Below are 72,089 nucleotides of genomic sequence, written 5' to 3'. Positions count from 1 at the left end.
CCTCTGGTGCAGCATGCACACTTGGCTTTTTTGATAGCTCAGACTTGTGTGCTGTTCTGGATGTTTCATGGCCTTGGGATGATCCTGTCACTACAGTCTAAGGGGTTGATGGCTTCTGTTCCAAAATAACAAATATGACCAAGAGAGTTTCTTTCTGAATGCCAGAAATATGAGTTGCTCCTATCATCCTTGTCACACACACCTGGAGATATTGTCATTTTGTGCGATGGGGCAGTGAAAACCTTCCTTGTTTCTCCTTTTAAATGTCACAGGGTTGGGTTCAGTGCAGACAGCCATAGGTTCACTTGGCTCAAATGTGAAGTGTTGATCGGAAGCAGCTCCTGCAAGCTTTACAGTGCTTTTGATGCATTGATATTCAGTGACATTTGAATTCCACAACTTTCTCTCTTCCTCTCTTATACGGAAATTCATTGGGACTGATGGCCTTTATTCCCATGGCTCTGCAACATAATGCTGCTACATTTCTTGATTTGCATGGCTGCACACATTAAGAGACTAATTTGCTTTATTGACATGGCCGTGTTTCCAGTGGAAACTGGGAAGACCTATTAATGCATGCCATAAGAAAATAATTCAGTTATTCATCAGGGCTGCTAAAGACAGAGCTACACCAGAATTCATGATGATTTTTTTTTTTCATTTTTCATCTGACTGACAGGTATAATGAAAAACAGGAACTTGCCCCTGTGACAAATTGGTTATACCGTATGATTCATATCTTTTCTGGTATTGATCATAGCAGTGATATCCAGATGGAAGTGTCCATCATATTATAGATTCAAGTCAGACGCCGAAGAAGAAAGCATGTTTTTTTATTTATTTATTTATTTTTTTTACATTACTGTAAGTAAATACCACATCCTTTGAAATCTCGGATCTTTACGATATTTCTGTGTCAGGAAATGCTGCCCCATGGCTGAATGAACAAAATGTCAAGGGGGCTTAGCTGTAAGCCAACAACACAGCTCTTTAGATGATTCTGTGAACCAAGTTATATCTTCACCACAAGCATGTCAATAGATCATAGAGGCTGTCAGCTGCAGCTATGATCTACTGACTGTTACTGCTTATATTGACACCACTATCAACTATTCCACTACACGTATTTCTGTAGCTGTATAGAAACGCTAAAAAGATAATTCAGAACATATGGGGACAAAATATTTAGCAATCAAGCCCACATTCCACACGGAGCTCTCATCATCAAATTAGACAGCATGCGGCAGATGGCCACATGGCAAGGACAGCTGGTTTTGAGCTTTTCACTGTTTGTCTGTCCATCAGCGTGTCAATCATGAGCTGCTCTTCTCGGCTTCACAACTATGTGGCTGAGACTGTCAAAATTGTCAGGAACGTGTCACGAGCACCCTGCATCACTGAGATGAGGAGTGATGCTGCAGGTGTATGGTGAAGCAGGAGCTCCATCTAGTGTTGTGCTCATTACGACCATAATTTAGTGCCTCTGGAACTGAGATGTGCTTAAAAACTTCAGCTGGATGATTACAGGATGTTTTAACACTCATCCCAATAGGATGCACTTAGGGATTCCTGTTGGGGCAGTAAATATTTGAACATTTGCCAGTTCAATCCAGTAATTAGAATGGAATGCAGTCTTAAATAAGGGCTCACTTTCTTATAACAGCCCAGTCCTGGTACTAAACGTACTCTATCAGGGTTATGATTTATTCGGTGGGACATATGTTGGTGTTTTTATGTTCTCTCAAAAGTTAGACATATGGTGAAGTTATGCTTAGCTTGGGAATAATAATTAGCTCAGTTTATCACACAAGAAACAAGCAGATGATTTTTTTTGTTACATTTGTATTTATTTAATCATTATTATATACATATTTTATTGTTGTTGTTATTAACACAGCAACAACATTAGATGTCAATCATAAACACAACTACATGCAAATATCAATATAGAAGCCTGTAAGCGGATTTTGATTACATTTTTTGCTTTCATTGTCTATAGCAGAAATTTGCCAGAGCCACCTCATAATAAGTTCAGCTCGTTGTCCAATGAAATCAACGACAGCCATTATGGATGGTTAAAAAAAAATAGATCAACGGACTTCCATGTCTTATCAACTCGACACAGTGGGAGTTTTGTTTTGCAAGCGAACTGCTGCACACATATGCTTATCTGAGCCTCACAACCACCTCAATATAACCCCCCCCTTCCCCAAACACACACACACACACACACACACACACACACACACACACACACACACACACACACACACACACACACACACACACACACACACACACACACACACACACACACACACACTGTTTCAAAGTCAAGCTCCTCACTGCAGCAGCCTCACATGATTTGCCAGCAAAGAAAAAAAAAGGAGATTGTGGGAAGACGGGTTTGGTCTGTGAAGCGTTAGGAATCAATGCATCTGGGTTGCCTTTGAACATTCGCTTTTTCAGATGCTGCAATTCAGAAGCGATGAGGAAGAAAGGATAAATAGGTTAATTGAAATATTAAGCGAGGGCATAGACGGTAAATTGAATAACCCGAGTGAAATGTTGTTGAGAACAAAATAAGTCGTGAAAGATTTCCCTTTGACGAAAGACGAGATTTTAAAAAGTAATTCTTGTAGGGAGGACACGTGTTCTTTCTCTGCTTTGTGCTCTTACATGGAGGGTTTTTTTTTTTTTGGAAAGGGCTGCTAAACTCAACGGGGTCAGCGAGGGCATTTCAGAGCCTATTCAAAGAAAGTGTTCACCCTGTACCCCAAAATCAAATTCCACAGGGTCTGTTCTAAAAGTTTTTCTCAGAGCAGGGGCAAGTGACACACAGGAATATGGCGCCATTAGCCTTTAGATGTCCTTCACCATGCTGTGCTCCATTTGGCCCTACTGTGCACAACAGGCAATTTCAGACATTTACCTGCCTTTGCCTCCCACAGTTTTCACTCTGTTCAAGCTATCATAAGACTGTCTAAGTCCATCTTTAAACATGAAGTTACAGACGGAGAGGAAGGGGATATGGTAGACAGATACCTTTGATCATCCCCTCAGTCCCAACACAGATTGGAGAATATTACAGAGAAGAAAGAAGAGCTGGCTTCTCAAAATGGGAATGAGTTCTGTCTCTGTCTGCTGAAAGTCAATGGGACTAAGGCTGCAGGTCAGAGATAATCAGTGACATAATGAGTTCAGAGAGGAGGATGATGGGTTAAGAATCGGTGATTTCTACTCTGCGTTTTGCTGCCCTGTTGTGTTAATGTCATTTTTCATAATAATTTGGCCAAACTGTACTGCATTAGTGTCAGTATTATTATAACATCACAAAAATACAGTATCGCTGTCTTTAAACACAAACACATGCTGAACATATGGTAAGTGATGCTGACCACAGGCAGAACTCATAAACCAAAAAAGACTCTAACATTAAATGCAACAATGCCTCAGACAAGATTTAAGGTTTGGGTCTTTATTTACTCTCGAATATAAATTATGAACTCATACATCCACTGAATCTATTGTGCGAAAATGCAATTCGAACCCTAAGTGATATTTTGAATTGTCACTTGATACTGACTTTTCTGTTTTCTTTTGCATAAATAAAGTTCCTTCACAAAGCAATTCAAAGATTCATCAAAATAACACAGTGAAATGAAACCTGCACGAATTTATTTGACCATCCATCCCGACCATGCTCCTATGACTTCTATTTCTGTCCCTGAACGCCTCACAAATAAGTCCACTGTTGTTCATATAAATTATGTTAATTGATTTCAGATGTTTCAGCAACATAGATAAAGCAGCACAATAATGAAAAGTGATGACCGTCTGACCTTATTATTGGTTCTACAACATGTGCTGATAACAACAGCCCTAAAGAGAGCATCACTGTCAAGAACAGCACAAAAAATACCTTTATAATTTTACTCTGACAGTCTAGAGGTCAAATTTTTTCTGATGCTTCCCTCCAGCAGTAGTCAGTGAACAGCATATTCTGTAAATGTGATAACATTAAACTGGAAATATATGAATATGAATAATATTTTCTCTGCTGTGACCTTGATGTTGAGAATTAAGTCATGGAGGCAATCTGACAGTTTGAGCTGAGGCAGAGCTTTCTGTTGACACCCCACTGGTGAGTCATAATTCGCTGCTGGATATTTTAAATTACAGACTACAGTAATTCTCATCTCGGGAATGATTGCCTTGCTTATTTCTTTCCCTAAGTGTTAAGTATTCACAGCCAAGCTGCCTAGTAGAATCCAAAACTGACTTTAAAGTTCGAGGAGAAACACAAAATGCTGAATGTTAAGATTCTCAGGTCAGATCTGGAAAACAGAAATTTGGATAAGTTGAATTTTGGGTGATATTTGCAGATGTGTTGACGCAGTTATTTGTTAATATATATTTAATGTAAATGACGGAAGAATTATAGTTGGACAGCAAAGAAATAATGCTTTACATTGATCAATGCTTTGATGTTGAAGCAATGCATCATCAAACACCTGGTTTTGGGCTCCACTGGGTAACGGTGACAGAAGTTAAACAGGTGCACAGTATGTACAGATTCAGTAATCTTGCGCACACACACACGCACACACGCACACGCACACACACACACACACACACACACACACACACACACACACACACACACACACACACACACACACACACACACACACACTCATACATATTCCTCTGCTTGACTTCCACCCCTTTCACAATATCTGCAGGAATGAGGGTGTTTTTGTATAAAGACAGAATAGGAGACAGTATTTATTATAACCTGCAGGAGCCCCAGGGGCTCACCACCTCGTATTTCATCTTAATGTATCTTCACTCACAGCCTCACATTTTTTCCTGTCTTGCTGTAGCCAGGGAAACTTCAGAGGAGAGCAACAACAATGGCAAAGCAGGTGACTTGGTGTTCACAGTCAGCCTCACCTTGGCCTTATCTGGGGCTTCTATATCTCAACAGATTAAACTGCCTAAATTAGACTGTGCTCTCTCTGGATGCAGACAGACGTCCCTGGGGAGCAGGAGAGGAACGATGGGCTTTTGCTGGAGCAGGGAGTGTGGCAACAGGCCTTGCTGGGCAGGCCATTATGTGCCCTGCCATGCTGGATGGGTGGGCCCCACTGTGCTGCTCTGCATCTATGGTTTCTGCTCCATGATGAGGCCCATAGAGCCCTTTGTGGCAGTGTTTCTCACGGGGACTTATAAGAATCTCACCACTGAGCAGGTGAGGTACTGAACTATGAAATTAAATATGCTACTGCTGTACAGTGATGGAGGACCTAGATTTTTAAGATTTTCTGTGCTTTTTTTAGATATATAATGTATAGGTACTACATGAATCATGTATATTATTGAAAATAGAGTTATGCAAATATAATTATATTGGGTGTTCAGTTTTAATGGACATTTAAAACAACAAAAGTTATTTAAATATGATATGTTTGAAATTACAGGATGTAGATTTAAAATCTAAAAAATATTCACAATATACGCTACTGTTCAAAAATTTGGAGTCACTTAGAAATGTCCTTATTTTTGAAAGAAAAGCTATTTTTTTCTATGAAGATAGCATTACATGAATCAGAAATACAGTCTAGACATTGTTAATGTGGTAAAGGATTATTCTAGATGGAAAAGACAGATTTTTAATGGAATATCTACATAGGGGTACAGAGGAACATTTCCAGCAACCATCACTCCTGTCTGCGCCTTTGTCTCACCCCTTCTTTCCGCTCACTAAACATCGAGCTGCTCGTCTGTGTAGACCTGAAAAAAGGAAATTTAAAAAATTGTGGCGTTGAAAGGCTAACTGATGATTAGAAAACCCTTGTGTAATTCTGTTAGCACTTGAATAAAAATGTGAATTTTCATGGAAAACATAACATTTTCTGGGTGACTCCAACCTTTTGAACTGTATTGTATGTAAGTGGCAGTATGATCATAAACCATGATCTATAATTAGAAATTAAATAATTTTCACATGCAGTGGCTAAGCATCCAGTTTAATGCAGGAAGCTATCAGTTTAAATCACACATTTTGAATATAAATACTCAATGACTGTGTAAAAGATTTTAAAACTAGCCCCCACTGTCATGACTAATGGGTCTTCTGCATTTCATCTTGTTCTTCTTTTGAGCTGTGCAGGAATAAAATCTAAAGTTAAAGCATTAAAACAAGTGCTGGAAGTTAGAATAGCAGACGATAGTGGCAGAAATGACAATACCAACAAAAGTAAAATACACTAAATACGGATGATTTTTCTACTGTTGGATTTGAGCAAACATGGCAACTGTGTTCTGATGACAGCTCTAGAGAAGGTCAGTGCTAAAAGCCTTGATTATACTCCCTTGTCGACAGGAACTGCTGAAAATTACAGATGTGTTGTTGTTAATATGTCACTTTTCTGGTTCAGTGAAATGCTGCTGAAGGACTCTAATAATGCAAAGTAGATATTTCACACATGCATTATGGCAAACACACTATCTCTGAGCATGTCCACTATTGCCCTCACAGCATAGTCACCATTTGGACACAAATTTGGGTTCAACATAGACATCTGCATATATCTCAGACTCTCCCGGCCTGGAATGATGACAAAATTTACCGAACTGCGTGGACCCTCGTAAACTCGACCACAACTGTCTGCATTCACAAGTACGGCATGGGCAATCATGCACATGCTCAGCAGCACAGTGTACAGCATGGAGACACAACCTACCAAATATGTATGGAATGGTGTCTTCCAAGCAGATTACAACAATGTCCACATCTGTCTGTGTGTGCATCAATAAGGGACTAAAATCAATCCTTAAAGATCCAAGATCAAAACTATTAAGATTTATTCACTGGAGACTTTAAATATCACAATAAAATGTATTATAACTCATTTTTGTGATACCATTGTTGTCTCCCCATTTCATACTGCATTTTCTTTCTAATGTATTTTTTTTCATGTGTCAAAGGACGAAGAAACAAAATGAAAAATTCTCTATCTATGTAGTTTGCCTTTGAGGGTGCTGCTGATAGATATCTTTCATTTAAAAAACAATGTGCAATGAGAATAGAGGCACTGGTAACAGAAGAAGATCTCAGAAGAATGTTAAAGAGTATTACCTCTTTATCTTTGAGCCCTTTTATTTTTACAACGTTAGAAGGAGCATTATCATTTCAAAGTCACTTCTTGAATCATTGATGCATGTATTGCATCACTGCAAGTCCAACATGGCAAAGAATGTTCGTTTCTTGTTTACTAGCTGCCAACACAATGTATACTGTTTTGCATGGTATATTGTTGCAGATGAAGTGGAATTAGAATACCGCTCCTATCTTGGGCCAAGATGACCGAATGGTTATACCAAAGGCAATAATTCAAATCCTTCCTCAGGCAACCAAGAATATAGAAGTCAGATTTCATAGTAGTTTTGAATGTTGTTAAGATGTAGCATCTTGCTGAACTTAAGTGTTGCCTTACTTACTGCCAAAGGGCAAATGCGTCAAATACATCCAGCTATTAGATAACCAGTTTATCGGTCCCATGATGTATTAATCATTTATTTTAGAGGAAGGATCCACATTGTAATATTAATTGCTCTCTTTCATTATTAACCAACGCGTTATTGTCTCTTGATACATGAAAGATTCATGTGCAACTGCAGTAAAGTGATGTAAGCATGAATTAGACATCAGCAGACCTGTCATGTTTGGCCTACATGGCAAAGTTTGGTGCAGACTGAGGAGAACAGCAGAGCCTTTTCAGTATCATGCCTCACTGGTGACATTAAGAAGAAAATGGGGTCCTTCACACCTCCTCAATGACAATCACTTTGTGATGCACAAGGCACAGTGAGATATGCATTGTTCACACAAATTATAGCAGTCACACTCAAGGTGCACTCGTTTGGTGCTCACCCATGTGTGATGCAAATTACCTTAAAAACTTATGGTCCCGAGTGGCTTTTGAGATAAGTTAGATAAATACAGATTGTAAAGAAAATTTAACCGGAACTAATTAAATTTCTTGTTCAAAACATACACTAACAAAATCCTTTTATTACTAGGGTGAGGTTTAGACTTATGTAGTTCACGGTGGAGTACTGCCCTGCTTTTCTTGTTAGGTGCATTTAGACAGAACGCAATAAGATTTTTGTGTTGCTTTTTACAACAAATCACTGCTGGGGTGTTTTTGAAGTTCAGGTTTATTCCTAACAAATGCAATATCTCAACTGTACAGAGTTTAGCTGTAGGCGGCTCCTTGACGCACAGAGCTCTAAAGCTACCTTGAAATGGAGCTCTTTTTTTGCCTTTTTTCTCCTATTTCTGTCATAGTTTTACATTTTTAATACACATAAATGTCCTCAGCTTCTACAGATACATCTCAGTTTCAGTGCACTATGCCATGCCTGTAGCGTTGATTTTGTCAACAAAGACTATGACAAAAAGAATTTATTGATTATCTATTTTTAAAGACAAAAACAAACCCATAACTAAACAAGAAAAGCACTCAGAGAGTGTAGTATTCTGCCAAGGCTGCCAAGTCATTATATTCTTTCCGATGTATCAGAAATCACAGCACTATAGAATGCGGCCATTTTATTTAGTTGTACCCACAAACAAAATGACCTTGTGCTGATCACAGATGTGTATTATGCATGTACACGTTATGTACAGATACCGTATCACGTGATCTAAATATGTAGCGGACGGAGGGAATTGATGAAACTTGGAAACACCAACACAATTTAATCAATTGTTCCTTGTATCATTTTCGACAGATTAGTCCCAATAAGTCCACAGCGGTGGATTAGTAATAGGATTGCAATCATGTGGTTGTCAGCAGGCAGCTGATGTAGTGCTCACTTGTTGTCACAGTTACAGTGATGCTGTGCCGCTATCTCACAATGACAAAGAAATCTTTAACAAATCCGTAGATCCAGGCTATAAGCTGCATCACTGCCAAAATCTCATCAGTTGGTTCTTGTGCCATTTCTGACCTTCCCTGAAAATTTCATCCAAATCCGTTAGTCCATTTTTGAATTTTGAGTTGCAAACAGACAGACGGACGGACGGACGGACGGACGGACGGACGGACGGACGGACAGACAGACAGACAGACAGACACCGTCTGTCACATGACTCTGCCGTTACTTGGTGGAGTAATAAAAAGTAATATTTCAAGAACTATGATGAAATGTTTTGCCATCTTCATCAACAAAGAAAAACTAAACAATAATGTTCAAGACGGAAAAATGAACTGATCACTGATCAAATCACTGCAGGATCGGTGGAATCACAGATCGCAGCTCCTAATTCACCTCCACCACCCAAAATGTGTCCTGTTCGGTAGATGGATCAGTTTGACTGCTGCTGAGTCAGTGATAAAGCACATCAGGCAGTAATGCTGTCTGGTAGTTCTTCAAAGAAACAAATTTACAAACAAACTCATCTACAAACCATCAATAAGCACCTGAGATTAATTTTGAACATAAAAAGGCATTTTAAAAAGCCAAGCTAACATTAATCTACAACTACTAATGTACCACAGGTCTTGTGGATGTACCTTTGACATTACCAACGAAAATACTGGCAGCTGTTAAGTATCACTCAAGTTAAACCGAGACAGTAAAGAGAACTTTGGCGAACAAGTGAGCGAATCATCTGCTGAATGAGCTGCTGTTCTTCACTAGAGAGAACATGGAGATAGGTGAACACAGAGAGTGGTTCAGAGTTCGACATAATAACTTGATTTGCTGAGGAGAGACCATCTATTGTATCAGTGCAGAGCAGAGTGACACTGACACTGAGCCTTTTCCATTAAACCTACCATAGACCATAATAAAACCTGTAACCATGGTAACCCTTCATAAAGTTGGCAACAACTGTGGCCTCAAAGTGCTTTACTAGTGTTCTACTACTACTTGAAGCAGCCTCTGTGTTAACTGAAAATGAAGTTATCAATTGATAGCACAACACAGATGGTGTTTTCCTTCTGGAAGCAGTAGTTGTTCAGTTTAATAGCATTAAATGCATACAAAAATCGCTTGGGATCACATGCGTGTGCTGTTTTCTGTAATTCTACTGTGCTGTAGCAGTAGTGGTGAATCCAGAGCAGGAATAGCTCCATCAGTACCAATAAAAATTACTTTATAGAAGCCATTAATGAATGCATGTACAGTGTTTGCACCAACAATAAAAGGCCATTTGAATCTTAAGTAATACCACTTGAAGCAGAAGCCAAGAGATCAAATATTTTAGAGTTCTGCCAATAATGGTACATATCTGGAACGTTGACAACTTCGAGCTGCCGTCCACATGCAGGTGCAGGTTGTAGGCCAAAGTAGACAACAAAAGAGAAGTTAACGGCAACAACTCAAGAACCATATTTAGCATAAATGGATCTGGCTTTCGAAATGAAGCCAGTCTGTTGATTTGCACAATATTCAAATTTATCAAGTTGTGCTTCTTATTCATGCTGCTTCCTTTTCCGTCATGTACATGCAGAAGTAATTTTTCTTTGACAGTGAATAAAAATGAGACAGGATCTGGTGTGTGACTGTCATCATGTCTCACAGATACACTCAGCGGGTCAGTTTCTAAAAATAATGACATCTCCATGTCATCCTTATCCACCTACAGGTGACTAGTCAAGTGATTCCTGTGTGGACTTACTCCAGTGCGGTCCTCCTGGTCCCAGTCCTCCTGGTCACAGACTTCCTCAGATACAAGCCTGTTATCGTCTTGCAGGGCCTCACCTATGTCACGGCGTTTCTGCTGATTCTAGTTGGCTCAGGGGTCCACTGGGCTCAGTTGGCCTTTTTCATCTACAGCATTGCCATGGCAGCAGATGTGGCCTACTTCTCCTACATTTACAGTGTGGTGCCGCCCAGCTACTATCAGAGAGTGACTGGTTATGTCAGAGCAGCCATATTACTGGGCTATGCAGCAGGTGCTCTGCTAGCTCAACTGTTAGTGTCTTTTGGTGTTCCCTTGTATTACTTAGCTATCGTGACTCTCATCTCTGTCTCCATAGCACTGATAACTTCCTGTTTTCTGCCCATGCCGAAGACTAGTTTATTTTTTAATGAAGCATATTCTGCAGACCAGACAAAGTCAAGTGTGGATGTTAACAACTCAGAGAGCTGGAACTTTTGGGGCAAGAGTGAGACGGCTGCCAAGTACGTTGGAAGGATGTTCAGAACACTCATACTGGACTGTAAGAAATGTTATTCTTCTACGATGATGCTCTTTTTCTGCATATGGGCAGCTACAGGGAGGTGTGGCTTCTACCAGGTGTCAAGCTACATCCAGGTCCTCTGGGTACATATACAGCCCAACAACTTCACAGCCTACAATGGAGGAGTGGATGCCATCAGCACATTGTCAGGTAAACTAGGGTACAAAAGATTTGTTTTGCATTCACAATTTCATTGCAATTGCATCTCCTTTCTCCCCTCACCCTGTCTTTATTCCTGCACTTGCACAAAAAGGTTCACAACAAGCTTTTACGTTTTTGTGTGTGGATCGGTCTGAGCCACTTTGTTTCCCATTTACAGAGTAAATGGCTGTGTATGAACACAAACACAGAACAGACAGCCTCCAGGCCATGAGGAGATATTCACTGCATTTGAAAACAAGTGTTGTAGATTAGAATTGCATACAAACATTTAATTACAAATAAAAAAATCAATAAAACAATTGTCAGGTAGTTGTGCTACAGGGCACAACGTCATCGGCGTAATATAATTTAACTTTCCTCAATATTAAAAGCTTTATTGTTACATGCACTGATAACGAGTTGTGCCATTCATTGAACAGTAGTTTTTACTGTCAAAAATATTTGAAAAGGAAAAGGAACATATGGCACTTGATACTGGATTACTTGACTCTGGCAGTTTGAGAGCAGTACATCAAACTGTAAACACGACACGAGGACATTGTCTTATCAAAGTAAATATGAGGAATATTTTAGAAAATAGTCACCTGTTTGCTCATACAGCGTAAATGGCACAACATAGCCATACATTTGGGGTCATGTCCCTGGTCACATGACGAATGTGGGTCCAAAGCTGACTCTCATTTTGGTTATTTTTGATGATTTGTAAAAGATTGGCGTAGCAACTGTGACATTGCTCATTATTGCTCATTATAGCACCATTTTAAGACCGCTACCATTTTTCTCTTTTGAAATGGGACATAATGAGTGAGTGTTGAATACGTTAACAACCTGTAAATCACAAAGCAGCCACACATTAAAACAGGATCATTTTCTATTTAACTTTAAGCGGGACCAGAATTTACAAAATTAATGTCAACCTCTATTGAAGCAAACTTCAAATTAGCAACTTAGACCATAGACACTTTAAGAAAATGTTTATTTATGAAACAAATCAAGTGAAAGAAGAATAGTTTTCTCAAAAACTTCTATACAATGAAACTTCTTTTGGCAGTTGGAGGAGTTGCCCCCAGTTGGCTAAAAGAATGTATGCTTAAGGTTCCTCCGTGTTTGCTTCACAGTAGAAATATCAGGTTCTGTTGCAGCTGAGTTTTCCACTATTTTATGAATGAGTCAATGAGTTTGTCTGGCTGCTGTTGCTTTTTCTGCACAGGTAGAGTACAGTAGGTTTACAATCAAAAACATTTACCAGCTGAAGGTGACAACTACAATAATGAAGTAGTGAAAGAGGACAAAAACAAGAAACCTACAGGTTGTAAAGCCAAAAGAAGTTAAACTACACTTAAAAGCTTTGTATAAAGCCAAGAGGAATTTCAGAGTCTGTTGATTTTCTGTGAATCACTACAACTACTAGCTATGACATTACATGCAGTCATTTGAATCATTAGAACAGGGGTCCCCAAACTTTTTCCTGTGAGGGCCACGTAACTTTTCCCTTCTCTGGTGGGGGGCCAGGGTCAGTTTGTAACAGAAAAAGTGTGACAATCGCAGGGGTGCCTAAACGTAAACATTGTTTTCCAGAAAGCCACACATAACCAAATATTAATAACCCTTTCCGGGATCTTCACAGAAAAAAAAGTCAAGAAATAAATAATAACACTATTAATGACATAAATAACACTATTTATTAAATAAATAATAACCAAATAACCCTCTCTAAGTTCTTCACAGAAAAAAAGTCAGGAAATATATAATAACAGTATTTATGAAATAAATGATAACCAAATTACCCTCTCTGGGTTCTTCAAAGAAAAAAAACATTAATTTTCTGTTGTGCCATGCACAATCTTAACAGGTAAAAGTTCAGCTTAGTTGTCAGAGCAAAATCTCTAACTTTAATGACTCATATGAGCAGTGTCTCAAAGATCTTGTGTTCCTTCCTTTTAATCCCCGGCTTTCCGCTACATTCATTCTGCAGTGGCAGCCCGCTGCTACTAAAATTCCAGCGCTGCTCCTTTAAATTATTATTTTTTTAATCGTCGCAAATACCCCACCGCCGCATGTCTCCACCTTCACAGCAGTCTTGCACCGTGTCGGGTACTTAAGAGTACTAAGGTTAAACTACAGATAACTGTGGTGTGTGTGTGTGTGTGTGTGTGTGTGTGTGTGTGTGTGTGTGTGTGTGTGTGTGTGTGTGTGTGTGTGTGTGTGTGTGTGTGTGTGTGTGTGTGTGTGTGTGTCTGTGTGTCTGTGTGCCTGTGCGGGGGGGGGGGCGGGGAGCCTGCTGCCTGCAGAAAAAAGTCCTAGAGGAAACACTGAACCTTTTGTAGGTTCCAGTAGAATGTCATGTTCTATGCGTGTATTAGCCTCGATTGCGTGGCCAGGCTGAAAAAAAAATCATAATGCGTCTCTGGTGTTGTTCAGGGGGCCAGGCCAAATGTAGAAGTGGGCCGTATCCGGCAGTGAGGGCAAACAGTGTTTTCTTGGCCATGTTGTTGTTACTGAAAAAAGTAAAAGCGTAAAAACGTTTCTTTCATTGTTTTGGTCTGAGTTAAGGTTAGGGTTAAGGTAAGGGTTAGGGGTTAGATATGAATGGGAGTCAATGGTAGATCCCCACAAGGATAGGAAAAGTGTGTGTGTGTGCGTGCGTGCGTGCGTGCGTGCGTGCGTACCCAGGAAATTTCCCACAAGGGAATTTACTGTAGCTTTCATGGAAAACAGTCACATACATGTATCAGACCACAGTTCATAAAATAAGTAAATTAAATTAAGTAAACTCTTGTGTTTGCTGAGAAGAAAGACTCTTTTCCCTGTTACAGATGTAAGGCAGAGACTTCTCTTAGACAACGTATAAGTACTCGAGTGAAACTGCACTGTCTGGGGAACAGCGCTGTGTAAAGGGCAAACTCGGGGGACAAATGTTCCTTTCTTGTCAATCCGGAAGCCACAAGATTCCTATCTCACACAAATACAAATATGAAGCAAACACATTTGAGGCCATTATAAGTTTGTCCCCACTAAAAAAACACATCCTCCAATGCCGACACCAATTATTGTTGCAAGTTAAAGAGAGACAAATCTCCAGAAGGAGACAATGCAACAGACATAAGGTTTGATAAAGACATTTTAACAGCAGATGTGAGTGTGTGAGTGGTGGAGTAATTATTAGGATGCAGAGAAGCAACACTGAAATAGACAATAATGGACACAACCACTGTATATGCATTTTAAACAGAAGTGGTTCAGGGTCTTGTGAGAAAATGTCTATACATTTTCATTAAAGCTCTTGGGTGTTGAATTCTATCTACTCTACAAAATAAAAAATATAAACAGACAGACAGACAAAGAACGAAAACACAATCCCTTCCACTATCAGTATTTCACAACCCCCAAAGCACAGGAGACAATAGAAGCAGCATTAATTAGACTATTTAATTGCCTACTCTCATCCCCATATGGGTATAGCAGCTGCTACTATCCAGCCATTGCACTTTTATTGATTATAGTACTGATACATTTCTGTATTCCCCAGAAACCAAAGGCAATTACTCTGTGTAAACCACATCCAGCTGTATGCCTTTCACTTGTAAATGTTTCCGCCCAACATGCAGTCAAGCTGTAGGGCCCATGTTGGATATTTCCCAAAAGATTCCTGTTGTATTTTTCTCTATTCCACACTTAGAAAACATCCCTGAGGAAAAAACCTGGTGGAAACCGATAGGGAAAACATGAATATGGATTACCAACATGATAAAATATGGAGCAAAAACACGACATAATTTACTATTTTCATATTCAGCATATTAATAACTGTGTGCCCTGGAGTTTGAAAGCAACATTTTTTAGAAGCTCATTGGTATTACGATAAAATAAAATGTGTATGTGTGTGCAGAATAAACTGTGTTAGGTTAGTTTTGTATAGTATGATTGTCAAGGAGAAGGTCTTCCAGGGCACCTCGACCCATCTATTTATCTGTGGTCTAAAGGACTAATTGCAAGTCATTTACACATCAAACACCTCTTTCAAGTTAATGAGTAATATATTCACAACATGGTTTCTGTCAGGACATTTCCCTCTCCATGTCAGGGCTTTCCACTGCTGAATATACGTAGTTCCATTTAGACACACTGGAAAGCAGTGTGATGCAATTCAAATCTTACTTACCTAATGACATTGCACATACAGTATAATGTTATCTAATCAGTGTGAAAAGCCAACATGGGGTCACGATACCTCCCTCTGTGTGCCACTCATTACAAGCTAGTAAGTTTTGTAACCCTTCATGCAGCTTGTGTTTAGGATTTCACAGCAATCACAGAGAATCTGGTGATCTAACAGTGAAACGGATGTCCAAGGTCGAACTGATGTAAGTTTAAAGGGCTTGGACCTTTTAAAAAGCAGGAAAAGCCTACAGACAGGTGCTATTGATCATAGGAAATAGGATCCAGTCACAGGTGTGATGCTGGTCTGTCAGTGTATCTGTCCAGACTAAAATATCTCAACAACCTATTTGACTAGTTGGTATAAAATTTTGCATAGGTCAAATTTTTAATTGGCAAAATATTCGAAAACACAATACATATCTTGGTTCACTGATGTTTCCCAAGTTTGTCAATCTCAGGCTCCTCTATACTCCGAGGGCTCTTCCCATTATACTTCTATTTCTCTTTGCTGAACTTGACAAATAAGAAATAATTCATTATGTCATGTCAGTCTTAAGTGATAACAGTTACTTCTGACATGCTCCACGACTGTATTACATGTCAAATGAAATCAATACTCATGAAAGTGTGGCATTTATATTTGATAAAAGACTTAAGACACTCATGTGTTTTCGAGTTCAGACCTCCTCCAGAAACCTCATCTCTTAAAGGAAGCATTTAATCAGTTGAAAGATTTTCAATGCGCCTGATTTGCATGTCATCAGCCCGTTAAATTGCTATCATCTTTATAGATCATTCCTAAACATATGGGCCATTTAAAGGGCTGATAACATTTGAAACAGGAGCTCCATGATGGTGGAGAGGGAATGATTTCCCGGTCAATGAAGAAGAGAGGATACACACAAGTTAGCGTAATGAAAAGAACCCCTGGTTGCTCAAGTCCACTCAGTCTTTGTGGATGCGGTTACTACCCTCTTTAGCTCTACAAACCAATCATTGCTATCTGAAAACACTATGCCAGTTTGGGAATGTCACTGCAGAAACACAAGATTTAAAAGTTCTGCATACTGTGAAATACAGGAATAATTACCTGGCTCTGATGGACACTGATTGATATAATCAGCATTTTGTGAATTCATTTGGCAGGGCTTTGAATATAAAACTCATTCATCCAGCTTTAAATAACTACTTGCAAAACATCTCCCATGAGCCTCTTCTGCATGAAATATTTAGTGCTACTTAGCTATTGCTAGCATTGTATGTAATATAATAACCCTTACAAGGCCATGTTATTTTATATATATATTTGCATGTACAGCCATATTTCTGGAGAAGTACATATACTAAAACATATACTAAAAACCACCAAATCCATAAAAATATCAATCAAGTCTTGCGACGTTCGCCATTGTGAATTTCGGCCGGCACGGGTGTGTTATTACGGTACGCGGCCCCAATAAAATCTTCGTAATTGCGGCATCGTAATAACGGCTCATACGACTTTATCGCTTGAAATAAGCAAATTTGGGGCCAATGTTTATATCTTACCATTGGTCGACTTAAACATACGGGTGTGTGCATATTCTATGTTGATTAGCAATCATAAACAAGTCACATGTGTTGAGCCGAGAATGTTCGGTTTCGGCTGTGTCTACAAGTAAGCGGGAACCGAGTATACTCGGTCCCGGCTTTTAAAGGGTTAAGAATCATCAGGTCAGCACTGTCATTGTGAGTGTGTTAGCATCCTGATGTTAGCATTTAGCTCAAAACACTACCATCTGCAGCCTCGCATGATTGTGGACACTTAATCTTGTTGATATGTTTCTCTCAAGTGGGTGACAGTTCGATCACTCATGCACCTCTTTAATCAAAAGTGAGAGACACCGCATTTGTCACCAGACTGCAATGGAAACAAGCAGAAAAGAGATTGTAAGAGCTATTAAAGAGTAAACGGCAAATAGCTTTTTAATTCTAAAAATATGCAAAGTTAAAACACATTTGCTGTTCATTTCATTTGTTATTTAGGGAAGATTGATACTCATTCTGCACTTTAGTATACACTTATCAGTCACTCCATTTAAACCGCCTGCCTAATGTTGGATGCATCCCCCATGTACCACTAAGACAGATTTGACCCATCTGACCACCGACACAGGACCTCTGGGGGTGTCCTCTGGTGTCTGGCACTGGGATGATATTGGCAGCACATCTTTTGGGTCCTGTGGGTTGCGGGATGACGCATCTGTAGTCCAGGTTTGTCCCGGTGCATCCTGCTGATGCTTGACCAGATTAGGACCTGGGGAGTTTGGAGTCATCTCAAAGCCTTAGGCTCTTTGTGTTTTTGTTCAAGCAGCTCTTGGGCAGTTTTGGTGGTGTGATGGGGTAAACTGTCCTGTCTGGGAGTGCTGTGATCATGGGGGTGTAAGCTTGGTCTGAAACAATGTTTAGGGTGGTAAAGTCACAGTAGCATCCACATGAATGTCAGGAATAAAAATTTCCCTGCAGAACCACGTTTCACAAGCTAATCAGCAATATTTACTTCACCAGTCAACAGATGTATTGTTGTGGTTTCTCGGTATGAGCTCAATACCCTTATTCAAATCCATTGCATGAACTAGTGAACTCTGAATGCAGTTAGGTGGAAAGAAGGGGAATGGAAATTGTAGCCACATCTATTTTTTACTCAGGAGAATATATCTCTTTCTAGACCTACCAACACACTGTCATACATACTGTATGGATTATTATTAACTGTAATCATGACCTTCCCATGCACAAGAGTTGTAGTTGCCAAACCTTAATTTCATTAATATGCCTGAAACACAATCATTCCCTAACCTCAACCATACTGTAGTAAAACTCAACACAGCTGTTAGGTTTTCTCCAAGACATATTTCTAAAACTGATTACTTATTATGGTTGCTGTAATCCAGATGTCTTTAAGTTCCCTTTTATGCTGTCTGAAAACATGGTTTTTAAATAAAAAAATACATACATACACACGTGGACAAAATTGTTGGTACCCCTCAGTTAAAGAAGGAAAAACCCACAATTCTCACTGAAATCACTTGAAACTCACAAAAGTAACAATAAATAAAAATTTATTGAAAATTAAATAATCAAAATCAGCCATCACTTTTGAATTGTTGATTAACATAATTATTTAAAAAACAAACTAATGAAATAGGGCTGGACAAAAATGATGGTACCCATAACTTAATATTTTGTTGCACAACCTTTTGAGGCAATCACTGCAATTAAACGATTTCTGTATTTGTCAATGAGCGTTCTGCAGCTGTCAACAGGTATTTTGGCCCACTCCTCATGAGCAAACAGCTCCAGTTGTCTCAGGTTTGATGGGTGTCTTCTCCAAATGGCATGTTTCAGCTCCTTCCACATATGTTCAATGGGATTCAGATCTGGGCTCATAGAAGGCCACTTTAGAATAGTCCAACGCTTTTCTCTCAGCCATTCTTGGGTGTTTTTGGCTGTGTGTTTTGGATCGTTGTCCTGTTGGAAGACCCATGACCTGCGACTGAGACCAAGCTTTCTGACACTAGGCAGCACATTTCTCTCCAGAATGCCTTGATAGTCTTCAGATTTCATCGTACCTTGCACACTTTCAAGACACCCTGTGCCAGATGCAGCAAAGCAGCCCCAAAACATTACTGAGCCTCCTCCATGTTTCACCGTAGGGACAGTGTTCTTTTCTTCGTATGCTTGGTTTTTGAGTCTATGAACATAGAGTTGATGTGCCTTACCAAAAAGCTCCAGTTTGGTCTCATCTGTCCAAAGGACATTCTCCCAGAAGCTTTGTGGCTTGTCAACATGCATTTTTGCAAATTCCAGTCTGGCTTTTTTATGAGTTTTTTTCAGCAGTGGTGTCCTCCTTGGTCCTCTCCCATGAAGTCCACTTTGGCTCAAACAACGACGAATGGTGCGATCTGACACTGATGTACCTTGGCCTTGGAGTTCACCTTTAATTTCTTTGGAGGTTGCTCTGGGCTCTTTGGATACAATTCCAACGATCCGTCTCTTCAATTTGTCATCAATTTTCCTCTTGCGGCCACGTCCAGGGAGGTTGGCTACTGTCCCGTGGGTCTTGAACTTCTGAATAATATGAGCCACTGTTGTCACAGGAACTTCAAGCTGTTTAGAGATGGTCTTATAGCCTTTACCTTTAAGATGTTTGTCTATCATTTTTTTTTCGGATGTCCTGGGACAATTCTCTCCTTCGCTTTCTGTTGTCCATGTTCAGTGTGGTACACACCTTTTCACCAAACAGCAGGGTGACTACTTGTCTCCCTTTAAATAGGCAGACTGACTGATTATGAGTTTGGAAACACCTGTGATGTCAATTAAATGACACACCTGAGTTAATCATGTCACTCTGGTCAAATAGTTTTCAATCTTTTATAGAGGTACCATCATTTTTGTCCAGGCCTGTTTCATTAGTTTGTTTTTTTTAATAATTATGTTAATCAACAATTCAAAAGTGATGGCTGTTTTTGATTATTTAATTTTCAATACATTTTTATTTATTGTTACTTTTGTGAGTTTCAAGTGATTTCAGTGAGAATTGTGGGTTTTTCCTTCTTTAACTGAGGGGTACCAACAATTTTGTCCACGTGTGTACATACAATTTAAATGAGCTCTCCGCATCTCTTTGGTATTTAGCATGGACTCCTGCAATCTGAGCATACTGCAGAACCCTGTTGTATTATTGATCACTCTCTATGAAGCTGTACAACCAGCTCCTGCTGACCTCACTAAGCTTCCAATTGACACTGCTCTGGAAACTGGTCTAATTATTCTGTCTCCACTTGACCCCAGCCTGCAAATCAGAGCCAGGGGGATTGATTAAGTCCATCTTAGATACACTGACTGGCCTGGGTGGTGTTTATGTGGGACTATTAGCACTGATTGACCAAGCATGGACCAGGAATCAAAAGAAATACACGCCCTCTGTTTATATTTCAGTAGATAAAGAGCTCTAAATGAATGGATCAATCTCTCAGGGGAGTCAAGGAGTGTGTATTTACACTCGCCTCAGTGATTGTGACTCAGGTTTAGTTTGTAGTTACCTTCAAGCAATTACAAGTACAGTCTGACAAGATGGCTGTGGTCATGAGAAATGTGAGGGATATGTTGCAAACAAGTTCAATTAATGGGAGAGGAAGAGACAGAAAGCAAGGGTCAAAACCAGCAAGAATGTATGAGGATAGAAAGAGGATATAAGACGGAGTCCTAAAATAATCAATGCTTCGAAGATTTAGTGTCTGAAGTCCCCACATTCACTTTCACCCACAGGGACAAAGCTCTCACAGCTCCTTCAGTGAGGTGATAGAGCCCTGCTGTGTATCAGCGCTGCACTGTGCCACCCTGTGGCAAAAATGAGAAACATCACTTTCCTAAATTAATATTACCAGCATAGATTTTAACTAAGTGTAGCTTTAATGTCTTATATCAGTGTCAGGGAAGGGGAAAAATGCTTGATTCATTGTTTTAAGAGGTGAGCTGTGAAACCAGACTGCATGCATGAATTTTCAATGCATTATATGTTAATCTGCCTGTGAGATTTTACTTGTTTCCCCTTTCTGTAGACACGTTAACATACACCACACATATTTATCCATTCCATAGTGTCCGTTACCAGTGCTGGTTCGTGTTGCTGATGCTTTCCATACAGTCTTTGAGGCTTTTTTGGTCAAGATTATTTGCTGTACTGAGAGATACAGTAAGGCAATGTGTTAAATTTTGCTTTACAGTTAAAAAGAAACAATGTGAATATGCAACATATGACAGATAACAGTGGCATATTTTTAGAACCTTTGAAATTAGAGCAAAATCATATCAAGAGTGAAGAGTGTGCTCCCACCACAAACATTACTTTTCATTTTTTTCGACTACACGGTGTGCAGTTTTATTACCCTTTCTTTCGTAAATTCAGGGACAGATAGTTTTTCCCCTCTGTGTTTGCATAAATATACCCACAATGGACCTCAAATCCCTGAGCTGACTCTCCGTTTGTAAGAGAGATCATGTTCTCTTTTAGGAGCTGCAGCCAGTGTTGCTGTGGGCCACGTGTCTCTGGAGTGGTCTGTGTGGGGAGAGCTGGTCCTGGGGGGCTTCACGCTTCTCATCGCTGGGGCTTTATTCCTGATGGATCTAACTAGCAACATCTGGATCAGCTACACATTCTACTTCCTCTTCAAAACAATTTACATGCCACTCACCACCATCTGCACGTAAGATTACATAATGGATATGTCTGCTGCTAAATGTTTGCAAAGGAGACTGCTGTTTAGAAATCTAAAAAATGGAATATGTATCTATATAGTGTGGACTTATGCATGGACCTGCATTATAAAAATTATATAGACTGCTGTTCAAAAGTTATGGGTCACCCACACAATTTCATGTTTTTATGCAAACTCACACTTTTATTCTTCCGGTAACATAATTGCACAAGGGTTTTCTAATCATCAATTAACCTTTCAACACCATTAGCTAACACAATGTAGAATTAGAACACAGGAGTGATGGTTGCTGGAAATGTTCCTCTGCACCCCTATGTAGATATTCCATTAAAAATCTGTCATTTCCATAGATTTCTGATTAATTTCATGTTGTCTTCATTGAAAAAAAAAGATTTTCTTTCAAAAATAAGGACATTTCTAAGTGACCCCAAAGTTTTGTCTGGTAGTGTCTATGATGTCACAAATGCAGCATCAATATATAATAGATATGTGGTGAATTGCAGGTATTCTGTGTCTCTGAACAAATCTCAACCGTATTGAACGTATCATTGCACAGCTGGCTACAGAACTGCTTTACTGATCTTAGCAGGTTTGTCAAGCTTTTAATTTTTGGAATAAATTAGGCTCCATCTGCACGTATTGCTGCAACCCTTTCCACAGTCGCATATACACCACCTGCCTAAAACTCTTTAGATCCCTGTTGTGTTGCCAAAACAACTCTTGTCCAATGTACGAGGCACCTCTGAAGGTTTCCTGTAGTGTAAGGGACCAGGACATTGGCAGTGGATCTTATGTGGCCTCTGCAGATCCTCAGTCAGATTAGGATATGGGAGATTGAAGGCTGGGCCAGCACCTTGAACTCTGTCGTGTTCGTCAAGTTGCTCCTGAGGAATTTACATTGTCCTGCTAGATACTGCTGCCATTAGGGGATGGTGTTGGTATGGAGAGGTGTGCTTGGTCTGCAACAGTTTAGACATGTTTAGGTGGGTGATGCGTGTCAGAGTAACATCCACATGAATGCCAGCACCCAGTGTACCCAGCAGTACATTGCACTGTAACACGATCACTTCACATGTCAGTGGTTTAACTGTGGTAGTTTATTAGTCAGTCTTGTCCATGCTATCTGGAACTAAATGAACTTCAGATTAAATCAACTTGAGTCACTCCTGACTTGGCAGATTCACATCCTTTGTTGTGTAAACTGGTATGCCCCATTACTATGATTACCGTCATTGTTGGTGGACCATCTGATTTCAAATCAATTTCACACCTGGAGGCATGTGAGTCCTGGTCATTAGTGGACCATTAGCCATGTAACCTGGAGTGACTATATATTCTGGTACTCCCCATTAGTCAGTTAGAAGTGAAGAAGCCTTTTGGATGAAGGTGAAATGTCTTCAAGAGCCTGCAAGAGAAGGCCAGTTGATTTCAACTGAAGTTCCTACTATTAGCATGACCTGGATGGCTGGCAATCTTCACAAACATATCCAGATTAAATCAATTTTAGCTTGGAATTATGATCTGAAACATCTTCACAGCCACTGGATGGATTCTACAAACGTATTTTCCTGAAGGAAGAGATTCTAATGGCTTTGATGATCCCTAGATATTCCACTACTTCCACCTCAGACTGAGCTGTAGCTACTCTGTGCCCTGACGACTAGGTGAGGGATGCAAAAGAGAAACTGTTCTCACTGCTTCATCTGAATAGATAAAAGAAATCAATAAAAAATAACATTGGCACTACCCTAAAGGTGCCTTTTGGGGTTTTCTTATAAATACACAAAAGTTATATTGACATTTAGTGTTACGCAACAAGAATACACCATGTGTCCTTGAGCTCAGTGTTGAAGCGGTGGATTTTTAAAGGAATAATATTCCAGTAGCTGCATATGTTGTAGTTTTACCACCTGAAAATGAATGGTATAATGTGAAGCACCTACCTGCATATAATTGTGCTTGTACATAAGATAAACAAAATGGGGGCCCAATTTGAGGTCTAATGTGGTTTCAGAAACTCCACAAAGAACATTTTTTCAGTCATTTATTAGTCTGATCAAGCATGCTTTGTGCAGTTAGCAAATGTTAGCATATTAGCACAGTCAGCTGAGATGGTTAACATGCAGAACACTGGGTGCATTACTAAGACAGAGAATTGCTTCTATTGTTGAAAGATAGTATTTTAGATTGTAAGAGAAATGAAAATTAATTTATTATGCAACTAAACAATGAATTATTATGTTCAACTAACTTTACAAAAAAGAAATATGATTAATAACAAAAGCAGATAACAAAGAAAATATTTTATTTTTACAAAGCCACCCTTCTTTGCAGTTATTTTAGATCCATGGAATTTTATATTTCATGTTTTTTTTTTTTTTTTAGATTTGTTCTCAACCAATTTTAGACTCCCCACTGCTGCAGACCTCTTGTGGTAGCACTGCTTTCAGAAAGTGTCTTCGAGAAATTGAAAGCAGGTTTTTGAGTCTATTTTGAGGCCATCTGCCACTCAGAAAGGTCCGACTAGTTCATCGCTGATGATAACAGCCTGTACTCCTCACACAGAGTACATTTGCTTTTTTCTGCCCATAACAGCTTTGAAAAATCTGTCTTTAGGTACTTTCTGGCTCAGTCTTGCTGTTTCAGTGTGTGGTTTGAACCTAATGGGGCCTGTGTGCTTTGTATCTCCTTCCCATCAACAATACCTTTGAGAACTTACTTGCTTTTGTAGATTCCAGGCAGGTTGCAGTTCTGAAATATGGTGGCACAATTTTTTTCCCAGTTTCAAGCTGAAATGTTTGTAAATGTCTTTCCTCTCTTTTTTTTCAACCCTCTTGACTCCCATTGATAAATGACTGTTTCCATGAATGATGATTTCTTAACAGTGTGGCGATTTTTAACCATCTTTCATCTTTTAGAGTCATTTGCCATTTATATATTTTCTTTTTTATTTGTAGTTTTTGTTTTTCATTTTACCAGCAGCAAGAAGCTCACAATTTTTGCACACTTAATTCTAAGTCATTCTTGATTTTTATTTATTTCTTTATTTGGTAGGGAGAGTGCACATTAATGAATATCTATTTATACAGCAATGGTTGTACTTATGCCGGATTATAGCAACAATGCTAATTTACAGTCCCTTCTCTTTAACTCCAACTTATCTGTCAGTCAAGCAATTTGATCATCATGTGAGGTTGATATAGTTCAGAGTCTGAGAAAACATTCTTGGACATAAAATCTGACCAAAACAGCTAACAGATGCCCACACTATCACTACCTGCTCCACTACCGTTCAGAAGTTTGGGGTCTCTCAGAAATGTCCTTATTTTTGAAAGAAAATCACTTTTTTTATGGACTTGGCATCTAATTAATCAGAAATTCAGTCTAGACATTGTTAATGTGGTAAATGACCGAATTAATGGTTTATAATGGAATATCTCCATAGGAGTACAGAGGAACATTTCCAGCAACCATCACTCCTGTGTTCTAATGCTACATTGTGTTAGCTAATGGTTTTGAAAGGATAATAGATGGTTAGAACACCTTTGTGCAATTGTGTTAGCACGTGAATAAAAGTGTGAATTTTTATTTAAAAAAACATGAAATTGTCAGTTTACAAAATTCATCCTAATCTGATTTATCTTTATTTCATTTTAAATTGTTGATTGTTGCCGGATTTCATGTAGTCCCATATAACTAATAAATTACTGTGAATTTCACACATTAATCAGCGCTTAATTAGTACTTTCACTGCAATGAATGTATATTTGTCCCAGTTTCCAGATAGCCAAGAAGCTGAACAGGAGGCGCTATGCATTGGTGTTTGGGCTGAACAGTTTTGTAGGTACAGTCCTGCAGAGTGTCCTCACCGCCGTCGTCATCAACACCAAGTCTGTACAGCTCCCCATCACCTCCCAGGTGTGGTAGCACACACACAAACAACAAGAAAACCATACACTGATAACTTTATGTTAATGTCATATATTGTTAAATTGTTACAGATGTTTTAAATGTTATTTGCTAATACAATTTAAGCAGACATTTGAGCAAAACTTTATAGAACACTTTTGCTGTTGAAGGTATAAAGACCTTCAGAGTAAACAACAAAAAGGAGTAGAGAAATACAAATGAAAAAGAAAACAAGCTGCCTTGGAAAAAATCAATAAAATAAATAGAAGAGCAGTGATAGAAAGAAACCGAAGAACAAAACGATGCCTTCAGGGATGGACCACTAGAGACAAAAGAGAATAAATGGATGAATGAATTTAATCATGTACATGTCATCATGTCACCCCCTTTCTGGCATTTCTGTAAAGCTCCTCTGTCGTCTCCCTGTCCAAAATGCAGCAGCTAGGATTCTTAGCGGTTTTACCAGGAGGCATCACATCACACCTGTCCTGGCATCCCTCCACTGGCTCCCTGTTTGTTTCAGAAGTGATTTTAAGATTTTACTGATCACTTTTAAAGCGAGCCAGGGTCTCGCCCCAAGCTACATATGCGATCTGTTGACCTCTTATGAGCCTGCTGGCAGCCTTAGATCCTCGGGTGGATCCTTCTGATCGTTCCAAAGTCGAGGCTTAAATGTAAGGGTGACTGAGCTTCCTCCATCAGGACCTCGACTTTGGAACGGCCTGCCTGAGGAGATAAGACCTGCAGAGTCAGCAACTTCTTTTAAAACACTTCTCAAAACTCATTTTTAAAGACTTGCTTTCATATGAAGTTTACCTTCAGCCTTATTTAGTTTTACTGTTCTATGTTGTGATATGTCCTGTTTATTTTATATGATCTCTCATATTATAATTTTAGCTGCCTGGTTCTTTGATGTGATGTCATCTCTAATTCTTTAATTCTCTAATCTTTTGATTTTAATTTCTAACTTTAACCTTAAATCCCATTCTTTCATTTTCAAACTGCCTATTTCCTTTGTTTGATATTCATGCTAATCTGGCTAATTATTCATTTCACTTATCATTTGTACTATTTATTTTAATGACTGCTCTGACCTGTCTCCTCTTGTCTTCCTTGATTGTCTTTGTTGCATGTTTTAACTGCAAAAGCACTCTGTGAACACTGTTCTTAAGGGTGCTATAAAAATAAAGTTATTAAATTATTATTATCATCCTGAGGGTAAATAATCCTCTCATCTCGTTTCAGTTTATCACCTACGCCTCGTACTTTGCTGCCATTTCCCTGCTGTTCACAGTCAGAGGTGTGTATACGGTGCTTCACATGAAGGCAGCCAGGAGGAGAGAGACAACAACTTGCCAGAGGGCTCACACCTGTGACGAGTTTGTGTGACAGGAGAAAATGTAAGGATTTTAATAACCGTCAGCGCTGCGCCCTATTACTGCTGCAGCAGCAATAAACGGGACCAGAAGTGTTATACCTGCATACACATCAAGATTTTAAATCAATCAAAGGATGGTTAATTATTTTTTGTCCATCTGTCACCAGCAGGATGAAAATAATTAATTCTGCAAATGTGCTGTGCTTTTAACAGTTCCAAGTATCGCCACTAGAGTGCAGCATACACTCAATATCGACTAAGCAGAGCACTGCATGACAGCTTTGTGGTGCTTTAGTTTACTGGTGTAACTAGTTAGTGCACGTATATCAGATTCATCTCAGAATGAGTTCATATAAGAATCATGAAATGTTTTCTGGAGGTGAATTTTTGTGTACGTGTTTATTTTTTCAAGACAAACCCTTCATGTCTGCATATTTAACAACTGCCTGTAAAATCACAGTTCATTCATCTCATAAGAAATTAAACTCATCAATCAATTGAACATTTATTATGTGATAACATGTCTTGGCCTTAAACTGTATTTTTTATGGTTTATTCGAACTCTAGTCATTAAGCGTCATGGATGTACCTTTTTTTTTAGGAAGTGTGGTAACATTCAGGCTTGCCAGGACATTAAACATGTTTGGTTGTTGTAGTATAACCAGCAAAATAACAAAACTAATGCTGAAACTCCACGGTAAAAGAAAATCAAGAAGAAAATAAACATTTCCTTAAATTGTGATATTTAAATTGATTAAAATGATAATATGAAATTGTGGGGCTGCACGGTGACTTAGTGGTTAGCACTTCTGCCTTGCAGCTAGAGATCCCCGTTCACATCCCTGCCTTCCCAGGATCTTTCTGCATGGGGTTTACATGTTCTCCCTGTGCATGTGTGGGTTTTCTTCAGGTAGTCCAGATTAATCCTACAGTCCAAAAACATGCTGAGGTTAATTGGTCTGTAGGTGTGAATATGAGTGTGATTGTTTGTCTGTATGTGTAGCCCTGCGATAGACTGGTGACCTGTCCAGGGTGTCCCCTGTCTTCACCCTAAGTCAGCTGGCACAGAGTCCAGCACTGCCGTGACCCTAATCATGATTAAGTGGTGTATAGATGATGGATGGATGGTTGAATATCAAACTATGTATGACAGTTAACATTTTATATTATTTTATTTTCTCTACATGCACATTATTTGTGTGGGATCTAAAGTTTGCTTCTAACTTCTCTGCGACACAAGGAGCCGGCTCTGTATAGCAACACAAACAGCCAGGTCTTTCTAGAAAGTACTTTCCTACACTACTTTTACACTACTGGTTTTAGTGCAGCATCCTGAATCAAACACAATTGTCCGGTGTTGATGTGTGAACAGAAGGAAATGAGATTTGATGCGAAGACTAATGTTCTGGGGGAAAAAAAGCCAGTTTACTACTGCCTAAAACAGTGCCAAAAGACAGAAACAGAATGATTTTAATGTGTCCAGGTACATGTGGCACTATCAGCTACAAAAATAAGTGAGAGAGCAGAACTAAACTTCTTTCACCCGCAGGTCCATGTGCTGGGAGCAGGTCATAGCTGTTTAAAAAAAAACAAGTTACACCATCTTTTAAAGGTGATCAAGCATGACACACTCAATGCAGAGGCCGCTCGGTGTTGTTATGACTAAAATAGATGTAGCACTTGTTGTGCTTCATTTGTTTGCAACAAATGTGGTCGAGCTGCAGCTGAGAAGTTTCAGAACAGCTTCAATAACATCGGTGTTTCATGACTCATTGCTATAAGGTGATTCAGGTACTTGCTTTTCTGATTGGACTGAATTAACATTGCCATTTTTTCTGGAAGTTGTTCAATTCTCACTGTGACATGGCGATGAGGACACAGAGTTTCACTGTGTCTAAAAATTGCGTCTCTGATCTGTGCAGCCGGAGGTTGCTCATTCTGGCCTGAAAGTGTTGCAGCTGTTCCTGACTAAAGTTGACAGTGTTTTTCAGGTCAAAGTTTCAAAAAATAATGTGGAGCTTAAAGTATAAAAGCAGCATGTTGTTGCCAGGTAACAGATCCATTTGTTTCTGTGACTTGGAGCCTCTTTTAAAAAAGTCTGCTATAGCTACAAATGTTTGTGTGCATGAATGCATAACCATGGTTAGACATTTGTGCACAGATGTATATTTCCTGGAAGTGAATCAAAAGAAGTAGGGTTAAACATCTGTCATCCTCCGAGGAAACGAGACCTCGTTGAAGTCACTTTAATGCTGAATTCTTAGCGGGTGGTGTGTAAACCAGATGCTCCAATTCTGCATGTTGATGACATTAGCCTATCTGTCATTCCAGTCTTCATTTCTAAACACCACAGAGCAGCAAGCGAATGAAAAACGCAAATGCCCTCCATAAGTGGTCAGACTTTAAATGCATGTGTCATCACGTCTGACCTATAATTCATAATTACAACAAGCTAATCAAGGTTCCAAGAGAGCTTACAGGGGCAGCCATTACTTGGAATGAGCTGGCAAATTATGTGTGTCACACATTTTAATGGATCGTATCTTGATGAAGACATGTCCCTTGGCGTTGTCTGGTGTTGTCATTAAGTCCCTTATTAAATGTATAGTGAAGAAGGTGCTTGTCCTCTGAAAACTAGGGTTGGAAAATTAACAGCTAATTGTAATTTACTGCACTTTATTAGATTAACGTAAGTGGGAAATAGGCCTGTTTTGTGCAATCAGTAAATGAAAAAATCAACATTAAAAAATGCAGGGAATACAGGGATAAAGTGGAGTGTGACAATCACTGGGTGTGCACAGGTTACTGTTATTAGTTATTTATTTCTTTAATGATTTGTTTTCGAGAGTTATTTATGTATTATTAGCTGGGTCATTTCTTTCTGTTGTGTTTTGCTATTGTTAGGTCCTTTTGTCCTTTGTATATTTATTATTTATCATAAATCATGTTGACTATTATTATTATTATTATTGTTATAATTATTACTGTTTATAAATGGTAGTATTTTAAGAAGCAGGAAGAATAGATTTACAGCGATTTGTCTAAGGATAAGGGATGGGTTTAGATAAGTTTCGACTTCTTCCCACTCCTTTTTGAGCAACTTTGTCTTTTGTTTTCTTCTTATGTTGACATGTTCCCAGTAAACTTTGAAAAATCAAATATAAAATGCAGTATTGGCAAATTTAGGCAATGGGCTGTTTAAGAATCATTTAAACACGAGACACTAATAATGTAATGTTTTGTTGTTTTTTTTTAACATAGTGCATTGTTGTGCCTGTGTGTAAGAGATCATTACAAATTCACACATTAAAATTGTTGGTTCTATGAACAGTTTAAAAACAGATTGTCAACCACTTTACAACTGTTTTTCATTTGGTTGTAAAACTATCACTAGTTATTAAACATTTCACATTTATATTTTGGACTTGGTCTCTACCTGTCCAGTATCCAATCCAAGCTTTTGACTTGGTCCAGTAGCACAAATATTAGATTTGTTGTCTTCATATGTTTCCAAATTGCACCAGTGTTATGTCTGTGTATGTACAACACATGTGCACTTGTACTCATCCTCTCTTCTGTCTGTGATTGAATGGCTGGTAAGCTCAAACATACCAAAAAGAAGGAAAACATTGTTCTCTTCGTTCTCAAACTGTCACGAACTGAGCTGGTTGGACCCGAGCAGAGAGCCACACTACCAAGGCTGGTTGGAATGAAAGTGTTTTATTGCTGGGGGTGAAATGGTGGCTTGGTGGGGGAAAACCAGGGTGCAGGAGCGGGGGGTTCCAGGCAGGGACAGAAGGGGTCCAAGTAGGAGTGGGGGTCCAGGCAGGGGAAACCGGTGATGACTGGTCTGGGGAGAGCCAGAGGGGAAGGAGAATGGCAGGGATCCCGGACAGCTGAACTGTGTGGAGGCAGGAAAAAACAACGTAAGAAAACAAGGTAGGAACTCAAAACAGATCTTGTGAGAGGCAAGAGAGCAAACTGAACTGCGTGGTTCTTGTTCAACAATCTGGCAGGGAGTGGAAGGATGAACCGGTTCTTATTGCAGGGGTGATTAATCAGCGTGATGTCTCTCAGCTGTCCGGGAGCCGTGGAGGTGGTTGATTGCCTGAGTGGAGTCAGCTGAGAAGCTTGACTCCACTCAGGCACCGAGCTGTAGGGGGAGAGACAGGGCAGAGGAGCGGATGGGAGACAGGCAAGACAGACAGGGCAGAGGAACAGGAGAGGGAGGAAGAACCAGATGGGAAAAGGGTATTGGGGAGGTCAGGTGGGAAGGACGGGGGTGAGAAGGGAGCTGTGACACAAACTCAAGAAAAGGGAAAATATCTGGCATGCTGGTAGAGGATTTTTAAGCTGAAAATGAGGTTTTTAGGTTGTTTAGCTTTGAGCAACAGAAAATAGCTTAAGTGTCAACTTTGTTTAAGTCTAATTCACTGGATGCATACTGTGGCTACCCAACATTACCCATTTCTGCTGTGCATTTAATACAGCATTCTGCTTCCCTTCCAATGCCTGCATGTTATAATTTTAAATATCCATTTTGCTGCAGGAAAAAGTGACAATCTCTGAGCAGCACAGCACATGCAAGTGGCAAGTTGTGACAAAGGTTTGGAGCATGCAAAAGGCTTGTAGCTAGTTTTTTTTTAAAGGCATATTAACCATTTTGATTTAATGGTGTGCTCATGTCCCCCTGTAGCAAATGTTACACCAAAACTGCTTCCCTCAAACAATGTTTTGCAGGGAAACTTTCTCTGCATTCTGGGCTCAGCATCGCAAAGGCAATTCACAAAGAAATACAAACAAGCCAGCAGACTCGGTTCAATTCAGTAATATGATCATGGGTAGCATTTCATACTTTTGGTCAAAAACTCAACAGATTACAATCTCTGTGAGAGTGAATTAAGTTTTACTCAGTTTAACTGTTCCACTTCTATCGATGACGCTGACTGTCCAGTCAATACAACCTTAGAAGGGATCTCAAACGACATTTTGTGGTATTTCTACTGTTGTAAATGCAGATTATGTGGTGGCATACAGATGCTGTGGTTATTAAGCCAATTTCATTACGTTTTGTCAATTTGTCTTGAATTTAATAATGCAGAAATTCCACTTTAAATTCCACACAGTATTCATGGTGGAATGACCACCCAATCCCATCCATCAAAACAGCATGTAAATGTTGGGAACATGAAAGGTCCTTTTATTTTAGACAAAAATTGATGAGATAGAAATAGTTGAAAAGCTGAAATTGTTTCAGTTGTGAATGAATTTCTTGGAATTATGCAACAATAATCAATAACCTTGCAGAAAGTTTGCAGCCAACTTCATAAAATATCCACCCTGCTCAGAACCATCAAGTAGCAAATGTGTATTTACACACATTTAAAAATGAACCTCAAGACTGCAGATGTAGAAAAGGCTCAACTGAGCCTTTTGCATCTCCAGAGAAAATCAAAAGTAGAGAGCACACTGAGAGCTTAGCAGCATGTTCATTGGTTCCTAATGACTGACCTGCAGTGTTTCATCTTTGTATTTTTTGTGTGAATAAAAGAACAAGAACTGCAAAGAAAAAGTAACCCAAAGCTGTCTGTTAATACTAAAGTACAGTAAGCAGCATTTGTGTATTCATTGCATATCCTGTGTATTTATGTCACGTTATTAAACAACCTTTCATATATTCAAATGCTGTACAGCTTGAAGATGGATTCATGGGTGTTTTTGAAGAAATTAGTGGTTTGAAAACACATTTTCTGACTAATATAATTTTTTCAACCATGGTATAATGTTCTTTAAAACCTAAAATTACAGGAAGGGTCCATATTGTCAAACTTCTAAACAAACAGATACAGTTCTCTTGTTTTGGCTTTTAATTTAAGACTCTGGTAACAGTGTGGAGGAAAAATCTTTCTTTTATTTTCCCTCATGAGAAGACTTGACTGATCGGGAATCTGAAACAAATTGTGTAAATGCTGTGTATTTTCCAAACAATATATTGTGTGACAATAAACAGATGATGATATGAAACTGTTTCCCTGTTTTATCTTACAACACTTTAGTCAGCGTCTACCTCTCACATAAAGAGTGATGGCCACAACTGAATAAAACTACTTCTTATAGAGTGTAAAAACCCAAAAGCTCAACACTGACACTTACGAAAAAGTTACTGATGTTGGGACCATCGTGGTCTTTGGAATTCCAGAGGAGATGACAAACTCAGATAAGAACACACTCTCTTAGGATGGGGGTCTAGGACCCACATCAAACTGTCATTTTGGACATTGGACAGGCCCAGAACTCTCTCCTCCTTCCACAGAAAAACAACCCCCAGTTTCTGGAGACATGGGGACACATGTATTTCTTTGTTCCTACCCTTTGCAGCAAAGGACACCCAGACCTCCTACAGAGAGATGGAGTTCCCTGCAGAACTTTGACATCTTGGAAAACAATTTAAAAGACAACGTCTCTCACTTCTGCTGTGAATGCTTTGTTTGATCAACAACTTATCCATGCTAAAACCCCGTTCTCCCCCCTCAGGAATGCCACGCTGTCTCCCTCCAGGATCTCATAAGGGTCATAAAATTTTATGACCCTCCTGGAAAACTGGTTGGAGACTGGTACAAACTTTTTAACTGAAACAGAACATCATATTTCTGAGATGTATTTTGTGTTTTCAGGTTTACCAAAGTTGCAGAAAGAACTTCATCTATAACATATTCAAAAATTGTGTTTTTATATAGAGTAGAACCCAAGTTGTTAAATGTCTTGTTTAATCCAATTTCTTCCACAGTTCCACAGTGCCCCGTACCGACAGCAGAGAACACAATAATGTCAGGGTGAATCCCTATTATTAATTGTGAATTATTGTGTTATTCAGGTTGAAAAATGTGAATTTGTGATATTCATTGCCATATGTATGACATGTAATCATATCTTCACTGAGACATGTATTTTTAGTATCTAGAGGATATTCACATATAGTTTTATTGAATTAAATAATTCACATATTTGTTAGCCTGTGTAATCAGGCATGTGTTCAGTTTGGTTGATGGGATTATGGTGAGGAATAAACAGATCCCGTTTGCGCGTTTAATATCACATATTTTAATCAATTCTTGATCATCTCTCTTCCCCTCTCCCCCGAAGACAAAGGAAAGTGATCAGGTTACTAGAAAAATCGCGCAAAAGTTTTTTTTACCTTAGGTCTCCTGGCCAGATAAAGGCCGGACAGCGCCTCTGAGCTCTCTCTTCCTCCTCTTCCCCCTCTGAGGTGCTCCGTGGCTGAGCATCTAAATTTCCTTCTCTAAGTCACGTACTTTTCTTTATCCTCTGAAGTTCCTTTATTCCAGAATTTGGTCTCTTTCACCAATTCGTTCTGGACATTTTTGTAATTGAAGATAGACATTTTTGCTCACTTTCAACTCAAGCCTGAACTTATTTCTTTTCCTTGAGCCGTGATTTTTGACAAGAACTGATTAGAATCAGTTTTCCATTTTTCCTAATTTTTGCGGCTCTCCAGTCAACATCCGTTGGGCTATTACTCGGCTAACGCCTGCTAAAATAGGATGAGAGCCACCATTTTAATCAAGTGACTTTTTCATCAACCCCGGACACCTCAGCTGACAACACCAGAGATCTGCTGGCCCAGATCAACTTGTGCCGAACCGAGCTCCCACGGCAGGACGTCAATGCGTTGCCATAAAGACGATACAATGCTCCTGAACCAGCAAAGTCCAGGCGCATTGTAAAAACGTCACCGGCCCGCACGTCCCAGCCAGGAGGAGACTCTGATTGACATTTCTACTGACAGTAAGAGACCAGCTGAGCTTTCTCTTTTCTGATTTGGGTTGATGTCACTAACCACTTCATTACCTAAATTCAGCCACTCCGTTTATTCTTTTACGAATCCGTAGCAGTCCAAATTATCGTTTCATTGAGTCAGGTCGTCCGCTATCTGGCTTCTGTCACCATAATCCTCATATTTTAATATGCAGATTTGAATCTACTCAACACACACATATACAATCTCACGCGCGCACACACACACACACACACACACACACACACACACACACACACACACACACACACACACACACACACACACATATTCACGCATGTACACACATGTCACATTTCTCAGTGTATATAGTTCACTTGTATTGTTGTGGTAGAATAGTTAATAAATGTTTTCACTTAGACCAATCCACTGTCTTGTGCGTTTTCTGTGTGTGAGAACTGAGGTCAATTTCAACCGAGAATTCTAGACTTTCAGATATTAGACTGATCAACTGTATTTCAACAGGAATCTCCTTGAGATTCTGCATAAATTAATAAATTCCCTGGATACCCAGGGTGGTGCCCCTTTTATTTAACGAGTGCAAATAATTGCTTCAGTAGTTTCCCTACACTGATTTATTGTGATGAATTAAGCTTCTTGGAGGAGGGAAAGTGGTGGAGGTCGAGTTTCCTGATGCTGCTGTGAGTCTGAGGTTGTGAAGGTGGGAGCTTGGACTGGTGATGGACAGCAGGCAGGTGGGAGGAGAGCATGGAGCCTGGCTGAAGGTCTTGGGAGACAGAGAATCTGAAGGTCTGGCTGGTCTGAAGGATGACTGGAGATAAGGACAAGCTGGCTGACACACCAAGAAGAATTTGTTTCTAAATGCAACTTGAGGAAGCATCAGCTGTTTTCTTGAAAGAATGAATGTCTCGCCTCCTCGACTCCAAATTTAAAACGCCTTCATCTTTACCCTGAAATCTGAATCAGTTATAATAAATACATCAATTACCTGATGGCATGAGTTCATTCATTCACCTGTAACTACATTGACCAAGAACTGTATGTTTCTAAAACTTCTCCTCGTCATTTGTCAGTGTAAACAGAAAAAAACATTCTATCTCCTCTGCTGTCAATCAATATAGAACTTAATTAAGATGGACGGACATTTTCTTTTTATAAACACTAATAACCATGATCAGACCTTGAAGCACCTACTGTATAAATAACTATTTAATGATACAGTGGAAGTTATTTCCAACATTCAGCTGAATATATTACCAAAACATTCATCTGGGATCTTTGTTATAACTACATGAGCACGATGCCACAGATTCCCTAATTGAAGCTTGTTAACTGTGGAATTTGCCATCAAATGTGCAGAACAGCCCAGCTTTCCATCGACTCTGACAAAACTACATTTTCTCAGTCAGTGAAAGTATCAGTGCATTCTGCTACGTGGTGGCCTGTGGCAAGGCCAATTTTTGGTTTCAATTTTATAATCATAATACAGTAAGTTTTATTATCTCCAATAGGAGGTGACACATTTTCTGAAGTTTTCCTGTTGTTCTTTTCAGCCTCAAGTCCCAGCTCCAGCAGACGCATGAAGGTGAGGAACTGAACTCACCAGAGATGACACCAGAGACGACAACCAGCCTATGAGACAACAGGACAACTGGAGAAGGAGCACAATGTACTGGTACTTTCACTGACTGAGAAAATGTAGTTTTGTCAGAGTCGATGGAAAGCTGGGCTGTTCTGCACATTTGATGGCAAATTCCACAGTTAACAAGCTTCAATTAGGGAATCTGTGGCATCGTGCTCATGTAATTATAACAAAGATCCAAGATGAATGTTTTGCTAAGATCATGTTCAGCTGAATGTTGGAAGCAACTTCCACTGTAACATTAAATAATTATTTATACAGTAGGTGCTTCAAGCTCTGATAATGGTTATTAGTGTTTATAAAAAGAAAATACCCAACCATCTTAAGTTCTACATTGACTGACAGCAGTGGAGATAGCATGTTTTTCTGTTTACACTGACAAATGACGAGGAGAAGTGTTAGAAACATACATTCGTTGGTCAATGTAGTTGCAGGTGAATGAATGAACTCATGCTGTCAGGTAATTGACCCTTCGCTAAGCCCCTCCCACAAATGGCTACTGTCCAATCCTACCTTAGCAACTGTAACTAGGCACGAGAGGTCCGTCAAGCTTTCAGCAGAAGACAATATGCCGAAGCGGTGTGTTACGGTACTTGCAAGTCCGACACTCGTTATCTGCAAAGCTTGGAGGGTGGTGTTGATTTTTTTGCATTCTCCAAGCCAAAGACAAGAAGAAAGCAGTGTGGGAGACCGCATGATCAGCTGAATCCTTCCAAAATCAATAAGAACACCTACGTCTGTTCTAAGGTAAGTTACTAGCTAACATTAGCTAACTGTAGCTCTGTGTGTTAGGTCAGATAACATTAGCAAAGAAAGACGTCTCAATGGAAGGACAGCGTTGATATGTATGATTGAAATGTATTCTGTACGATATAGAAGTTTCACTCCACAAGGCCATTGGTTTTTGTAAGAGATAACATGTGGTTGGTGAAGTCACACCCCCCATATATAAATGAATGTTCTCTGTACGGGTCACTCTCTCTTGCCCTCTCATCTTGATGGTTCGTGATGAGCAGTTATGTTTGCTTAATAAATATGCCTGAAAGGCTGAAGAAGGATTTCATCTCGTCTACCTTTCTACGCTGCAGCTCGTTGTTCTACTGCGTGTTAGCATGTACCTGCTAACAGGTTATGGGCCCAGGAACGGCAACAATAGCTGTAACGGCGGAAAGTTTGACGACGAACACGTTAGCTTGCTAGCTAAAAGTGTGGCAGCTAGTTTAGCGCGGTAGAACCGGGGAGCTAAGCTAAGCAGAGAGGAATGGCAAACCAGAACAAGACAAAGTGGCCGACATTCGACGGGAGAGCTGAGGAATATGAGCTCTGGGAAGAACGGATGCTGTGCTGTATGCACCGTGTTGGATTAAAAGAGACTATTCTGAATGAGCCGAGCGGACCACTGACCGCGGCGGAGCAAGCCGAGGATGAAAAGCTGAATGCTGATGCATACTGTGCGCTAGCTCCACTGCTGGACAACGTGAGTTTAGGACTGATATTTAGAGACACTAAAAACAAGGTACGTGAGAGTCTGCAAGTGTTGTGAGAGCATTATATCGGCAAAGGTAGGCCACGAATTGTCTCCATGTATATAACATTGACCTCACTGAAGAAAGCGGAAACAGAGACTGTAACAGAGTACATTATTCGGGCAGAGCAGATAATCACGGCACTCAAGGGTGCAGGTGAAGCACCGAGTGAGGGACTAATGATGGCTATGATTATGAGAGGACTTCCAGAGAAGTACAAGACATTTACACTGATGGTAACTCATAGTTCGGCAGACATTAAACTGGCGGAGTTCAAGGCTAAGTTACGAAACTTCGAGGCGTCGGAGGATGCAGACCCAGTCGCTGATGAAGCGGGTGAAAGGGTGCTAAAAGCGCATGCAGCACCGAAGAAAAAAAACGGCGGATCTTTGACAGACATGGCGTGTTGGCGATGTGGGGAAAAGGTAAAACCGAAAGGACGAGTGCTCAAAGAAAGTTTGGTGCAGTTCCTGCAAGAATACAAGTCACACGGACAAAGCGTGCAGAAAGAAAGAGCGTGCACAAGGTTCTAGGTGTGCCCGTGCTCAAGATGACAGTGGTGGCGGTGGCGGCAGCGGCGGTCGTGCGGTGAGTCGTGGAGGACGGATCGGCGCACGAGGACCCGTGGGAGATGACTTCACATTCCGGACGGAGACCGAGGAAACCTGCAAGCCAGCGCAGCCACGGCAAATTGAGAGGAAAGGGCTGATCGTCGACACAGGCGCGTCATCCCACATCCTCAACGACAGAAGCCGGTTCATGATCTTCGACAGCTCATTCAAGCCAGAGAGGCACAGCATGGAGCTGGCGGATGGGAAGCGGACGTTCGGGTTGGCGCAAAGCAGAGGAGACGCACAGGTATGTCTCACTGACAGCAATGGCTGTAGATGTACAGTGACTCTAAAGAATGCCCTGTACATCCCTTCATTTCCTCAAGAACTCTTTTCTGTGAAGTGTGCCACAGCAAATGGCACCAAGGTACTCTTTGAGGAAGGTAATGACGTCCTTGTGGTGCCTAATGGCACAAAGTTTAACATTCAAGTGAGTAACAAAATGTACTACTTACAGAGTGTGATGAAAATGATGTGTGCAATGTTAGCCATGATATAGAAACCTGGCATGAGATTATGGGTCATTGTAACTACGATGATATACTGAAACTGCAGGATGTAACTGTAGGCATGCACATTAAAGGTGCAAAACATAAGCCTGATAAAGGATGCCATGTGTGCATAAAAGGGAAATTTACTCAGACGAGAAACAGAAATGCAACTGAAAGGGTGGATACACCACTTGAGCTGGTGAATACTGATCTTGCTGGTCCAGTAACAAATGATTCAGTTGATGGTTATAAGTATATGCAATCTTTTACAGATGTGTGCACAGGAGTAGTTTTCACCTACTTTCTAAAAGCAAAGAGTGACGCCATACAGGCTACTGAAATGTTTCTAGCTGATGTAGCGTCTTATGGCTCTGTGAAGTGTATCCGGTCAGACAACGGAACTGAATTTCCCAACAGCTAGTTTCAAACACTACTGAGAAAGAACAAAATCAAACATGAGACATCCTGTCCTTACTCTCCACACCATTACGGGATAGCAGAGAGGGAAGGACGCACTCTGTTCGAAATGGCTAGGTTTAAGCTTATTGACAGCAACTTGCCTAAAAGCTTGTGGCATTATGCTGTTCAGGAGGCAGCCTACACCAGGAACCGATGCTTTAATAAGCACATCGGCACAACTCCTTACACAGCACTGACAGGGAAGAAGTGTAATCTAGCCAAGATGCACAAATTTGGGTCAGAATGTTACACGTACCAACAAGACAAAGGTAAACTAGACCCCAGGTGTGAGAAAGGGCTTTTTGTAGGGCACGACAAAGGCAGTCCTGCTTTCCTCGTTTACTACCCCAGTAAAGGAAAAGTGCAGAAGCACAGATTAGTTAAGTTTATTACAAAGACTACATGTGAAAGCGAGACTCAGACAGAATTTGACCCCATTATAAATAATGAGGTGACAGATGCATCACAGCCCAGTGCTACCAGCACAGACATACAGACTGACAGTTCACAATCTCCAGGAGGTGACGGTGGGGAGCACCACAAAGTGAGACCACAGGCCCCAAGCAGTGGGAGATACCCCACTAGAGAGCGTAAAGCCCCAAGCTATCTCAGAGATTATACTCAAGAAGATAGTGGTGATGATGATAGTACGCTTACCAGTGTAGATTATTGCTACCGAGCAGTGTGTGGTGTACCACTAACCTTTGAAGAGGACATGACATCACCACAGTCAAGTAAATGGAAGAGGGCTATGGATGAGGAGATGCAGTCACTAGAGGAAAACCAGACCTTTACCCTGACCAAATTGCCAGAGGGCAGAAAAACAGTGGGAGGTAGGTGGGTATACTCTATTAAAGAGGACAGTGATGGACATGAACAGTACAAGGTCAGACTTGTGGGGAAGGGATACAGCCAGAGAGCTGGGATAGATTATGGCGAGACTTTCTCCCCCACGGCCAATCTGACCAGTGTACGCGTAGTCATGCAGACAGCAGCCCAGGAAAACTTGATATTACATCAAATGGATGTAAAGACAGCATATCTGCATGCACCCATAGACCGAGAAATTTACATGGATCAACCTGAAGGTTACAAAAAGTTGGGAGAAAACCTAGTGTGTAAATTAGAAAAATCTATTTATGGTTTGAAGCAATCGGGGCGGAATTGGAATGAGATGCTACACAAATGTTTGATAAATGACAACTTCACACAGAACCCAGTAGATCATTGTGTCTACACAAAAGAGTCTGAGCAGACAGGGAAGGTGATAGTCGTCATTTGGGTGGATGATCTTATCATCGCAGCGAGCAACATGAAAAGTCTAAAGCAGGTGAAAGCGATGCTTTCCACAAAGTTCAAAATGAAGGACCTAGGCAGATTGAAGCACTTTCTAGGCATAGACTTCAGTCAGTCAGATGGATGTGTAACTATGTCACAGCAGAGATATGTTGAAAAGATTCTCAACCGATTTGACATGCAGGAGTGCAGAACACGTGAGACACCGTGTGAACAAAAGATTGACTACTCTGATGATGCACCTAAGATGACTGATATTAAAAAGTACAGAGAAGCTGTAGGTAGCCTCATCTATTCAGCTACTTGTACGAGACCTGACCTATGCTTTGTGGTAAGTAAGCTATCACAACATTTTGCAAACCCTACAGATGAAAACTGGACCACAGTGAAACATGTACTGCGTTATCTAAGAGGTAGTGCAGACAAACAGCTGACTTTTAACAAGAGCAGTGACGGTTTAGGTCTACAGGCATACAGTGACGCAGACTGGGGGACAGACACCAGCGACAGACGGAGCATGTCTGGTTACTGTGTGAGCATGAGCAAACAAAGCTCACTGGTATCCTGGAGGAGTAAAAAGCAACCCACAGTGGCGTTGTCCACATGCGAAGCAGAATATATGGCTTTAGCTCTGACAATACAGGAATGCATCTATTTGGAGCAATTACTGAAGGGCATTGATTCCTATGAATATGCAAAAACAGTTGTTTATGAGGATAACCAGGGCACTATTGCACTTGTTAGGAACCCTGTGTGCAGACAGAGATGTAAACATGTGGACATCAGATACCATTTCATCAGGTCAACCATCAAAGAAGGGAAAATGGCACTTGTTTACTGTCCTACAGACGAGATGGTTGCAGATGCCATGACCAAACCAGTCTCCAAGGTTAAGTTAAGGAGATTTTCAGAAGTTATGTTTGGTGCAAGTGTCTGATGTATGGTGTGAGTTAAGTACACAGGTATGTACTGTAAAGACAAATGTGAATTATCTTTGAGTTTATTCTGATAGTTGAAAGCTGTACAGAATGCAAGTCATTCATAAGTGGGAGTGTTGATATGTATGATTGAAATGTATTCTGTATGATATAGAAGTTTCACTCCACAAGGAAGCGCCATTGGTTTTTGTAAGAGATAACGTGGTTGGTGAAGTCACACCCCCATATATAAATGAATGTTCTCTGTACGGGTCACTCTCTCTTGCCCTCTCATCTTGATGGTTCGTGATGAGCAGTTACAGTGCCTTGCGAAAGTATTCGGCCCCCTTGAACTTTTCAACCTTTCGCCACATTTCAGGCTTCAAACATAAAGATATAAAATTTAAATTTTTTGTCAAGAATCAACAACAATTGGGACACAATCGTGAAGTGGAATGAAATTTATTGGATATTTTATACTTTCTTAACAAATAAAACACTGAAAAGTGGGGCGTGCAATATTATTCGGCCCCTTTACTTTCAGTGCAGCAAACTCACTCCAGAAGTTCAGTGAGGATCTCTGAATGATCCAATGTTGTCCTAAATGACTGATGATGATAAATAGAATCCACCTGTGTGTAATCAAGTCTCCGTATAAATGCACCTGCTCTGTGATAGTCTCAGGGTTCTGTTTAAAGTGCAGAGAGCATCACGAAGACCAAGGAACACACCAGGCAGGTCCGAGATACTGTTGTGGAGAAGTTTAAAGCCGGATTTGGATACAAAAAGATTTCCCAAGCTTTAAACATCTAAAGGAGCACTGTGCAAGCAATCATATTGAAATGGAAGGAGTATCAGACCACTGCAAATCTACCAAGACCCGGCCGTCCCTCTAAACTTTCACCTCCAACAAGGAGAAGACTGATCAGAGATGCAGCCAAGAGGCCCATGATCACTCTGGATGAACTGCAGAGATCTACAGCTGAGGTGGGAGAGTCTGTCCATAGGACAACAATCAGTCGTACACTGCACAAATCTGGCCTTTATGGAAGAGTGGCAAGAAGAAAGCCATTTCTCAAAGATATCCATAAAAAGTCTTGTTTGAAGTTTGCGACAAGCCACCTGGAAGACACACCAAACATGTGGAAGAAGGTGCTCAGGTCAGATGAAACCAAAATCGAACTTTTTGGCCACAATGCAAAATGATATGTTTGGCGTAAAAGCAACACAGCTCATCACCCTGAACACACCATCCCCACTGTCAAACATGGTGGTGGCAGCCTCATGGTTTGGGCCTGCTTTTCTTCAGCAGGGACAGGGAAGATGGTTAAAATTGATGGGAAGATGAATGGAGCCAAATACAGGAGCATTCTGGAAGAAAACCTGTTGGAGTCTGCAAAAGACCTGAGACTGGGACGGAGATTTATCTTCCAACAGGACAATGATCCAAAACATAAAGTCAAATCTACAATGGAATGGTTCACAAATAAACGTATCCAGGTGTTAGAATGGCCAAGTCAAAGTCCAGACCTGAATCCAATCGAGAATCTGTGGGCAGAGCTGAAGACTGCTGTTCACAAACGCTCTCCATCCAACCTCACTGAGCTCCAGCTGTTTTGCAAGGAAGGATGGGCAAGAATTTCAGTCTCTCGATGTGCAAAACTGATAGAGACATACCCCAAGCGACTTGCAGCTGTAATTGCAGCAAAAGGTGGCGCTACAAAGTCTTAATGCAAGGGGGCCGAATAATATTGCACGCCCCACTTTTCAGGTTTTTATTTGTTAAAAAAGTTTAAAATATCCAATAAATTTCATTCCACTTCACGATTGTGTCCCAACTGTTGTTGATTCTTGACAAAAAATTAAAATTTTATATCTTTATGTTTGAAGCCTGAAACGTGGCGAAAGGTTGAAAAGTTCAAGGGGGCTGAATACTTTCACAAGGCACTGTATGTTTGCTTAATAAATATGCCTGAAAGGCTGAAGAAGGCTTTCATCTCGTCTACCTTTCTACGCTGCAGCTCCTTGTTCTACTGCGTGTTAGCATGTGCCTGCTAACAGACAGAAACCTCCCGTGGAACAGAAGGGCAAAAGTTTGCAACTTAGAGCTCATTGTACAGTACCTCATCTTCCTAAATATGATCCTACCTGCTTCCTTTGTAGCAGCACTCTACGGGTCTCCGCCTACGCTCACGTCTGGCTTTGGCGACAACAACAGATGAGATCGGTACTGCATTAATGTTGTAACCCCTTGGTTTGTGCCACTGTTGTGGCAAACTTGTGCAAGATATTGCTGGGCTTTGCTGTGCCTTAATGAGATCAAGTGTATAGATCAGCCCCACTATATGTGAGCAATATCCTGGCGTGCTGTAAACAAACACAAATTTAGCTTAGCAAGAAATGGGCAGATGCATGATAATGACAGTTGACATAACATTAATTTAAATGTATATAATACATATCGGCTTACCCTGCTGTACAAGAACATTGTTGTTCTTGTATATGATTATTTTTGACGTGAAGTGACAATACATGGGGTGTTTGGTGCTTACACTGAGATCTGTGCGCTTTTCCCTCTATTTTAACGTCCTCTTCATTTGCACTCCGCCAACATTTAATTTGGTGAATGTAGTTCTCAAAAGCATATTGGAGACCCTTCTGTCTGCTTCCCTCTGATATCGCTGTAGAATATGTCCAGAAATTTGCACATATCTTCTGAGAAATATCACTCACCGGTACCGCTAAAAACTCCATATTTCATGCTAGGAGGGAAAGCTTGACAGGCATAGCAACAGTAACCAAGGGGGGCGGGGCTTAGCGAAGGGTCAATTGATGTTTTTATTATAATTGATTCAGATGTCAGGGTAAAGATGAAGGGGTTTTAAATTTGGAGTTGAGGAGGCAAAACATTCATTCTTTCAAGAAAACAGCTGATGCTTCCTAGTATAAATAACTATAAATAACCTGTTAGTTATTAATCTCTTCAGAGCAGTTTTGACTTTCACATAATCCTCATAGCTGATCTATATGATGACCTGATTTCTACATTGTAGTTCACATTAGTCCTTCTGCTGGAAACAGCTACTCAGCTGGAACAGATCAACATAACTACTGTCACAATAACTGTATCAGTCCAGGGAATCTGTCAGCATTTACTGTCACTGAAACTCACACAACTACTACATAAAGTAACTTCATAGAGATCGAGGAACACTGCAGACAATCGTTACATAGAATAGAACACGAGGGAGAATATGATGGATTCAGCCCTGACTAGCACAGATACCCAAAATGTGTTTGTATTTGGATTATATAGTCAGTAATTAAAAAAATAAACCAACCAAAAATACATGTAGCTTGTAACGAATACTTGTTTGATTAAAAGAGCTTTTTGAGTCAGTTTTGGCATATCCACATCAGAACATTGTTGTGAATATTTTGAGGAAAAACAAGGGAGACTCTTTAACTGAATGAAATGCATGACAGATTTATTATACAGTGGTGTGTGACTAACTAAGGCTACATGCAGAAACTCTACATAGAGAGTCACAACTCTATATATAGAGTCACAACCTGGCTCAGAGGAAGGACAAAATATGGTGATCACACGTCCATCTATTCTCTATACACCGCTTTATCCTCACTAGGGTCGCGGAGGGTGCTGGAGTCTATCCCAGCTGACTCGGGCGAAGGCAGGGGACACCCTGGACAGGTCACCAGTCTGTCGCAGGGCTACATATACAGACAGACAATCACACTCACATTCACACCTACAGGCAATTTAGAGTAACCAATTAACCTCAGCATATTTTGGGACTGTGGGAGGAAGCCGGAGTGCCCGGAGAAAACCCACGCATGCACAGGGAGAACATGCAAACTCCATGCAGAAAGATCCCAGGCCCAGGGTGAACACACATGGCAACGTAAAGTTAAGATAAGAAAAGATAAGATAATCCTTTATTACTCCCCGTGTCCGGGGAAATTTCCCATGTTACAGCAGCATACATCATACAGTAGAGCAACAATGAGCAATAATAGACAACAATATAATGATAAACATAATAACAATCACAATATGTTCAGGAGTGTAGGATGGAAAATGTGGCTTATGTAATGATATGAAGTAAAGTAAAAGTAAAATAGCACAAGAACTGTGCAGATTATGTGGTAAAGGATGATGTGATAGAGTCCAGTTTTATGTTAATATCAGCCAGTGATGCTGATGTTATAAAGTCTTATAGTGGATGGAATGAATGACTTGCGATAGTGCTCCTTCTTGCGGGTTAGGTGTCTCAGTCTACTGCTGAAAAAGCTACTTTGAGACTCCACAGTGTCATGCAGTGGGTGAGAAGGATTGTCAATGATGGATGTGAACTTTGCCAACATCCTCCTCTCACCGACCTCCTCTATGGAGTCCAGGGAACAGTCCAGCACAGAACCGGCCCTCCTCACCAGTCTGTTCAGTCTCATTCTGTCCCTTTCAGAGCTCCCTGCTCCGCAGCAGAACACTGCATAGAAAACAGCAGACGCTACCACAGAGTGATAGAATGTCCGGAGCAGAGTCCTGCACACTCCAAAGCACCTCAGTCTCCTCAGCAGGTAGAGACGACTCTGGCCCTTCTTGTACAGGACCTCTGTGTTGTGTGACCAGTCCAGTTTGTTGTTGAGGTGAACACCCAGGTATTTGTATGAGTCCACTATCTCAATGTCCATACCCTGGATGTTCACCGGTGCAGTCTGAGGTGCCTTTAAATGAAATTTGTTCTAGAAACTGAGTTAAATATGCAATCAATTCATCAGTAATGTGTGTTGGTGAATGGATGTGTGATCGTGTGTATGAGAAAACAAAATAACTCAACCAAACCAGACCACAGTGAACCCAAGAAGAAGTACAGGACGAGAGGCCTTGCCAGCGAAAGCACCAGTATATACAGAGGTGAACAATCAACCCGAGTCTCAGGCATCATGGTCAATGAACCACTCTCCCAGCTCCCTCGCAACCAACTAAACAGGAACAGGTCCTGAGTCCTAGGAGCTGTCACAATAGATATATACATATTATTTTTGCTCATTTTTTTCTATGTTTGGGTTTAAAAGTCTACAGTCTGTGCTATACTGCACTGTGGTCCAGGAGGAAGAGCAATTTGTTTTCCACTGTGTTCACATCCATCTATTGTCTATACACTGCCGAGTTTTGAACTACCAATTAAATTCAGCATGTTATTGGAGGAAGCTGGAGTACTCACAGAAAACCCATGCATGCACAGGGAGAACATGTAAATTCCATGCAGAAAGATCCCAGGCCGAGATGCAAACCGGGGATTTTCTAGCTGCAAGACGAAAGTGCTAACCACCAAACCACTGTGTAGCCAGGTTCACATACATACACTACCATTCAAAAGTTTGGGGTCACTCAGACAATTTCATGTTTTCCATGAAAGCTCACACTTTTATTCATGCGTTAACATAACTGCACAAGGATTTTCTAATCATCAATTGGCCTTTCAACACCATTAGCTAACACAGTGTAGCATTAGAACCATAGACTGTATATATAGTGGACATAGCATCTGGCTCCAGAATTGAAGCCAACCCGGAAGTGTCAAAAACTTGCAATATCACACCGTCCGCAAGGGTTGGCTCCAAAAAGCTTTTTCTCCATAGACCCCAATTCATTTTTGGAAAAACTAAAATTTGACAGACTGATTTTCTTCAGCTCAGGATTTTTTCCCCGTTAGTTTTCATGGTCAAAATGAGAGATCAAGTGGCTGATCTTAAAATAAATCAATACTGAATTTTAAATAAATCGTTAAAGTTGGCGGAGCCAGGGGGCGTGGCTATACTTGATTGACAGTCTGGTCTGGTCTGGTCTGGAATGATTGACAGATCCTTTAGGGCGAGGCTTTCAGCAGGCTTATTCCGTGGAACTTGGCTTTCATCCACATTTAGATAAAGTTGTCCTGTAATTATTGTTATTTTCCACAGGTTTCCAGTTTGTTGACTTGTTATTATTAGTTGTCGTTCACTGTAGCCACGGCTTGTTCCTCCGTTAATTGCACTAACAGACCCTCAAAGGGTTCCGTTATCCAGTTTTTCCGGTAAGTAAATGTTTGCGTTTCATTTGCAGTTTTACTGTTAAATATGATGTGTACAGTGTACCCTAAAAATCGGTCTTTTTTCTGAGGTGTCGTGGCCTAAAAAAGAGACATCGATGCACCTTGCTAATTACGCTAGCTATCCGCCGAGTGCTAGCTTTAGCCAACGTCTCATCTCGGTTAGCTATCCCATTCTGTTGTATGTAATAGCTGACGCCACAACGCTTGCTATGCAAACAGCTGCAGCTGACTCTCGCCTGATACATGCGGCAGAAGTGTAATGTGTTAATGTAATTCACGGCATTACTGTAAGCTAATTAAACCATGAGGAGGACCCCCTTATAGCTCCACGTCGGTAACGTCTAAATTCTTTCAATGTGGTTGGGTTGACACGATAATGTCAGGTTTCTACGTTGTCAGTAGTTGGTGTTACTCTCACACATTTAAATTATTGTGACATTCTAGCTATAGCCCGTAGTCCTATGATGAACTATAGACTCTTTATTTTACAGTCTATGTGATGAACTGGTGCAGTGTAAACATATCAAGGCTCTGTAGGGATAACATATTGCAATGCCTTTCCTACATTTTTCAAAAATATCTTCAGTCCACAAGAGGATTGATGTGTCCTTTTAAATCACGCAAACAGGCTGATTACTGGTCAATTTAATGTCCTCCTGTAATCTAGAAGACTGATTGCTTTGCTGTATGATTATTCCTATGCTGTAAATGTGGAATTTCTGGGTGCCATGGTCTTTATTGTTACTTTACATTACAGATCCAAGTGCTCTTGTTAAATAATGTACATTTCCCTCCTTTACAGATGTGGTTCTTGTTACTTTCCTTTACTTTTTGGATTCCTTAAAAGTGTTCATTTAACCAGACTTGGCATAACACCAAATTATTACAAATATCAAAAACTTTGTTGTTATACACATCATTCTGGAATGTTTGGTCTGAATGCACAGCAGAAAAGTATTTTTCTAACAGATTTCCTTTAGGTGAAGATAACAGGCTGAAGCAGTGGTTGGTGAACATGAGAAGACAGAAGTGGACTCCATCAAAGATGTCACGGCTGTGCAGTGTGCACTTCGAGGAGGATCAGTTCTTCGAGGATTTGACGGTAGGCACATACATTTTTTATGCAGTACTTCAATAGTAGATTTTCTACATTGAACAATATGAAATGGTAAGAGCTGCTGAAATACAATACCTGAGAGGGGGTAACTTTTATAATATTTTAATCTGCATGTGTGGATAGCGATATTTATTAAAATCATCATGTACTTGTTAGATGTCCATGATCATGATGTCACCCTTTTTCAGTTTACTTCTAAGTGCCATAATTTGGTGGGCGTGAAGTATAATGTTTCTGTCAGAATAACAAAATACAACACAATTTGATAAGCAGGTGAAAAAAACTTTGATTTTTATCACAACCTAATTTCTGATGGTTTCTGTCTTCTCTAATAGGGCAAGAGGGGACTGAAGGACACTGCTGTGCCCACCATTTTCAGCTTTCCTTCTCACCTCCTCAAAAGAAAAGCACCTGCTCGGACCACAAGAACCAAGAAGGTAAGTATGGCTGTGGAGGTAAGTGACAGTTCAGGTTCTGCTCCTAGTCAGATTGTTCAACCACATGGTGGTGATAGCATCACTGAGTGTACTGTAAGCGGACCCTCAGAAACTGTTGGGCTTGATCATAACTATCAGCAGCAATTCCCTGTGTGTTCTGATCACAGCTACACTGTTTCTGAGTCTCCTAGAACACTCAAACGTAAAGCAGATATACTACAGGATCGGCTAGTTGTGGCTCGCAAAAAACTGAAGTTGAAGAGTCAGCAGACTAGGAGAATGAAATCCAAACTCTTGTCTTTGAAAGAGCTGACAACTGTTCTTCTGAAAAAAATGCTGATCTCAAATGAATGTTCTGCTCTTTTGGATTCAGTAAATGATGTTCCGAGACACATTCTGATTAGAATTCAAAACCCCAAAAAAACAGCAGCATTTTCTGAAGAACTGTTCATTCCCTTTACACAAAACTTTATTCAGTAGCCTTTGTTGTCTGTTTTAAAGACTAATAGTTCAGACATGTGAATAGTGTTGTAGAAATATTTGACAGTAAGTTGTTCAAAAAATGTATTGCATGTTGTATGTGTGATGTGTATGCTCTTCCTATGTAATTTTATTATACAATTATGTTTTTTTTGTATTCATTATCTTATGTATATAATCCTTTATTATAATTTTATATTATTTATTTATGTGGTGAGTGTTGTTTGATGTGTGTCTATCGTGCCTGGTGTGTGGTGTTTTTTTTTTTCTTTACCCATTTTTTGTCCAGTCTTGTGTTCCCACTCTTGGCCTGCACCTTGTCGTGGTGAGTGGGCTTCAAACTAAGACAGGCTTTGACTAACTGTTTGCAGCGTGCATAACCTAATTTTGTGTATTTTTAAATGAGATTTCCCGCATGTTCTATGGTCATTACAGCTGTGACATGAAAAGTACAACACTTGGGCTATCCTGTAGCCAGCTGTCCTGCATGAAACATCAGGTTCCCTGCTGGAGCATCACTATGTAAGAGCTGTACTTAGCTTTTATTACCTACATTTTTGTACCTCTGTTCATGTCCCTAATATGCCAATATCTGCACTGTGCAAAAGTTTTGTTACACAGTGTGCTCAGTACCATGTTATCAGAAAAAGTATCAGAAAAAAATTCTTACTGATAAAACCTGCATACAGGAAAGATTTGTCCAATTCATTATTTTCAGTCACTTCTTCCCTTTTTTCCCCACTCACTTATTTCTGTTCTGGCTCAATTCCTCACTGTGATCGTTACATCTTAACTAAAGTGTTTGTCTTTTGCTGTGATTCCAAAGGTCTCCACACTGGAGAGAAATGAGTGGTGCCAACAGAAGGAAAACTTCATCTGGTGCTGTTCATCTGGTTGTGAATAAGAAGGCTGAATGGGCAACATCCTGAGCTAACCATTCCCAGTTCTTCTTCCTCTGCTGGAAGGACAGAGTAACTCTTTCCTCATTTTATTATGTTCTTAGTATTCACAGATTCTGTTTCTTACCTTTTATCTCATTACCATCAACAGGTGTATGGATGTACAACAGATGCCCCCCATTTTTTAAAGAAATCTGTAATAAGCATACAAACTATTAAAAGTGTCTCAAATAAGTAATAAAGGAGCTTCCATGCCCTTTTGTTTTTTGTTTGACTTCAGAAATTGTATTTATAACTTGCACATTAGTTTTATTCAGAACAAATATGGTATTTGAAAAATAACCTTTAGCAACTAATGATTATCGTTTTTGATTTGAAAACATAACTACAAAAAATCTTGCTTGCTTTTTCCAAGTTTACCATATACCACATAATAAATCTAACAGTAATCTTTATAGAAGGTTTTGCAGTCTAATTAAAACAGATAAGTTAAAAAAATATTCCATGATAAAAGCACAAACTATAAACTAACATCTGTCTTTCATCTGTGCTTCTGATGACTGAACATCCATATATCTTTGTAATTAAATGGCAAATTCTGGAAAAACATCAATGTGATCTTGTGTAATTACAGTACTGTACATGGTGCTATTGTTAAAATGTATACACAATATGCGCCATTAAAACCGTCAACACATTAATGATATGAACTTCTGAAATACTTTTATTGCACATTGAATTAAAAAGAGGTAGTACAGCTACATAACTTTTAAAGTATAAAAACAATAAAAACATGAACTTTAAACTATTTACAAGTTGTCATAGCTACATCTTGTTTGTGCAGAGTTATTGGAAGACCATGGGGTGGGAAGAGAGGAGGTGGAATGATGAGAGGATGTAGGGAGTTAGAGCACATCTGGTGAGACTGAACAGTGTTATGGCCACATGTGCAATATAATCAGAAAAATAACATTAAAAAAACAGCACTCATTTATAAGGAATAACACTGTGGGCTATGTCTGGAGCAAAAAAACCAAACCAAAACATTAAGTCTCAAGTTTAATGTTGCTGAACTTGGGCCTTAATGGACTCTGTAAAACTGTTTAACAATAGTTCATTTCCCCTAGTGGTGAAATGAACTCCATCATGCAAAAATAGCCCAGGAGTGTCAAACCTTATGGCAGGGTGATGTATGAAATGGCCATTTAAACTTTGAACATATGTAGCCATAACACTGTTCACAAACTTTCGTGCTTTGTCGATTTTTCCTGGATTGGCACCAGCCTTCCACCTACATCTCTGTGTGATGCCAGAGAAGATGATGCTCATCCCTGGATACTGTAAGTGGAGGTGGTGCAGGTCCTCTTTCATTGCATCAATAAGTTTCACACTCAAGATGTTCCCGAGGTCATTGCCTCCACAGTGGATGAGGAGGACATCTGGTACAGCTCTTCCCCGTAGTGACTGATCGAAAAAAAGGACGGACGCCTCTCCACCTCAGGCCACCCCAGCCGAACCAGTGGATGAGGACTCCATCAATCCCAAGGTTGCTCCCAATGGTCTCTGCAGCCCTCTCTGCTCCATGCCGGACATAACTGTCACCAATTATCCAGACCATGGCTAGATGGGAAAAAGTGTAATGGTAAGAAATATGTAATATTGCAGATTATAAGCAAAAAATGAAAAGAAAGCACTATTATTGGATGAATTCAGCACAGTTATGTGACAGTATAGTCTTGTTACAGTTCAGCTGCAGAAAATATTTTGCAGTACTGTTTAGTATTACATCTTAATGGAAAAATATCACTCTTGTGGGTCTGTGTGGGTGCACATGCCATTGTAGGTTTGTGGTTGGTGATGGTATGTCTACAGAAGGATAGATAGATAGATAGATAGATAGATAGATAGATAGATAGATAGATAGATAGATAGATAGATAGATAGATAGATAGAAACAGTGTTAACAACGTTAACATACTTTAAATAACTAATTTACATCTGGTGAACATGAACGAAAGGGACGTACAGTAACAGTTAAAAAAATTATCACGTTATGGAGCCGTGATCCCAAGTAACAGCTAATAGTTAGCTAATTACATCAGCATTGACAAACCCCATTTATCACTGCTTATACTCACTAAGCTCGCTAATACTACTTTACAGTAGCACAAAAAATAAAATTAAAACCATATACAGTCTATGATTAAAACTCAGTTTTGGAATATGCTTCACTAAAAGTGGTTATGCAGTTTACTGATGACTTACAGTAGCTTCAGCTACAATACCGTAAGTTACTAATTTTACATATTTGCCAACATGTATGCACTTTTTTGCAAGTACTTTGTGTGATTATTTCAACAGTAAACTTCAGTAAGTTACTTTGACAACTAGTGATAAAGTTTACCTCAATTTGTGGAAGCTAACGTTGTTAGCGTAGGCTGAATTCCAAAAGCAGCAACAGAAGCCTCTGCAGTAAAATGTGGGCGGGATAAGAGAGTCTTCAGCTCTCAGTCTGGCCCGCCCATAGACTGGTCCTGCCCCGAGTTGCTCTCCGGTCCAGCCTGTTTGACGCTTTTTACGTCACTGGCTCCAAAAAATCCAAAATGGCGACCAGGAAGTAGCAAAATCCGGGCTTCATTTTCTCGGCGTTGAAACCAACGGGTGACGTCACGGTTAGTTTACGCCTGATTAGAACACAGGGTGATGGTTGCTGCAAATGTTCCTCTGTACCCCTATGGAGATATTTCAGTAAAAATCATCTGTTTCCAGCTGGAATACTCATTTATCCTATTAACAATGTCTAGACTGGATTTCTGATTCATTTAATGTTATTTTTGCTGAAAAAATGCTTTTCTTTCAAAAATATGGAAATTTCTAAGTGACCTCAGACTTTTGAACGGTACTTTGTATGAAAAGCAATAAAACTGAACACACTTGCCAACTGTTGTGGAGTGTGCGCTGTTTTGACTGTATGATTTGCCTGTAAATATTGCAAAAATATATGCAAGAAAACATTTTACTTAAATCAGGATCTGAACCCATATATTTTAACTTGTATGCCATTGAGGTTGTGATATAAATCCCGGCCTTCAGGGGATCTTTCTGCATTGAGTTTGCATGTTCTCCCTGTGCATGTCTGGGTTATCTCCAGGTACTCTAGCTTCCTCCCACAGTCCAAAAAATATGCTAAGGTTTCACTGATTATTATAAATTGCCCACAGGTGTGAATGCGAGTGTGATTGTCTGCATATGTAGCCCCGCGACCTGTCCAGGATATCCCCAGCCTTCGTCCTGAAGTCAGCTGGGATGCTACTGATTTCAGGGCGAAGCTCCCCCACGACCAATCCAAGCACAAACTTATATTTGAGAAACAAAGAAGTGAAACAAATAATCCAGGTAAAAAGCAACACAACTGCAGTTGCCAGGAAGGACAGCTGGCAGAGATGGCTGACTGTGTAAAGACATAAGTTACTGCCCCATATAAGGCACGAGTAGATCTGTATTCCAATAAATAAATATGTATGGTGGTATTTAGGACATTTTTAGCCCTATTCTTTCAGCTGCAATGCTGTTTGTATCAATTTAGGGAGAAAATACCTAAAAACACATTTCAGTGGTGAGAAGCTTGACTTTCACAGCTTTGAGGCACAAGTGCAAATATGCACAGCTTTGGGGAATCAGTCTGTTGCAGGATGAAAAATACCATGAGATGTCTTTTGCAATGCTTACAATCAACAGAAAAATAAAATGAATGAACACAGAAGAGGCCCTCTTGAACAGGAAAACGCTTGGCTGAGGAGCTGGCCCTCTCCAATAATCAGGTCACCCCATAATGGAGGGGGAGTAAGTGGCAACTCCTGTCAGGCTTACATTTGTACAATGAATGTGTCGATGAGTCAATGGTAAACTACTGGGTTGCTAGTAAAACACAGTTGCTGAAAGTGCAAATTACCTTGCAACTAATCCTTTCATGCAAAAACGAATCAGTAGCTTTCATTACTATGACGTTAATTTTTCAGGAATAGGGAATTTGTTTTACACGTGAGGCCCGTGGACTCCACAGTTAAGAGGAATACCAGTGATCATAAATTAACCTTAATTTTAAACAGAGTAAACCGATGTGGCATTTTGACATTGCTGAAGTCAACTGCACATTGACAATTTTTAAATGACGAAGCAACTGTATGGTTATGAAAGCCATGTTTTATGGTCTGTGGGGGCAAGCGGCCAGGACAGACACAACCAAAGTGTCCAGTAGCTTTGTAAGAACAGCGGGCACATTGTAAATTACACTACAGACTGTGTTTCGTTCTGGTAACATACAGACGAAGTTGCTGACACAGATCATTTCCTCCACTGAGAATCTTTCTCACATAGATCCTCATTAGGAAAAATCGAAAGGTTTCCACTGATCTCTGAGCAGTCTTGCCTTCTTAAGAGACCCCCTCCCAACCTGTGCATCGAGCTCCATGGGATTTTCTAGGAATGATGAGTTTTTTTTCCAAGAGACCTGATCGGTCAGTAGGCTGTGTTTTTACACCCATTGATCTTGTGACCTGTTTCTTCTAAGGAGAAAAAAGGAGCAAAAAAAATCACTCAGTCTAAGACACCATCCTGTCCAGTGTGAGAATAACAGGAGAAGTCCCAGTGTTTTCTCCAAAAGAACTGTATGGATTAATAAATGGGCAAACAAGAAGAAAATGCTTGTATGATTCAAATCTCAATACTGTCTAACTTTGCTGTCAAATACATGTTTTGTACATGCATGACACTGAGACTACTTTGAACAAATCAGTCACTGCCTCTGGAAACTTTTAAGTTAATTCCTTTTGATCTACATTGGAGACAGATTTGGCAGCTACATGGATAATTCTTACCTCAAATGTTATCAGAAACACATTTTGCTGAACTGTTTTTGTAATTTAAGCAAAAATTTCCAAACAAGCTCCCGTGTTTGTCTAGTTTGAGAAACAGACAGCAAGGGAAGCATTCGTCCAATCATCAGGCAAGTGGGTGAAGCCCGGGTCGGTTTCTTGACAACATTAATGCTGACATGAGACCTGGCATGGTGACTTCACTAGCCTTGCTGTATGGCCACCAAAAGGGCATCTCTGCTTTTGCTTTGATTCAGGCATTTAATATGCATTTGTGACAAATCACTGAGAATTTGATCACTGAGATCTTTTCGATCTTACTGCTAGCTCAGGACCTCATTACTTCAGACAATTAAAAAGACCAGTGCAGTGAGATCAGAAAAACAGCTTGTTTAGATTTAAATTGTGTCAGGCTAAGACCAGAGGGGAGGGTTTTCTCAAGAGCCGAAGTTAGGAACAGTTAGGAAATTGTAAAAATCTCATATTGATGCTAAACTGAGCTTCAGCAAAGGAGAGATTTTAAGAATGCTCCTTTCTTCTAGATACTGCTGTTAGATACTGCAGTGTTTCATAAGCAAGTGCAGTAGTTTGGAGGGTGGGTTGTTATCGTCACTGTGTAACCTCTGCAGTGTTGAGTTGAATGTACACTGATGGCATAACATTCTGACCACCTGTCAAATATTGTGTTGGTCTCCTTTATGCTGCTAAAACTCATCTGACCCAGTGGGGATGTCCTGTGGCACCAAGATGGTGACACTGAATTCTGTGGGTCCTGTGGGTTACAAGGTTGGTTATACCAAGATCAGGCTTATCCTGGTACATCCCACAGATTGCTGAGGGTGGCAACTGGCATCAAGGACTGCTGTTGTCATGTAGATTGAGGGGTTGGGAAGTTTGCTTGACCTGCAATGTCTAGGTGGGTGTTACATGTCAAACCTCCACATGAATATCAGGACTGAAGGTTTCCCAGCAGAACGTTGCATTGTAACAAGATTATTGATGTTATTCACTTCACCTGTCAGTGGTCATAATGTTGTCCCTGATATCTTTGTACTGAATGACAAGGTGATCTCTGTACATGCTTCACATTTCATTAATATCATTTTCAAAATGTATGTTGAAGTGAAGTATACAAAAGTCTTTGTGCCAGCCAATGCAGACTTGTGCTGCAACTGCAACACAACACAGTCAACTGCTTGTATCCGAATATTTGTAATGAATCCTTTAAAACGGAGGAGTGTGTTTAAGTGATCAAAGCTCTGTCTGTTCAGTTTTGAAATTTAAGTGAGGTTGTCTTGTTCCACCTTGTAATTCTAGTTCTATGAATGGTGGTAGAACCCTCTAACATGTTGAACTGACTCATTCAATTTCTGTGAAAGAATGATTTTGTCTTAATTTCTTCATCTGAGCACAGAACATGTTCACAGAAACACCTGAAAATAGATGATTAATATAAAGAATGCCTGTTGATGCTATAAGGGAAGCCTTCGCAACCCTTAACCATGATCTACCAAACACTGTGTGGGTACGGTCACATGCATTGCTATCACTGCCTCATGCATCATTCTAACACACAGGTCTTCCATCATCTCACCACATAATGTCACAGCATGATGGCAAGCACATGGGTTAACACAAATGATTCACTAGGAACAAGGCTGTGACAGTGCTGGTGCTCGTGATAACACCTAAGCTGTGTCGCAGTAGTTCAAAGGACACAGCGTTCATGAACAGCGAGGGCTGAATTGAACATTGGCAGAGGAGGTGGTCTAGTCCACTGAGGATTTCCTTTTTACGTCAACAGTTATTTGTGCCCTTAACCCTGCGTCACAAATTGCCACCCATGTTGCCCAGCAACCTTGACAGTTGCAGTTGACAATCTAGGAACAGTTGGTTGAGCTGTATACTTTCAGTCAACAGTAAAGTTAACATTGTGCTAATCTCATTTCATTTATTCATATGAAAGGTCAACAGTCTCCTGAAGACCACAAGAGACATGGTTATATCTGCAGAGCTGGTCATACACAAAGTCTTCAATGAAGCAGCTTGAGCAATCGATGGATGTCATATCTGCATCAAGCCAACTAAAAGCTGCAATAGATGGATCATGTTCATTTTGTTGTCTCTTACTTTAGAATAGTGTTACTTTTTAACTGACAATTGAGTAAGGAAAAGATGGTTTTTCCCTTGCTGACATGTTTCAGCTGCATCTGCAGTCTTCCTCAGAGCGTCATTTGATGTGTGATGACTTGTCATTTTGATCAGGTGACTGGGCTCACAGATCTATCAGAATCTGAAAGAAAGAAAAACAAAAAACTGGACAGTAGGAACAGGGACATAATCCCCATTCCATATATCTGAGGAATAACGGAACCTATACAACGAATAATGAAAAAGTACAACATCAACACAGCAGTAAAACCGCATGCAAAACTCTGACAGCTACAGTACAGTAGTACACCCCAAAGATAAAATAGAACCAGACAAGAAATGTAACATCATATATGAAATTCCGTGCAAGTCATGTGAGAAAACACACACTAGAGAAACAGGAAGATCATACAACACAAGAAAAAAGGAACATCAGGCAGAATGCAAAAAAGAAACAATTGGACAACTCACAAGAACACAAGAAGAAAAAGCCAATCAAGAAATCTTAAAATCAGTCATCACGGACCACTGTAAAAGAAATAGCCACCCCATGAACTGGGACAAGGGGAAGATCGTAACATTGGAGGCTAACAAATACAAACAGTGGATTACGGAGGCCATAGAGGTCAGGCAGCGGGCGACCAATTCCATGAACCTACACCCTCTTACACACCTGGGATGCATCCTCTAGAGACCATCGGACAGCGGGGGGTGTGACCAGCCTGACAGATTCTGACAGACCTGATAAGACAACATGTCATCATACGTCAGATGACCCTCTGAGGAAGACTGAAGACACGGTTGAAACATGTCAGCAAGGTATATACCATCTTTTTCGTACACAGACGTCAGTTAAAAAGTAACGCTATATTAAAAAGGTGCAATATTAAAATAAAAACAAAACCAAGACAAAACCTGCTTTGTGGTGTGGAGGTTGTGTCCCATATTTCATGACAACTCCTCTGGTGAAGACAGTTTGTTTGTTTTTTTGTCCTTTCATGTCCTCATTTTGCTGCTGGCACAAGTTAGCTCTGTGGGTCGAAACATCACAAAGGCTTTTGCTGAAGTGAACTACATGGACAGCTGATAGCTTTAATTGGATTGTTGTCTTATGAGCCTCCATACTACATTTTGTTTTAGAAGTCCTCTGCTCTGTCATCCTGATGTTGAAATTTCAAAAGTGACCTCTTACAGTTCCTGGGAATCCAGCTATTAAACAATCATTAATGATAGAGAGAAAATGTGGTTTATTTTGATAATATCTCCACAAACCGAGTAGCAAAAGCAGCACACCACCAAGGAAGCATCATTTACAAAAGAACTGGCTTTGAAATGAAACTTCAGACACCTTTGTCTACTTCGGTTCCATTCACTTACAAAGCGATCATAAAAATCGAGGTCAACGGACACATAGACGTGCAGCGAAAGCGTTTCACAATATCTAGCGAAGCACTTAAATCTGAGTTTTCCAGTCAGAAATGAACAAAGAGATAATTAGTTTCAGAACATGGCAGTGTGCTTAAGCATCATTTACTGTGGTGTCTACCTCCCTATGGACTGTAAATAGGGACACAACATGCACACTTTGAGATGCAACTTGGACACATCATCAGTGATGTAATCTGAGATCATTAGATGCTTTGAGGGCTGCACAGTGGAATAGCGGTTAGCACTTTCGTCTTGCGGCAAGAAGATCCTCAGTTCAAATCCCGGCCTGGGCCTGGGATCTTTCTGCATGGAGTTTGCATGCTCTCCCAGTGCATGCATGGGTTTTCTCCGGGCACTCTGGCTTCCTACAACAGTCCAAAAATATGCTGAGGTTAATTGATGACTCTAAATTGGTCTTCAAATGCAACATTTGGAGGATGTAGCCCCCGAATTTAGACACAGCTTTAGACTCTCACCCTCTTTCCTCTGAAGTAACTTCTGTTTATGCAGTACTTTGTGGGGGGTTACTGAGTCAGTTTTTCCCAATTCTTTGTAAGAGCAGTCATGCACAAGTCATTGCCACTGAGGCTGCACAGTCACATTTTAATCCAGTGTGTAAATAATCACACAGAGTCTAGAAATAGTCTTCACTAGTATGTTTAAGTGTAAAAAGTACGCACTGGGATTAATACATCTAAAAGCAAATATTCGGCTTTTTATGACATATCTACTACAATCTGGCACCACAGCTTAAACAGCTTCAGTTCTGGGATGTCGATGGTTTTCCTCAGTTGCGCTTCTTGCTTCAGGTCCTTTTATAACATATCAAGGTTCTGATTTGACCACACTAAACTGTTTTGACTTGTGTGCTCAGTCTTGTGTCGTTGCATGACCCACTTTCTCTTTCTCTTGAGATTCACTTCACAGATACAAGTCCTGACATTTTCCTGACATGCAGCAATGTGCTTTTTGGAGAGCAGTGACTTTCTGCTTGCAGCTTTGACATGCGTACTGTCGTTGTTCAAAGTTCTCCTGATGGTGGAGTAGCCATTGTGAGAGAGCTCTTTAGTTGCTCAAATGTTATTGAACCTTCTTTTGTGACCTCGCAGGCTGTCACATACCTGGAGTGATCCTTGTTTGTCAACCACTCCGGGGGAAAAAAAAAACTGTCCTTCATTAATGAGGAGCCTGAGCCTATCCCACTGACATCAGGCTTAAAACAGATTACACTACGGACAGCTCACCAGTTTATCACAAGGCTAATCGTAAATCTCTTTTATCCCATGATACACTTCCACAAATATGTGCTGTGAAGATCAGACTATGATAGATGACTGTTTTTTAAATAAAGGACACTCACACCTGATTACCACCTCACTGCCTGAAAACATCTGACTCGAATCTTACTTTCATATTAACTGCTAATCCTACAGATTTGTGTAATTTTGTTACTCACAAATTTGTCATTTTGGATCATCTTCCTTAACTTCTTTTTAAAAGATTAACATGTTTTTCCTCATTTGTGTAACTGCTATCTCTTAATCTACTTTCATAAATTGTGTGAAGATTGGATAATGGTTTTGGTCATATTTATGAGAGAATAAAAAGTTTTCAAAAAATTCACAATCTTTCAAGCAATACTGTATATACATGTACATACCTGATTGGTTGCTGCTCTTTATTGCAGTGATGCAGACGTGTTGCCTCTGGGAAACTGTGCAGGCTGCAGGACAGGAAATTCTATAATTTAAAATAATCACAAGTAGCTAGAAAGCTATTAATAAAATCAATAAAACAGAATATGAATACGAACGGTATATATGTCTGTCTGTCTGCCTGTCTGTCAGTGTCTTCTTGGTGTACGAACCCACGACCAATCAGGTTCAAGCCAGAAGGGATTCCGTAAAGCACCAAGATGTTTTGGTAGACCTTCCTGTTCATGATACCATCCATTTTAACTAATTTGTCCATGCCGTTTCCACAGATGGAACCCATTCCAAAATGGATCATCAGATCATCAGAATGTTCTCCAGTTTTTGTGTGGACATTCTTCCAGTCATTTACAGTCTAGTGTTTGTGCTCTCTGGCAAATCTGAGGTGTTTTTGGATGTTTGTAGTGTAGCAGGATGAGTCCTGCCTAAGGCCAGTTTTGTGTCCTCTCAGGTAGTGCTGGGCTGTGGGCCAATCGGGACATGCCCACCCACTATAAAAGCTGAGGGGGGCCCCCTGTACTTTCTCTCTCTCCTGCTGAGGCTGAAGACACGGCCCTTCCGGTTGCTCGCCCTGCTTTGTCACCAGCGTTTAAAAAATTCTGCGTGTTACTTTGATTGGTGTTGTGTAGCCTCGGGTGACCATATTCTGTTTCTCTGAAAAGAGGACACACTTCCAGCTCGCGGGCGAAAAATTTTCAGTCCCCCCCCCCCAATTTTTAGGGGTTTTCTGTGGGTCAGGGGGCTTTCTGTGCTTCAAACTCAGTTAAACAGATATTCTGAATTCCCCAGAAAAGAACACTTTACCTGGATATACAGAAAAATAGCCCAAAACACTCACAAACAGTTGCTTTATAAATAATATATTTATTAATTTAAACCAATTCTCCTAAACAATATAATCAGTCACATACAAACACGGCATGCTCTAGTCTTTAATAGTTATTGACTCAAGTTGTGTAGGAACACATGTATTCAGATGTTTAACAAAATAAGAAATAATCATCTCTCTTAAGTCTGACACTTACACCTTAGTTAGGAACAGTAAGGTAGAGTACCATTCTTCAAAATAACCTCTAATTATCAATTATGTAAAAATAGAAATAATGCCTCAAAATATTAAACAAAAAGAAAAAAGAGAGGTAGCCTATTCTTCAATGTTCAGGTAGCCCATTCTTCAAAATAATGTGTCTAATGGCAAATGAAAAAAATATAGAAATAATGCCTCAAGTCAACAGTCCTTTTTTACTTCTTTTTCCTTTTCTTATTAGCTACAGAGACATAAGTCCCAGCTTTGCAGACTGTACATTCTGCCTCCCATTTGACACGACCCGGACGAAAACAGGGGTACTTTTTTCGCATTTCATCAGTGAAATGACATTTGCGTTTCGGCATTTTCTTTCGGTTCGAGTGCTCTCTCGCAGTGTGCCTACCTGCCTGTCAGCCTGCGAGGAAGCGAATCTCCAGCGCCGCTCCGCAGCGTGTGTAGTGGAAATTGTCTGATAGAAGAGAATGGGTTCTAAGTGCTGCGCAGTACGATTCAAGAGCGCGGCGCTGCGCGACATGGCGGTTTCGCGTTATGTGGAATTTAGGGGATCAAAAACCCGGACATTTGAAGGACTTTATAAATGCCGGCCGGACAGGCCGGACAGCCTCTCAAAAGAGGACATGTCCAGGCAAAAGAGGACGTATGGTCACCCTAGTGTAGCCACATATGTGTTACCAAATGTAGGGTCTTTACCCCTTTCATGTGGTTTATTCCAGTCAGGAGCCTGCCTGTATGGTAAATGTCCTTGCAATTGTAGAAAGCCGTAGCAGCTGGAGCGGCTCCTGACGTGCTCTCCCTCTTCTGTGTGTGTGTGTGTGTGTGTGTGCGCCATGCTGCTGTGCAGAGGTACGTTCGGTTCCTTTTGTGTTAAGCATAACAAACTGCCATGTTTGTAACACAGCTCTTCTGTTGTCCCCATGCTGTTTAGTGGCAGCGCCAAGGACCCGCTGCTGCTTTGTGTACTGCTTTGCTTACCGCTTTGCTTCGCTTCGCCCTGCCGTGTATCTGTGTCCTGCTATACAGCTAACCGGGGCTAGCCGCTGCTGTATCTCTGCCTCACCCACCTGGCCTTCCTCCTCCCGGTGTCAGCCGGGTTCGGACCAAGCGAGCCACGAACTGGGTTATTTTTAACTTTGATTACCTCCTTGATTATAATTGTTGCTTTGTCTGTCTTTTTATCTGCGCTCACAGTGGGGACACAGTGTTAGTCGTTGGACATTATTTGGGTTTTGTTGTTTTTCTGTTTTGCCTTATGGCCCGTATTGGTTTAATGTCCAACTGGTATTGATTTGTTTGTTTCTGTTCTTATTCTGATCCTTATTTTTTGATATTTGTATTCTCGGTTAAAATATTTCTCGATTTGGTTATTAGTTTAGTTCTTTTGTTTCTGTTTCTTATTCCGTTATTCTGTGTTCTCCACTGATTCCCTTTTTGTGTTCCAGAGGCTGTGCACCTGTGGTCGGGACGTGGTGTCGTCAGTGGTGATATCCTCCCCGTGTGATGTGTGAACCCTATTTTTTTATTTATTTTTTTGGTTTAGTTCTGCACGTGTGTGTGATTTTCTTTATTCACTGGGTGACCTCTCCCTGGGCCCTGTTCCTCCCCTCCGTTGACACACCGCCACATGGTAAGCAGACCTCTGACCCTTTGCACCCCTTCTCCCCTTGTTTTATCAAGTTTTAATTGATTTTAATTAGTTGTTTAAATAAAATTGGATTATTGTACAGGAACAACACGTCTCTCGCTTCGTGATATACGAACTTGTGTGCCTCAAACGCACTTTTAAGAGGCAAAAACTGTCCTTGGGGGCTTTCTTCCCAAGGTGGTGTTGTCGAGCTCAACTTAGAAATTACTGGGTAATTGGAGCCCTGGCTCTCAGCTATTCCTATCTTCTGCAGCCCTCCTAGCTACTACTACTACTGCACTCGCCACAGTAGGTTTTAATAATGGCGTCTTAGCTGCTATTCTTACCTTTAAGTCTTGTTCGTTCAGTCATTTGCTCATGGTCATTCTGGAGACTCTCCAGAATTGTGATCGAGAAGCATTAATCTCTGCACGAAGATCAGCAATGGTCTTCCTTCTGTCTCTAGTTCAAACCTTGAGGTGCCTGACATCTGCTTCAGTTAGCTTTCGTTTTCAGCCTCTTCCTTGGAGCATTTTGTAAGTACCACTCTGCAATCAAGTCAAAGGCGTATTTGACCACACTGTGAGAACACTTGATGTGTTGCCCAACTTGTCCCAAAGACTGTCAAGCATCATGAAGTGCTTTATTTCAAACTCTGTCTTTCTCAGTGAGTTCCCTACGCTTCAACATTTTGAACAGGAGTGAGGAATGTCAAACTGAATTCATCTTTTTATATCTAAATTTAAGCCAGCACATTGGAGTTCTCTAAGAAGCAGGGATTAAAGTTCTCCGTCTGTAGACGGATTTCCGTCAGTTGGAAAAAGAGGGAGGGGAAAAAAAGTTGCACGCGCATTTGTTGTGATTGAGTTTTGACTATGGAATTAATGACGCTGGTGTAAACCAGTAAAGCCAGTCAGAGCCTTGCTATTAGCCAATCAGAAACACAGGACGGCGGCTTCACCACTGCCCCCCAGAGAAGGATCTGGAGCTTCTCTCAGTCATTCCACTCCAGTGATGAAAAAACAAAGTATGAACGGGTCCGCTGGTATGAGGGGACAATGTAACCAGAAAATATAAAAAATAAAAAAAGCACCCCCTCCTCAGCCGGCCGGACAAGCGGGGCTGTGGTGCCGCGCTAATGCACAAATGAAACGTCCATGACGCGGTAGCGGAGGTCCAGTAGGCGTTCGGGGCTCAGGGGTCCGGTCTAGCCCAGCGCGTGCCACCAGTGGCTTCCACCACCACCCGCGCCTGTTGTCTGTCCCGCGTCGGCTGCTTCGCTCCAACAGTGGTGAGACCATAGATATATCTATGGGTGAGACAGTCAAGTCGTGGCCCGCGTGCGCGCTCACCCCCGCCCGTGCCTGTTTACGTCAGGTCCCGCACCGAGTTTGCCGTATTTTCCACATGCTAATGTGGACGCACTGATTCTGAAAGAAGGTTCGAACGTTTCAGAATTGATAAATATGTTAAAAAACAAATGGAGATGGGCATGGCTTAATGAGACAGGCGACGACGAAAAGCCAGTTAGCTCTTGGTGCAAAAAGCTAAAACTGCCAGGAACTTGTGTTTGTGTTGTGTGCCACAAAAATATTCAGTATGGCAGTAATGGCAAAAAAAAAGTGCTTATGCGCCATCAGGCAGAAGTGCTGTTCGTTCCCTGCAGCACACTACCTCCTTGCCAGGTGCTACAACAACAAGTGAGATCTGTGCAACTATGACTGACTGTGTGTGTAATTTGAAAGTTCGCATATGCGCATTCATCGCTGAGCATGACCTGTCTTTCACCATGTCTCAGCCACTCGTTGACCTAGTCAAGTCCATTGCACAAGATCTGAGAGCACTCTTCAGATTGTCCATTTCAAATGCACATGCCTACTATCTCTGCACACATGGCATTGCTGTTCAGCACCAAATTGAACTGTCAGCCAGCTGGAGTCGCAGCAACACCAAAGAAAACCCAGAAACGAACATCGAGTGTGCTTAAATTATTTGGTTTTACCTCCAAAAAACAAAATAAATAATTCAAACTTGTGTTTAGTTCTGGCACTATTGCACTTTTGTTAATTGTTCTATTTATAATTGTTCTGTCCTGTTCCTGAGGAATAAAACCTGAACAGAAAAGATTTGTAGATGGTTACTTGTTTGACTCCAATACAAACTGAGTCAAGCCCTGCAAAAAGCATCAGTTTTAATTGAATAGAACAAAACATTTAAGTTAAAAGCAAATGACAACAATAAATAAACCGCTCAAAACAACTTAAATGCTGTATTAGAGAAACTGAGGGACTAATACAGCATTTAACCTTTTTTCTTGAAATCTTTGGGAAACTATTGCCCGAAAAAGGTGTCATTCTTAATGTGTAGTGCAGCATATTGCAGGGGAATATGAACTGGTCTGAAAAAAAAATTCAGTCAAAAAAAATTTTTTTGCTTTAATCCCTGTAAGAAGTCAGAAATTTGTCAAGAATAACACACAACCACTAAAATACATTTTTCTGTTAAGGAATGCAAGCAAATAATTGTAATTTAGCATCACGATCAATGAATAATAATGTGTTTTACTTTTTTCTGCTTTTCTGTAAAACAGTAAATTTGAAAATTCATGGACAACAACAATAATTATATTTTAGCATTAAAGATATCATTTTGGTTTATTGCAGAGCTTGCACATACTGGTGGATAAGCCATTACAGAAACATATACATATTTTGGTAATAAGCAATACTGGATGGTCTAATAAATTTGTTAAGCATTGCATACATTTGCTGCATTGTACGATGGTTTTTGTTATTGTATATTAATCACTCTGGAAATACATTTACAGAAAAGATAGACAGATAGATAGACAGACAGGGTGTCCCAAAAAATGACATAATTTCATCACCTAATAATTTGTTTATAATTTGTTTAGTTTTTTTTTTTGCTCAAAAAGTGCAATCTTTTTTTCTCAGCTTTCAGGAATAGATAAGCCGCTTACTGCAGCAGAAAAGGCATCCTGTGTATTGAAGTACACCCAAACTCAGTCAAATGTGAATGCGCAACGTGAATTTGTTAGAAAATGTCATAAAAAAGCACCAAGAGGAAAGCAGATTTGGACGTGGCATAAGAAGCTTTAAGGGGAAGTTTGTCTGTGTCTGAAAAGATCTGGATGGCTGGCAGTTTCAGATGAGGTGGTATATGACACACACATTGAACATTTGAAATAATTGTGGAACATTATAAATTGAACATCCTCCAGAGTTTTTCATTTGAAATTTGTAGAATAAAACGTATCCAAAATAAATCCCATTAAGTACAATTTCTCCTGACCATGTAGTCACTCCGATATACCGATATAGACATCTCAAATGATGTCAATTTTTTGGGACACCCTGTGTGTTTGTGTTCATGTGTGTGTGTGTGTGCGCTTGTATGTGTGCAGTCTGACGGTTGCAGCAATGAATTTGTGTGCTGCGTGTGTGTGTGTGTGCGCACGCGTCTCTCTCTCTCTCTCTCTCTCTCTCTATATATATATATATATATATATATGTGTGTGTGTGTGTGTATATATATATATATATATATATATCCATATCTATCATTATCTCCTCATTAAGGTGGGGATGAAACCTATCCTAGCTGACTTAGGGTGACGGTAGGGGACACAGGTCAACAGTCAATCACAGGGCTACTAATAGAGACAAACACTCACATTCACACCTTACAGACAATTTAGAATCACCAATTAACCTCAGTATGTTTTTGGACTGTGGGAGGAAGCTGGAGAGCCCTGAGAAAACTCACCTTATGGGAGAACATGCAAACTCCATGCAGAGAGATCCCAGGCCTGGATGGTCTTCTATGGAAGCGAATGTGACTCAAAACTCAAATTCAAAAGCATTAGCAGAAATGCTTTTGCATTTCAAAGTCATGGCTGCACTTTGTGACTCAAAAATGAAATTAAAAAGCAATATTCCAAAATGCAATTTCATTTTCTTCTTCAACACTGCTCATTCTGTGACTAAATGAAAAAGCAAAAGCAAATCACATTTGACATTTAATTTTCAAAACGTTCACCAGCAAAAAAGTAACAAAATTCAATTTGAAATGTCAAATTCGAAAATGCAAAAGCATTAGCAGAAATGCTTTTGCATTTCAAAGTCATGGCTGCACTATTTGACTCAAAAATGAAATTAAAAAGCAATATTCCAAAATGCAATTTCATTTTCTTCTTCAACACTGCTCATTTTGTGACTAAATGAAAAAGCAAATGCAAATCACATTTGACATTTAATTTTCAAAACGTTCATCAGCAAAAAGGTAACAAAATTCAATTTGAAATGTCAAATTTGAAAATGCAAAAGCATTAGCAGAAATGCTTTTGCATTTCAAAGTCATGGCTGCACTATTTGACTCAAAAATGAAATTAAAAATCAATATTCCAAAATGCAATTTCATTTTCTTCTTCAACACTGCTCATTTTGTGACTAAATGATAAAGCAAAAGCAAACTCAGGAATGCTTTTTCGTTTTCGTGCTCACCCCGCAAAATGTGTCTCAAAATTCAAACGCAAAAGCAATCTCAAGTGGCGCAGGTAAGTGACGTCACGGACCCCAACTACAACTAGATTTGACTGGAGACCATTGGAGACTCGACGTGCACGCAGATGGCGACGAGTAGTCCGGTGTTCAAGATTAACTGGTGTTCCCATCAACTGGTGATATTCAGTGAGCGACAGTGAGCAACACATAGCATAGGTGACTGTACCGATGCCTGTTCAAAACACACAGACGTCAATAAACTGTTCCGAAATGTTCTTGTTGTCAGCTTTAACATTGTCGTTATTGCTCTGTTTGGACTCACGGCTGTTGAGTCTACCAGTAATATACTCGGTTTAATGAGGACTTCCAGCTAACGGAGTGGAAATATCGCTTCACTGCGGCAGTGTGACGATCTCCATCACATTAACTGGTGACAGTCTGTGACCTCAGTCCGACAAAAACACCAAGAGAAGTTCTAATACCGTTTACTGAGAAAAGACACCAATTCCTTTCAGTATAGCACATATACTGGGGCAATAGCTCAGGTGACTGAACAGGAGATCTATAAACAAGAAGATAAACCCGACGCAGCGGCCCGGGTTCAACTCCAGCTCGCAGCTTTTTGCTGTAGGTTTTCTACTGCGGTCAAGTGAGCCGCCCGCACTCTGGGCGTTGCGCGGCTATTCTGTGTAATACGGTAATGCGATCACAGGCGCTGAGCAGCCAGGCTGAGAGACGTCCGCTGCAAATACATCCTGTTATACAGATTTTGACTGTCCATATCTGGAAATCCTTAGGCGGTGACAAAGATCTCTCACTGTGGCTTTGTCAGGGGTCGTCCCAGCTACCACCTTGTACAATATCACCTGATTTTACTGTAGATGAAGGTGATGTAGGTGATCCGGCCGCTGTTGCATAGGAATTTAAAGAATGTCCGGCGGCCGCAGTGGCGGCTGCAGTGGCGGCCGCAGCGGCACCGCAAACGCCGATGGACAGCTTAGATCGTCATGAATCCGCCGGTATAAACCACTTTCAGATGTGATTACCACAGCGGGTTTCGCTCGTGGTGAGCGGCACGAAAAACATGACGACATCGTGTTGGTGCGCACGAAACCGAAACAAAAACTGACGTGACAGTTTCACGAATCCCCGTGAGACCGGGCTGCCATATCTGGAAATCCTTAGGCGGTGACAAAGATCTCTCACTGTGGCTTTGTCAGGGGTCTTCCCAGCTACCACCTTGTACAATATCACCTACATCACCTTCATCTACAGTAAAATCAGGTGATATTGTACAAGGTGGTAGCTGGGACGACCCCTGACAAAGCCACAGTGAGAGATCTTTGTCACCGCCGAAGGATTTCCAGATATGGACAGTCAAAATCTGTATAACAGGATGTATTTGCAGCGGACGTCTCTCAGCCTGGCTGCTCAGCGCCTGTGATCGCATTACCGTATTACACAGAATAGCCGCGCAACGCCCAGAGTGCGGGCGGCTCACTTGACCTCAGTAGAAAACCTACAGCAAAAAGCTGCGAGCTGGAGTTGAACCCGGGCCGCTGCGTCGGGTTTATCTTCTTGTTTATAGATCTCCTGTTCAGTCACCTGAGCTATTGCCCCAGTATATGTGCTATACTGAAAGGAATTGGTGTCTTTTCTCAGTAAACGGTATTAGAACTTCTCTTGGTGTTTTTGTCGGACTGAGGTCACAGACTGTCACCAGTTAATGTGATGGAGATCGTCACACTGCCGCAGTGAAGCGATATTTCCACTCCGTTAGCTGGAAGTCCTCATTAAACCGAGTATATTACTGGTAGACTCAACAGCCGTGAGTCCAAACAGAGCAATAACGACAATGTTAAAGCTGACAACAAGAACATTTCGGAACAGTTTATTGACGTCTGTGTGTTTTGAACAGGCATCGGTACAGTCACCTATGCTATGTGTTGCTTACTGTCGCTCACTGAATATCACCAGTTGATGGGAACACCAGTTAATCTTGAACACCGGACTACTCGTTGCCATCTGCTTGCACGTCGAGTCTCCAATGGTCTCCAGTCAAATCTAGTTGTAGTTGGGGTCCGTGACGTCACTTACCTGCGCCACTTGAGATTGCTTTTGCGTTTGAATTTTGAGACACATTTTGCGGGGTGAGCACGAAAACGAAAAAGCATTCCTGAGTTTGCTTTTGCTTTTTCATTTAGTCACAAAATGAGCAGTGTTGAAGAAGAAAATGAAATTGCATTTTGGAATATTGATTTTTAATTTCATTTTTGAGTCAAATAGTGCAGCCATGACTTTGAAATGCAAAAGCATTTCTGCTAATGCTTTTGCATTTTCGAATTTGACATTTCAAATTGAATTTTGTTACTTTTTTGCTGGTGAACGTTTTGAAAATTAAATGTCAAATGTGATTTGCTTTTGCTTTTTCATTTAGTCACAGAATGAGCAGTGTTGAAGAAGAAAATGAAATTGCATTTTGGAATATTGCTTTTTAATTTCATTTTTGAGTCAAAAAGTGCAGCCATGACTTTGAAATGCAAAAGCATTTCTGCTAATGCTTTTGAATTTGAGTTTTGAGTCACATTCGCTTCCATAGTCTTCGAGCTGCAAGGCAACAAATGCAAACCACTGAGTCACTGTGCAACTTAAAGGACTTATGTCTCTGCAAGACTTGTGTGAACTTGTGCATGCATTTATTTTTTGTCATTTTTACAACTGGAACATTGTCTTCACAACATAGAAACATGTTGTGTGTGTGTGTGTGTATATATATATATATATATATATATATATATACACAGTGCCTTGTGAAAGTATTCGGCCCCTTTAAACTTTTCAACCTTTCGCCACATTTCAGGCTTCAAACATAAAGATATAAAATTTTAATTTTTCGTCAAGAATCAACAACAATTGGGACACAATCGTGAAGTGGAATGAAATTTATTGGATATTTTATACTTTTTTAACAAATAAAAAACTGAAAAGTGGGGTGTGCAATGTTATTCGGCCCCTTTACTTTCAGTGCAGCAAACTTACTCCCGAAGTTCAGTGAGGATCTCTGAATGATCCAATGTTGTCCTAAATGACTGATGATGATAAATAGAATCCACCTGTGTGTAATCAAGTCTCCGTATAAATGCACTTGCTCTGTGATAGTCTCAGGGTTCTGTTTAAAGTGCAGAGAGCATCATGAAGACCAAGGAACACAACAGGCAGGTCCCAGATACTGTTGTGGAGAAGTTTAATGCCAGATTTGGATACAAAAAGATTTCCCAAGCTTTAACCCCTTAGTCCCTACAGCCCCCGCCGGCGGGGGCTGTAGGTTCCTCAAAAACAGGCTCAGGGACTAAAAGGTTAAACATCTCAAGGAGCACTGTGCAAGCAATCATATTGAAATGGAAGGAGTATCAGACCACTGCAAATCTACCAAGACCCGGCCGTCCCTCTAAACTTTCACCTCCAACAAGGAGAAGACTGATCAGAGATGCAGCCAAGAGGCCCATGATCACTCTGGATGAACTGCAGAGATCTACAGCTGAGGTGGGAGAGTCTGTCCATAGGACAACAATCAGTTGTACACTGCACAAATCTGGCCTTTATGGAAGAGTGGCAAGAAGAAAGCCATTTCTCAAAGATATCCATAAAAAGTCTTGTTTGAAGTTTGCGACAAGCCACCTGGAAGACACACCAAACATGTGGAAGAAGGTGCTCAGGTCAGATGAAACCAAAATCGAACTTTTTGGCCACAATGCAAAATGATATGTTTGGCGTAAAAGCAACACAGCTCATCACCCTGAACACACCATCCC

The 72,089-nt window shown here is 40.4% G+C and overlaps 1 protein-coding gene and 1 long non-coding RNA gene across 2 annotated transcripts; both read left to right on the top strand.

Annotated features, from left to right (window-relative positions):
• The first annotated feature begins 5,062 nt into the window (after positions 1-5,062).
• On the top strand, positions 5,063-12,637 carry LOC127530241 (thiamine transporter 2-like). Its single transcript, XM_051947593.1, has 3 exons — positions 5,063-5,254; positions 10,664-11,406; positions 12,634-12,637. The coding sequence occupies exons 1-3, from the start codon at positions 5,063-5,065 to the stop codon at positions 12,635-12,637; spliced, it is 939 nt and encodes a 312-aa protein (XP_051803553.1).
• Positions 12,638-21,282: 8,645 nt separating this feature from the next.
• On the top strand, positions 21,283-27,896 carry LOC110967644 (uncharacterized). The gene is made up of 3 exons (XR_007941438.1): positions 21,283-21,832; positions 25,621-25,762; positions 26,999-27,896. It is a non-coding gene; the product is annotated as an uncharacterized LOC110967644 (long non-coding RNA).
• Positions 27,897-72,089: the final 44,193 nt, after the last annotated feature.

This window comes from Acanthochromis polyacanthus, chromosome 4 (assembly GCF_021347895.1).
Source record: "Acanthochromis polyacanthus isolate Apoly-LR-REF ecotype Palm Island chromosome 4, KAUST_Apoly_ChrSc, whole genome shotgun sequence".
In the NCBI taxonomy this organism is placed as follows: Eukaryota; Metazoa; Chordata; class Actinopteri; family Pomacentridae; genus Acanthochromis; species Acanthochromis polyacanthus.
This window is presented reverse-complemented; position numbering and strand designations above follow the sequence as displayed.

Excerpts from the sequence above, each read along its gene's own strand:
- LOC127530241 (XM_051947593.1), top strand. The coding sequence starts at position 5,063 with ATGGGCTTTTGCTGGAGCAGGGAGTGTGGCAACAGGCCTTGCTGGGCA. Across the intron at positions 5,255-10,663 it reads AGAATCTCACCACTGAGCAG|GTGACTAGTCAAGTGATTCC; the intron begins GTGAGGTACTGA and ends ATCCACCTACAG.